We start from the raw sequence: 71,032 nt of genomic DNA, 5'->3' as shown, positions 1-71,032 counted from the left end.
GTGATGTCCCTCGGCTGGATGTCTCCAAACAGAGAACGAGTCGCCCTGAGGGTGGGCGAGCAAGGGAGGGAGAGTTCCTCCCCTCCCCTCCCTGCCCGGCATTGTGGGTTTGATATAGGGTTCTATCCAGTCTTTGGAGGAGGTGTGCGGCTGTAGTTTAGAGTTTAAAAGAGTTCTATACCTAGGGTGAGATGCAGACAGTGTTCCGTATTCAGTTTTTGTCTTTTTCGTAATGGTCTGGGGATGATTTACGTGATGTCCCTTGGCTGGATGTCTCCAAACAGCGTACGAGTCGCCCTTAGGGCGCGTGAGCGAGGGAGTTAGAGTTCCTCCCACTACCTCCCTGCCCAGCATTGAGCGTTTGATATAGGGTTCTATCCAGTCTTCGGAGGAGGGGTAAGGCTGTAGTTTAGAGTTTAAAAGAGTTCTATACCTAGTGTGAGATGCAGACAGTGTTCCGTATTCAGTTTTTGTCTTTTTCGTAATGGTCTGGGGATGATTTATGTGATGTCCCTTGGCTGGATGTCTCCAAACAGCGAATGAGCCGCCCTTAGGGTGGGCGAGCGAGGGAGTTAGAGTTCCTCCCATTACCTCTCTGCCCAGCATTTAGGGTTTGATAAAGGGTTCTATCCAGTCTTCGGAGGAGGGGTAAGGATGTAGATTAGAGTTTAAAAGAGTTCTATACCTAGGGTGAGATGCAGACAGGGTTCTGTATTCAGTGTTTGTCTTTTTCGTAATGGTCTGGGGATGATTTACGGGATGTTCCTTTGCTGGATGTCTCCAAATGGAGAACGAATCACCCAGAGGGCGAGCGAGCGAGGGAATTAGAGTTTCTCCAATTACCTCCCTGCCCGGCATTGAGAGTTTGATATAGGGTTCTATCCTGTCTTTGGAGAAAAGGTGGGGCTGTAGTTTCGAGTTTGGAAGAATTCTATACCTAAGGTGAGATGCAGACAGGGTTCCGTATTCAGTGTTTGTCTTTTTCGTAATGTTCTGGGGATGATTTACGGGATGTCCCTTGGCTGGATGTCTCCAAACAGCGAACGAGTCGCCCTTAGGGTGGGCGAGCGAGGGAGTGAGAGTTCATCCCCTCCCCTCCCTGCCCGGCATTGAGGGTTTGATATAGGGTTCTATCCAGTCTTTGGAGGAGGCGTGGGGCTGTAGTTTAGAGTTTAAAAGAGTTCTATACCTAGGGTGAGATGCAGACAGGGTTCCGTATTCAGTTTTTGTCTTTTTCGTAATGGTCTGGGGATGATTTACGTGATGTCCCTTGCCTGGATGTCTCCAAACAGCGAATGAGTCGCCCTTAGGGCGAGTGAGCGAGGGAGTTAGAGTTCCTCCCATTACCTCCCTGCCCAGCATTGAGGGTTTGATATAGGGTTCTATCCAGTCTTCGGAGGAGGGGTAAGGCTGTAGTTTGGAGTTTAAAAGAGTTCTATACCTAGTGTGAGATGCAGACAGGGTTCCGTATTCAGTGTTTGTCTTTTTCGTAATGGTCTGGGGATGATTTACGGGATGTCCCTTTGCTGGATGTCTCCAAACAGAGAACGAGTCGCCCTGAGGGCGGGCGAGCGAGGGAGTTAGAGTTCCTCCCATTACCTCCCTGCCCGGCATTGAGCGTTTGATATAGGGTTCTATCCAGTCTTTGGAGGAGGGGTGTGGCTGGAGTTTAGAGTTTGGAAGTGTTCTATACCAAGGGTGAGATGCAGACAGGGTTCTGTATTCAGTTTTTGTCTTTTTCGTAATGTTCTGGGGATGATTTACGGGATGTCCCTTGGCTGGATGTCTCCAAACAGAGAAAGAGTCGCCTGAGGGCGGGCAAGCGAGGGAGTGAGAGCATATCCCCTCCCCTCCCTGCCCGGCATTGAGGGTTTGATATAGGGTTCTATCCAGTCTTCGGAGGAGGGGTAAGGATGTAGATTAGAGTTTAAAATAGTTCTATACCTAGGGTGAGATGCAGACAGGGTTCTGTATTCAGTGTTTGTCTTTTTCGTAATGGTCTGGGGATGATTTACGGGATGTCACTTGCCTGGATGTCTCCAAACAGCGAACGAATCGCCCTTAGGGTGGGCGAGCGAGGGAGTGAGAGTTCCTCCCCTCCCCTCTCTGCCCGGCATTGAGGGTTTGATATAGGGTTCTATCCAGTCTTTGGAGGAGGCGTGGGGCTGTAGTTTAGAATTTAAAAGAGTTCCATACCTAGGGTGAGATGCAGACAGGGTTCCCTATTCAGTTTTTGTCTTTTTCGTAATGGTCTGGGGATGATTTACGTGATGTCCCTTGGCTGGATGTCTCCAAACAGCGAACGAGTCGCCCTTAGGGCGGGTGAGCGAGGGAGTTAGAGTTCCTCCCATTACCTCCCTGCCCAACATTGAGCGTTTGATATAGGGTTCTATCCAGTCTTAGGAGGAGGGGTAAGGCTGTAGTTTAGAGTTTAACAGAGTTCTATACCTAGTGTGAGATGCAGACAGGGTTCCGTATTCAGTGTTTGTCTTTTTCGTAATGGTCTGGGGATGATTTACGGGATGTCCCTTTGCTGGATGTCTCCAAACAGAGAACGAGTCGCCCTGAGGGCGGGCGAGCGAGGGAGTTAGAGTTCCTCCCATTACCTCCCTGCCCGGCATTGAGCGTTTGATATAGGGTTCTATCCAGTCTTTGGAGGAGGGGTGTGGCTGGAGTTTAGAGTTTGGAAGTGTTCTATACCATGGGTGAGATGCAGACAGGGTTCTGTATTCAGTGTTTGTCTTTTTCGTAATGGTCTGGGGATGATTTACGTGATGTCCCTCGGCTGGATGTCTCCAAACAGAGAACGAGTCGACTGAGGGTGGGCAAGCGAGGGAGTGAGAGCATATCCCCTCCCCTCCCTGCCCGGCATTGAGGGTTTGATATAGGGTTCTATCCAGTCTTTGGAGGAGGGGTGGGGCTGTGGTTTAGAGTTTAAAAGACTTCTATACCTAGGGTGAGATGCAGACAGTGTTCCGTATTCAGTTTTTGTCTTTTTCGTAATGGTCTGGGGATGATTTACGTGATGTCCCTTGGCTGGATGTCTCCAAACAGCGAATGAGCCGCCCTTAGGGTGGGCGAGCGAGGGAGTTAGAGTTCCTCCCATTACCTCCCTGCCCGGCATTTAGGGTTTGATAAAGGGTTCTATCCAGTCTTCGGAGGAGGGGTAAGGATGTAGATTAGAGTTTAAAAGAGTTCTATACCTAGGGTGAGATGCAGACAGGGTTCTGTATTCAGTGTTTGTCTTTTTCGTAATGGTCTGGGGATGATTTACGGGATGTCCCGTTGCTGGATGTCTCCAAATGGAGAACGAATCACCCAGAGGGCGAGCGAGCGAGGGAATTAGAGTTTCTCCCATTACCTCCCTGCCCGGCATTGAGGGTTTGATATAGGGTTCTATCCAGTCTTCAGAGGAGGGGTAAGGCTGTAGTTTAGAGTTTTAAAGAGTTCTATACCTAGGGTGAGATGCAAACAGGGTTCCGTATTCAGTTTTTGTCTTTTTCGTAATGGTCTGGGGATGATTTACGGGATGTCCCTTTGCTGAATGTCTCCAAACGGAGAACAAATCGCCCTGAGGGTGGGCGAGCGAGGGAGTGAGATCTCGTCCCCTCCCCTCCCTGCCCGGCATTGAGAGTTTGATATAGGGTTCTATCCAGTCTTTGGAGGAGGAGTATGGCTGGAGTTTAGAGTTTGGAAGTGTTCTATACCTAGGGTGAGATGCAGACAGGGTTCTGTATTCAGTGTTTGTCTTTTTCGTAATGGTCTGGGGATGATTTACGTGATGTCCCTCGGCTGGATGTCTCCAAACAGAGAACGAGTCGCCCTGAGGGTGGGCGAGCAAGGGAGGGAGAGTTCCTCCCCTCCCCTCCCTGCCCGGCATTGTGGGTTTGATATAGGGTTCTATCCAGTCTTTGGAGGAGGCGTGGGGCTGTAGTTTAGAGTTTAAAAGAGTTCTATACCTAGGGTGAGATGCAGACAGGGTTCCGTATTCAGTTTTTGTCTTTTTCGTAATGGTCTGGGGATGATTTACGTGATGTCCCTTGGCTGGATGTCTCCAAACAGCGAACGAGTCGCCCTTAGGGCGGGTGAGTGAGGGAGTTAGAGTTCCTCCCATTACCTCCCTGCCCAGCATTGAGCGTTTGATATAGGGTTCTATCCAGTCTTCGAAGGAGGGGTAAGGCTGTAGTTTAGAGTTTAAAAGAGTTCTATACCTAGTGTGAGATGCAGACAGGGTTCCGTATTCAGTGTTTGTCTTTTTCGTAATGGTCTGGGGATGATTTACAGGATGTCCCTTTGCTGGATGTCTCCAAACAGAGAACGAGTCGCCCTGAGGGCGGGCGAGCGAGGGAGTTAGAGTTCCTCCCATTACCTCCCTGCCCGGCATTGAGCGTTTGATATAGGGTTCTATCAAGTCTTTGGAGGAGGGGTGTGGCTGGAGTTTAGAGTTTAAAAGAGTTCTATACCTAGGGTGAAATGCAGACAGGGTTCTGTATTCAGTGTTTGTCTTTTTCGTAATGGTCTGGGGATGATTTACGGGATGTCACTTGGCTGGATGTCTCCAAACAGCGAACGAATCGCCCTTAGGGTGGGCGAGCGAGGGAGTGAGAGTTCCTCCCCTCCCCTCCCTGCCCGGCATTGAGGGTTTGATATAGGGTTCTATCCAGTCTTTGGAGGAGGCGTGGGGCTGTAGTTTAGAATTTAAAAGAGTTCCATACCTAGGGTGAGATGCAGACAGGGTTCCCTATTCAGTTTTTGTCTTTTTCGTAATGGTCTGGGGATGATTTACGTGATGTCCCTTGGCTGGATGTCTCCAAACAGCGAACGAGTCGCCCTTAGGGCGGGTGAGCGAGGGAGTTAGAGTTCCTCCCATTACCTCCCTGCCCAACATTGAGCGTTTGATATAGGGTTCTATCCAGTCTTAGGAGGAGGGGTAAGGCTGTAGTTTAGAGTTTAAAAGAGTTCTATACCTAGTGTGAGATGCAGACAGGGTTCCGTATTCAGTGTTTGTCTTTTTCGTAATGGTCTGGGGATGATTTACGGGATGTCCCTTTGCTGGATGTCTCCAAACAGAGAACGAGTCGCCCTGAGGGCGGGCGAGCGAGGGAGTTAGAGTTCCTCCCATTACCTCCCTGCCCAACATTGAGCGTTTGATATAGGTTTCTATCCAGTCTTAGGAGGAGGGGTAAGGCTGTAGTTTAGAGTTTAAAAGAGTTCTATACCTAGTGTGAGATGCAGACAGGGTTCCGTATTCAGTGTTTGTCTTTTTCGTAATGGTCTGGGGATGATTTACGGGATGTCCCGTTGCTGGATGTCTCCAAATGGAGAACGAATCACCCAGAGGGCGAGCGAGCGAGGGAATTAGAGTTTCTCCCATTACCTCCCTGCCCGGCATTGAGGGTTTGATATAGGGTTCTATCCAGTCTTCGGAGGAGCGGTAAGGCTGTAGTTTAGAGTTTTAAAGAGTACTATACCTAGGGAGAGATGCAGACAGGGTTCTGTATTCAGTGTTTGTCTTTTTCGTAATGGTCTGGGGATGATTTACGTGATGTCCCTCGGCTGGATGTCTCCAAACAGAGAACGAGTCGACTGAGGGCGGGCAAGCGAGGGAGTGAGAGCATATCCCCTCCCCTCCCTGCCCGGCATTGAGGGTTTGATATAGGCTTCTATCCAGTCTTTGGAGGAGGGGTGGGGCTGTGGTTTAGAGTTTAAAAGAGTTCTATACCTAGGGTGAGATGCAGACAGTGTTCCGTATTCAGTTTTTGTCTTTTTCGTAATCGTCTGGGGATGATTTACGTGATGTCCCTTGGCTGGATGTCTCCAAACAGCGAATGAGCCGATCTTAGGGTGGGCGAGCGAGGGAGTTAGAGATCCTCCCATTACCTCCCTGCCCAGCATTTAGGGTTTGATAAAGGGTTCTATCCAGTCTTCGGAGGAGGGGTAAGGATGTAGATTAGAGTTTAAAAGAGTTCTATACCTAGGGTGAGATGCAGACAGGGTTCTGTATTCAGTGTTTGTCTTTTTCGTAATGGTCTGGGGATGATTTACGGGATGTCCCGTTGCTGGATGTCTCCAAATGGAGAACGAATCACCCAGAGGGCGAACGAGCGAGGGAATTAGAGTTTCTCCCATTACCTCCCTGCCCGGCATTGAGGGTTTGATATAGGGTTCTATCCAGTCTTCGGAGGAGGGGTAAGGCTGTACTTTAGAGTTTTAAAGAGTTCTATACCTAGGGTGAGATGCAAACAGGGTTCCGTATTCAGTTTTTGTCTTTTTCGTAATGGTCTGGGGATTATTTACGGGATGTCCCTTTGCTGAATGTCTCCAAACGGAGAACAAATCGCCCTGAGGGTGGGCGAGCGAGGGAGTGAGAACTCGTCTCCTCCCCTCCCTGCCCGGCATTGAGAGTTTGATATAGGGTTCTATCCAGTCTTTGGAGGAGGGGTGTGGCTGGAGTTTAGAGTTTGGAAGTGTTCTATACCTAGGGTGAGATGCAGACAGGGTTCTGTATTCAGTTTTTGTATTTTTCGTAATGGTCTGGGGATGATTTACGTGATGTCCCTCCGCTGGATGTCTCCAAACAGAGAACGAGTCGCCCTGAGGGTGGGGGAGCAAGGGAGGGAGAGTTCCTCCCCTCCCCTCCCTTCCCGGCATTGAGGGTTTGATATAGGGTTCTATCCTGTCTTTGGAGAAGGGGTGGGGCTGTAGTTTCGAGTTTGGAAGAGTTCTATACCTAAGGTGAGATGCAGACAGGGTTCCGTATTCAGTGTTTGTCTTTTTCGTAATGTTCTGGGGATGATTTATGGGATGTCCCTCGGCTGGATGTCTCCAAACAGCGAACGAGTCGCCCTTAGGGTGGGCGAGCGATGGAGTGAGAGTTCCTCCCCTCCCCTCCCTGCCCGGCATTGAGGGTTTGATATAGGGTTCTATCCAGTCTTTGGAGGAGGCGTGGGGCTGTAGTTTGGAGTTTAAAAGAGTTCTATACCTAGGGTGAGATGCAGACAGGGTTCCGTATTCAGTTTTTGTCTTTTTCGTAATGGTCTGGGATTGATTTACGTGATGTCCCTTGGCTGGATGTCTCCAAACAGCGAATGAGTCGCCCTTAGGGCGAGTGAGCGAGGGAGTTAGAGTTCCTCCCATTACCTCCCTGCCCAGCATTGAGGGTTTGATATACGGTTCTATCCAGTCTTCGGAGGAGGGGTAAGGCTGTAGTTTGGAGTTTAAAAGAGTTCTATACCTAGTGTGAGATGCAGACAGGGTTCCGTATTCAGTGTTTGTCTTTTTCGTAATGGTCTGGGGATGATTTACGGGATGTCCCTTTGCTGGATGTCTCCAAACAGAGAACGAGTCGCCCTGAGGGCGGGCGAGCGAGGGAGTTAGAGTTCCTCCCATTACCTCCCTGCCTGGCATTGAGCGTTTGATATAGGGTTCTATCCAGTCTTTGGAGGAGGGGTGTGGCTGGAGTTTAGAGTTTGGAAGTGTTCTATACCAAGGGTGAGATGCAGACAGGGTTCTGTATTCAGTGTTTGTCTTTTTCGTAATGGTCTGGGGATGATTTACGTGATGTCCCTCGGCTGGATGTCTCCAAACAGTGAACGAGTCGGCTGAGGGCGGGCAAGCGAGGGAGTGAGAGCATATCCCCTCCGCTCCCTGCCCGGCATTGAGGGTTTGATATAGGGTTCTATCCAGTCTTCGGAGGAGGGGTAAGGCTGTAGATTAGAGTTTAAAAGAGTTCTATACCTAGGGTGAGATGCAGACAGGGTTCTGTATTCAGTGTTTGTCTTTTTCGTAATGGTCTGGGGATGTTTTACGGGATGTCACTTGGCTGGATGTCTCCAAACAGTGAACGAGTCGCCCATAGGGTGGGAGAGCGAGGGAGTGAGAGTTCCACCCCTCCCCTCCCTGCCCGGCATTGAGGGTTTGATATAGGGTTCTATCCAGTCTTTGGAGGAGGCGTGCGGCTGTAGTTTAGAGTTTAAAAGAGTTCTATACCTAGGGTGAGATGCAGACAGTGTTCCGTATTCAGTTTTTGTCTTTTTCGTAATGGTCTGGGGATGATTTACGTGATGTCCCTTGGCTGGATGTCTCCAAACAGCGTACGAGTCGCCCTTAGGGCGGGTGAGCGAGGGAGTTAGAGTTCCTCCCACTACCTCCCTGCCCAGCATTGAGCGTTTGATATAGGGTTCTATCCAGTCTTCGGAGGAGGGGTAAGGCTGTAGTTTAGAGTTTAAAAGAGTTCTATACCTAGTGTGAGATGCAGACAGTGTTCCGTATTCAGTTTTTGTCTTTTTCGTAATGGTCTGGGGATGATTTATGTGATGTCCCTTGGCTGGATGTCTCCAAACAGCGAATGAGCCGCCCTTAGGGTGGGCGAGCGAGGGAGTTAGAGTTCCTCCCATTACCTCTCTGCCCAGCATTTAGGGTTTGATAAAGGGTTCTATCCAGTCTTCGGAGGAGGGGTAAGGATGTAGATTAGAGTTTAAAAGAGTTCTATACCTAAGGTGAGATGCAGACAGGGTTCCGTATTCAGTGTTTGTCTTTTTCGTAATGTTCTGGGGATGATTTATGGGATGTCCCTTGGCTGGATGTCTCCAAACAGTGAACGAGTCGCCCTTAGGGTGGGCGAGCGATGGAGTGAGAGTTCCTCCCCTCCCCTCCCTGCCCGGCATTGAGGGTTTGATATAGGGTTCTATCCAGTCTTTGGAGGAGGCGTGGGGCTGTAGTTTGGAGTTTAAAAGAGTTCTATACCTAGGGTGAGATGCAGATAGGGTTCCGTATTCAGTTTTTGTCTTTTTCGTAATGGTCTGGGATTGATTTACGTGATGTCCCTTGGCTGGATGTCTCCAAACAGCGAATGAGTCACCCTTAGGGCGAGTGAGCGAGGGAGTTAGAGTTCCTCCCATTACCTCCCTGCCCAGCATTGAGGGTTTGATATACGGTTCTATCCAGTCTTCGGAGGAGGGGTAAGGCTGTAGTTTGGAGTTTAAAAGAGTTCTATACCTAGTGTGAGATGCAGACAGGGTTCCGTATTCAGTGTTTGTCTTTTTCGTAATGGTCTGGGGATGATTTACGGGATGTCCCTTTGCTGGATGTCTCCAAACAGAGAACGAGTCGCCCTGAGGGCGGGCGAGCGAGGGAGTTAGAGTTCCTCCCATTACCTCCCTGCCTGGCATTGAGCGTTTGATATAGGGTTCTATCCAGTCTTTGGAGGAGGGGTGTGGCTGGAGTTTAGAGTTTGGAAGTGTTCTATACCAAGGGTGAGATGCAGACAGGGTTCTGTATTCAGTGTTTGTCTTTTTCGTAATGGTCTGGGGATGATTTACGTGATGTCCCTCGGCTGGATGTCTCCAAACAGAGAACGAGTCGGCTGAGGGCGGGCAAGCGAGGGAGTGAGAGCATATCCCCTCCGCTCCCTGCCCGGCATTGAGGGTTTGATATAGGGTTCTATCCAGTCTTCGGAGGAGGGGTAAGGCTGTAGATTAGAGTTTAAAAGAGTTCTATACCTAGGGTGAGATGCAGACAGGGTTCTGTATTCAGTGTTTGTCTTTTTCGTAATGGTCTGGGGATGTTTTACGGGATGTCACTTGGCTGGATGTCTCCAAACAGTGAACGAGTCGCCCATAGGGTGGGAGAGCGAGGGAGTGAGAGTTCCACCCCTCCCCTCCCTGCCCGGCATTGAGGGTTTGATATAGGGTTCTATCCAGTCTTTGGAGGAGGAGTATGGCTGGAGTTTAGAGTTTGGAAGTGTTCTATACCTAGGGTGAGATGCAGACAGGGTTCTGTATTCAGTGTTTGTCTTTTTCGTAATGGTCTGGGGATGATTTACGTGATGTCCCTCGGCTGGATGTCTCCAAACAGAGAACGAGTCGCCCTGAGGGTGGGCGAGCAAGGGAGGGAGAGTTCCTCCCCTCCCCTCCCTGCCCGGCATTGTGGGTTTGATATAGGGTTCTATCCAGTCTTTGGAGGAGGTGTGCGGCTGTAGTTTAGAGTTTAAAAGAGTTCTATACCTAGGGTGAGATGCAGACAGTGTTCCGTATTCAGTTTTTGTCTGTTTCGTAATGGTCTGGGGATGATTTACGTGATGTCCCTTGGCTGGATGTCTCCAAACAGCGTACGAGTCGCCCTTAGGGCGCGTGAGCGAGGGAGTTAGAGTTCCTCCCACTACCTCCCTGCCCAGCATTGAGCGTTTGATATAGGGTTCTATCCAGTCTTCGGAGGAGGGGTAAGGCTGTAGTTTAGAGTTTAAAAGAGTTCTATACCTAGTGTGAGATGCAGACAGTGTTCCGTATTCAGTTTTTGTCTTTTTCGTAATGGTCTGGGGATGATTTATGTGATGTCCCTTGGCTGGATGTCTCCAAACAGCGAATGAGCCGCCCTTAGGGTGGGCGAGCGAGGGAGTTAGAGTTCCTCCCATTACCTCTCTGCCCAGCATTTAGGGTTTGATAAAGGGTTCTATCCAGTCTTCGGAGGAGGGGTAAGGATGTAGATTAGAGTTTAAAAGAGTTCTATACCTAGGGTGAGATGCAGACAGGGTTCTGTATTCAGTGTTTGTCTTTTTCGTAATGGTCTGGGGATGATTTACGGGATGTTCCTTTGCTGGATGTCTCCAAATGGAGAACGAATCACCCAGAGGGCGAGCGAGCGAGGGAATTAGAGTTTCTCCAATTACCTCCCTGCCCGGCATTGAGAGTTTGATATAGGGTTCTATCCTGTCTTTGGAGAAAAGGTGGGGCTGTAGTTTCGAGTTTGGAAGAATTCTATACCTAAGGTGAGATGCAGACAGGGTTCCGTATTCAGTGTTTGTCTTTTTCGTAATGTTCTGGGGATGATTTACGGGATGTCCCTTGGCTGGATGTCTCCAAACAGCGAACGAGTCGCCCTTAGGGTGGGCGAGCGAGGGAGTGAGAGTTCATCCCCTCCCCTCCCTGCCCGGCATTGAGGGTTTGATATAGGGTTCTATCCAGTCTTTGGAGGAGGCGTGGGGCTGTAGTTTAGAGTTTAAAAGAGTTCTATACCTAGGGTGAGATGCAGACAGGGTTCCGTATTCAGTTTTTGTCTTTTTCGTAATGGTCTGGGGATGATTTACGTGATGTCCCTTGCCTGGATGTCTCCAAACAGCGAATGAGTCGCCCTTAGGGCGAGTGAGCGAGGGAGTTAGAGTTCCTCCCATTACCTCCCTGCCCAGCATTGAGGGTTTGATATAGGGTTCTATCCAGTCTTCGGAGGAGGGGTAAGGCTGTAGTTTGGAGTTTAAAAGAGTTCTATACCTAGTGTGAGATGCAGACAGGGTTCCGTATTCAGTGTTTGTCTTTTTCGTAATGGTCTGGGGATGATTTACGGGATGTCCCTTTGCTGGATGTCTCCAAACAGAGAACGAGTCGCCCTGAGGGCGGGCGAGCGAGGGAGTTAGAGTTCCTCCCATTACCTCCCTGCCCGGCATTGAGCGTTTGATATAGGGTTCTATCCAGTCTTTGGAGGAGGGGTGTGGCTGGAGTTTAGAGTTTGGAAGTGTTCTATACCAAGGGTGAGATGCAGACAGGGTTCTGTATTCAGTTTTTGTCTTTTTCGTAATGTTCTGGGGATGATTTACGGGATGTCCCTTGGCTGGATGTCTCCAAACAGAGAAAGAGTCGCCTGAGGGCGGGCAAGCGAGGGAGTGAGAGCATATCCCCTCCCCTCCCTGCCCGGCATTGAGGGTTTGATATAGGGTTCTATCCAGTCTTCGGAGGAGGGGTAAGGATGTAGATTAGAGTTTAAAATAGTTCTATACCTAGGGTGAGATGCAGACAGGGTTCTGTATTCAGTGTTTGTCTTTTTCGTAATGGTCTGGGGATGATTTACGGGATGTCACTTGCCTGGATGTCTCCAAACAGCGAACGAATCGCCCTTAGGGTGGGCGAGCGAGGGAGTGAGAGTTCCTCCCCTCCCCTCTCTGCCCGGCATTGAGGGTTTGATATAGGGTTCTATCCAGTCTTTGGAGGAGGCGTGGGGCTGTAGTTTAGAATTTAAAAGAGTTCCATACCTAGGGTGAGATGCAGACAGGGTTCCCTATTCAGTTTTTGTCTTTTTCGTAATGGTCTGGGGATGATTTACGTGATGTCCCTTGGCTGGATGTCTCCAAACAGCGAACGAGTCGCCCTTAGGGCGGGTGAGCGAGGGAGTTAGAGTTCCTCCCATTACCTCCCTGCCCGGCATTGAGCGTTTGATATAGGGTTCTATCCAGTCTTTGGAGGAGGGGTGTGGCTGGAGTTTAGAGTTTGGAAGTGTTCTATACCAAGGGTGAGATGCAGACAGGGTTCTGTATTCAGTGTTTGTCTTTTTCGTAATGGTCTGGGGATGATTTACGTGATGTCCCTCGGCTGGATGTCTCCAAACAGAGAACGAGTCGACTGAGGGTGGGCAAGCGAGGGAGTGAGAGCATATCCCCTCCCCTCCCTGCCCGGCATTGAGGGTTTGATATAGGGTTCTATCCAGTCTTTGGAGGAGGGGTGGGGCTGTGGTTTAGAGTTTAAAAGACTTCTATACCTAGGGTGAGATGCAGACAGTGTTCCGTATTCAGTTTTTGTCTTTTTCGTAATGGTCTGGGGATGATTTACGTGATGTCCCTTGGCTGGATGTCTCCAAACAGCGAATGAGCCGCCCTTAGGGTGGGCGAGCGAGGGAGTTAGAGTTCCTCCCATTACCTCCCTGCCCGGCATTTAGGGTTTGATAAAGGGTTCTATCCAGTCTTCGGAGGAGGGGTAAGGATGTAGATTAGAGTTTAAAAGAGTTCTATACCTAGGGTGAGATGCAGACAGGGTTCTGTATTCAGTGTTTGTCTTTTTCGTAATGGTCTGGGGATGATTTACGGGATGTCCCGTTGCTGGATGTCTCCAAATGGAGAACGAATCACCCAGAGGGCGAGCGAGCGAGGGAATTAGAGTTTCTCCCATTACCTCCCTGCCCGGCATTGAGGGTTTGATATAGGGTTCTATCCAGTCTTCAGAGGAGGGGTAAGGCTGTAGTTTAGAGTTTTAAAGAGTTCTATACCTAGGGTGAGATGCAAACAGGGTTCCGTATTCAGTTTTTGTCTTTTTCGTAATGGTCTGGGGATGATTTACGGGATGTCCCTTTGCTGAATGTCTCCAAACGGAGAACAAATCGCCCTGAGGGTGGGCGAGCGAGGGAGTGAGATCTCGTCCCCTCCCCTCCCTGCCCGGCATTGAGAGTTTGATATAGGGTTCTATCCAGTCTTTGGAGGAGGAGTATGGCTGGAGTTTAGAGTTTGGAAGTGTTCTATACCTAGGGTGAGATGCAGACAGGGTTCTGTATTCAGTGTTTGTCTTTTTCGTAATGGTCTGGGGATGATTTACGTGATGTCCCTCGGCTGGATGTCTCCAAACAGAGAACGAGTCGCCCTGAGGGTGGGCGAGCAAGGGAGGGAGAGTTCCTCCCCTCCCCTCCCTGCCCGGCATTGTGGGTTTGATATAGGGTTCTATCCAGTCTTTGGAGGAGGCGTGGGGCTGTAGTTTAGAGTTTAAAAGAGTTCTATACCTAGGGTGAGATGCAGACAGGGTTCCGTATTCAGTTTTTGTCTTTTTCGTAATGGTCTGGGGATGATTTACGTGATGTCCCTTGGCTGGATGTCTCCAAACAGCGAACGAGTCGCCCTTAGGGCGGGTGAGTGAGGGAGTTAGAGTTCCTCCCATTACCTCCCTGCCCAGCATTGAGCGTTTGATATAGGGTTCTATCCAGTCTTCGGAGGAGGGGTAAGGCTGTAGTTTAGAGTTTAAAAGAGTTCTATACCTAGTGTGAGATGCAGACAGGGTTCCGTATTCAGTGTTTGTCTTTTTCGTAATGGTCTGGGGATGATTTACGGGATGTCACTTGGCTGGATGTCTCCAAACAGCGAACGAATCGCCCTTAGGGTCGGCGAGCGAGGGAGTGAGAGTTCCTCCCCTCCCCTCCCTGCCCGGCATTGAGGGTTTGATATAGGGTTCTATCCAGTCTTTGGAGGAGGCGTGGGGCTGTAGTTTAGAATTTAAAAGAGTTCCATACCTAGGGTGAGATGCAGACAGGGTTCCCTATTCAGTTTTTGTCTTTTTCGTAATGGTCTGGGGATGATTTACGTGATGTCCCTTGGCTGGATGTCTCCAAACAGCGAACGAGTCGCCCTTAGGGCGGGTGAGCGAGGGAGTTAGAGTTCCTCCCATTACCTCCCTGCCCAACATTGAGCGTTTGATATAGGGTTCTATCCAGTCTTAGGAGGAGGGGTAAGGCTGTAGTTTAGAGTTTAAAAGAGTTCTATACCTAGTGTGAGATGCAGACAGGGTTCCGTATTCAGTGTTTGTCTTTTTCGTAATGGTCTGGGGATGATTTACGGGATGTCCCTTTGCTGGATGTCTCCAAACAGAGAACGAGTCGCCCTGAGGGCGGGCGAGCGAGGGAGTTAGAGTTCCTCCCATTACCTCCCTGCCCAACATTGAGCGTTTGATATAGGTTTCTATCCAGTCTTAGGAGGAGGGGTAAGGCTGTAGTTTAGAGTTTAAAAGAGTTCTATACCTAGTGTGAGATGCAGACAGGGTTCCGTATTCAGTGTTTGTCTTTTTCGTAATGGTCTGGGGATGATTTACGGGATGTCCCGTTGCTGGATGTCTCCAAATGGAGAACGAATCACCCAGAGGGCGAGCGAGCGAGGGAATTAAAGTTTCTCCCATTACCTCCCTGCCCGGCATTGAGGGTTTGATATAGGGTTCTATCCAGTCTTCGGAGGAGCGGTAAGGCTGTAGTTTAGAGTTTTAAAGAGTACTATACCTAGGGAGAGATGCAGACAGGGTTCTGTATTCAGTGTTTGTCTTTTTCGTAATGGTCTGGGGATGATTTACGTGATGTCCCTCGGCTGGATGTCTCCAAACAGAGAACGAGTCGACTGAGGGCGGGCAAGCGAGGGAGTGAGAGCATATCCCCTCCCCTCCCTGCCCGGCATTGAGGGTTTGATATAGGCTTCTATCCAGTCTTTGGAGGAGGGGTGGGGCTGTGGTTTAGAGTTTAAAAGAGTTCTATACCTAGGGTGAGATGCAGACAGTGTTCCGTATTCAGTTTTTGTCTTTTTCGTAATCGTCTGGGGATGATTTACGTGATGTCCCTTGGCTGGATGTCTCCAAACAGCGAATGAGCCGATCTTAGGGTGGGCGAGCGAGGGAGTTAGAGATCCTCCCATTACCTCCCTGCCCAGCATTTAGGGTTTGATAAAGGGTTCTATCCAGTCTTCGGAGGAGGGGTAAGGATGTAGATTAGAGTTTAAAAGAGTTCTATACCTAGGGTGAGATGCAGACAGGGTTCTGTATTCAGTGTTTGTCTTTTTCGTAATGGTCTGGGGATGATTTACGGGATGTCCCGTTGCTGGATGTCTCCAAATGGAGAACGAATCACCCAGAGGGCGAACGAGCGAGGGAATTAGAGTTTCTCCCATTACCTCCCTGCCCGGCATTGAGGGTTTGATATAGGGTTCTATCCAGTCTTCGGAGGAGGGGTAAGGCTGTACTTTAGAGTTTTAAAGAGTTCTATACCTAGGGTGAGATGCAAACAGGGTTCCGTATTCAGTTTTTGTCTTTTTCGTAATGGTCTGGGGATTATTTACGGGATGTCCCTTTGCTGAATGTCTCCAAACGGAGAACAAATCGCCCTGAGGGTGGGCGAGCGAGGGAGTGAGAACTCGTCTCCTCCCCTCCCTGCCCGGCATTGAGAGTTTGATATAGGGTTCTATCCAGTCTTTGGAGGAGGGGTGTGGCTGGAGTTTAGAGTTTGGAAGTGTTCTATACCTAGGGTGAGATGCAGACAGGGTTCTGTATTCAGTTTTTGTCTTTTTCGTAATGGTCTGGGGATGATTTACGTGATGTCCCTCCGCTGGATGTCTCCAAACAGAGAACGAGTCGCCCTGAGGGTGGGGGAGCAAGGGAGGGAGAGTTCCTCCCCTCCCCTCCCTTCCCGGCATTGAGGGTTTGATATAGGGTTCTATCCTGTCTTTGGAGAAGGGGTGGGGCTGTAGTTTCGAGTTTGGAAGAGTTCTATACCTAAGGTGAGATGCAGACAGGGTTCCGTATTCAGTGTTTGTCTTTTTCGTAATGTTCTGGGGATGATTTATGGGATGTCCCTCGGCTGGATGTCTCCAAACAGCGAACGAGTCGCCCTTAGGGTGGGCGAGCGATGGAGTGAGAGTTCCTCCCCTCCCCTCCCTGCCCGGCATTGAGGGTTTGATATAGGGTTCTATCCAGTCTTTGGAGGAGGCGTGGGGCTGTAGTTTGGAGTTTAAAAGAGTTCTATACCTAGGGTGAGATGCAGACAGGGTTCCGTATTCAGTTTTTGTCTTTTTCGTAATGGTCTGGGATTGATTTACGTGATGTCCCTTGGCTGGATGTCTCCAAACAGCGAATGAGTCGCCCTTAGGGCGAGTGAGCGAGGGAGTTAGAGTTCCTCCCATTACCTCCCTGCCCAGCATTGAGGGTTTGATATACGGTTCTATCCAGTCTTCGGAGGAGGGGTAAGGCTGTAGTTTGGAGTTTAAAAGAGTTCTATACCTAGTGTGAGATGCAGACAGGGTTCCGTATTCAGTGTTTGTCTTTTTCGTAATGGTCTGGGGATGATTTACGGGATGTCCCTTTGCTGGATGTCTCCAAACAGAGAACGAGTCGCCCTGAGGGCGGGCGAGCGTGGGAGTTAGAGTTCCTCCCATTACCTCCCTGCCTGGCATTGAGCGTTTGATATAGGGTTCTATCCAGTCTTTGGAGGAGGGGTGTGGCTGGAGTTTAGAGTTTGGAAGTGTTCTATACCAAGGGTGAGATGCAGACAGGGTTCTGTATTCAGTGTTTGTCTTTTTCGTAATGGTCTGGGGATGATTTACGTGATGTCCCTCGGCTGGATGTCTCCAAACAGAGAACGAGTCGGCTGAGGGCGGGCAAGCGAGGGAGTGAGAGCATATCCCCTCCGCTCCCTGCCCGGCATTGAGGGTTTGATATAGGGTTCTATCCAGTCTTCGGAGGAGGGGTAAGGCTGTAGATTAGAGTTTAAAAGAGTTCTATACCTAGGGTGAGATGCAGACAGGGTTCTGTATTCAGTGTTTGTCTTTTTCGTAATGGTCTGGGGATGTTTTACGGGATGTCACTTGGCTGGATGTCTCCAAACAGTGAACGAGTCGCCCATAGGGTGGGAGAGCGAGGGAGTGAGAGTTCCACCCCTCCCCTCCCTGCCCGGCATTGAGGGTTTGATATAGGGTTCTATCCAGTCTTTGGAGGAGGCGTGCGGCTGTAGTTTAGAGTTTAAAAGAGTTCTATACCTAGGGTGAGATGCAGACAGTGTTCCGTATTCAGTTTTTGTCTTTTTCGTAATGGTCTGGGGATGATTTACGTGATGTCCCTTGGCTGGATGTCTCCAAACAGCGTACGAGTCGCCCTTAGGGCGGGTGAGCGAGGGAGTTAGAGTTCCTCCCACTACCTCCCTGCCCAGCATTGAGCGTTTGATATAGGGTTCTATCCAGTCTTCGGAGGAGGGTTAAGGCTGTAGTTTAGAGTTTAAAAGAGTTCTATACCTAGTGTGAGATGCAGACAGTGTTCCGTATTCAGTTTTTGTCTTTTTCGTAATGGTCTGGGGATGATTTATGTGATGTCCCTTGGCTGGATGTCTCCAAACAGCGAATGAGCCGCCCTTAGGGTGGGCGAGCGAGGGAGTTAGAGTTCCTCCCATTACCTCTCTGCCCAGCATTTAGGGTTTGATAAAGGGTTCTATCCAGTCTTCGGAGGAGGGGTAAGGATGTAGATTAGAGTTTAAAAGAGTTCTATACCTAAGGTGAGATGCAGACAGGGTTCCGTATTCAGTGTTTGTCTTTTTCGTAATGTTCTGGGGATGATTTATGGGATGTCCCTTGGCTGGATGTCTCCAAACAGCGAACGAGTCGCCCTTAGGGTGGGCGAGCGATGGAGTGAGAGTTCCTCCCCTCCCCTCCCTGCCCGGCATTGAGGGTTTGATATAGGGTTCTATCCAGTCTTTGGAGGAGGCGTGGGGCTGTAGTTTGGAGTTTAAAAGAGTTCTATACCTAGGGTGAGATGCAGACAGGGTTCCGTATTCAGTTTTTGTCTTTTTCGTAATGGTCTGGGATTGATTTACGTGATGTCCCTTGGCTGGATGTCTCCAAACAGCGAATGAGTCGCCCTTAGGGCGAGTGAGCGAGGGAGTTAGAGTTCCTCCCATTACCTCCCTGCCCAGCATTGAGGGTTTGATATACGGTTCTATCCAGTCTTCGGAGGAGGGGTAAGGCTGTAGTTTGGAGTTTAAAAGAGTTCTATACCTAGTGTGAGATGCAGACAGGGTTCCGTATTCAGTGTTTGTCTTTTTCGTAATGGTCTGGGGATGATTTACGGGATGTCCCTTTGCTGGATGTCTCCAAACAGAGAACGAGTCGCCCTGAGGGCGGGCGAGCGAGGGAGTTAGAGTTCCTCCCATTACCTCCCTGCCTGGCATTGAGCGTTTGATATAGGGTTCTATCCAGTCTTTGGAGGAGGGGTGTGGCTGGAGTTTAGAGTTTGGAAGTGTTCTATACCAAGGGTGAGATGCAGACAGGGTTCTGTATTCAGTGTTTGTCTTTTTCGTAATGGTCTGGGGATGATTTACGTGATGTCCCTCGGCTGGATGTCTCCAAACAGAGAACGAGTCGGCTGAGGGCGGGCAAGCGAGGGAGTGAGAGCATATCCCCTCCGCTCCCTGCCCGGCATTGAGGGTTTGATATAGGGTTCTATCCAGTCTTCGGAGGAGGGGTAAGGCTGTAGATTAGAGTTTAAAAGAGTTCTATACCTAGGGTGAGATGCAGACAGGGTTCTGTATTCAGTGTTTGTCTTTTTCGTAATGGTCTGGGGATGTTTTACGGGATGTCACTTGGCTGGATGTCTCCAAACAGTGAACGAGTCGCCCATAGGGTGGGAGAGCGAGGGAGTGAGAGTTCCACCCCTCCCCTCCCTGCCCGGCATTGAGGGTTTGATATAGGGTTCTATCCAGTCTTTGGAGGAGGTGTGCGGCTGTAGTTTAGAGTTTAAAAGAGTTCTATACCTAGGGTGAGATGCAGACAGTGTTCCGTATTCAGTTTTTGTCTTTTTCGTAATGGTCTGGGGATGATTTACGTGATGTCCCTTGGCTGGATGTCTCCAAACAGCGTAGGAGTCGCCCTTAGGGCGGGTGAGCGAGGGAGTTAGAGTTCCTCCCACTACCTCCCTGCCCAGCATTGAGCGTTTGATATAGGGTTCTATCCAGTCTTCGGAGGAGGGGTAAGGCTGTAGATTAGAGTTTAAAAGAGTTCTATACCTAGGGTGAGATGCAGACAGGGTTCTGTATTCAGTGTTTGTCTTTTTCGTAATGGTCTGGGGATGATTTACGGGATGTTCCTTTGCTGGATGTCTCCAAATGGAGAACGAATCACCCAGAGGGCGAGCGAGGGAATTAGAGTTTCTCCAATTACCTCCCTGCCCGGCATTGAGAGTTTGATATAGGGTTCTATCCTGTCTTTGGAGAAAAGGTGGGGCTGTAGTTTCGAGTTTGGAAGAATTCTATAACTAAGGTGAGATGCAGACAGGGTTCCGTATTCAGTGTTTGTCTTTTTCGTAATGTTCTGGGGATGATTTACGGGATGTCCCTTGGCTGGATGTCTCCAAACAGCGAACGAGTTGCCCTTAGGGTGGGCGAGCGAGGGAGTGAGAGTTCATCCCCTCCCCTCCCTGCCCGGCATTGAGGGTTTGATATAGGGTTCTATCCAGTCTTTGGAGGAGGCGTGGGGCTGTAGTTTAGAGTTTAAAAGAGTTCTATACCTAGGGTGAGATGCAGACAGGGTTCCCTATTCAGTTTTTGTCTTTTTCGTAATGGTCTGGGGATGATTTACGTGATGTCCCTTGCCTGGATGTCTCCAAACAGCGAATGAGTCGCCCTCAGGGCGAGTGAGCGAGGGAGTTAGAGTTCCTCCCATTACCTCCCTGCCCAGCATTGAGGGTTTGATATAGGGTTCTATCCAGTCTTCGGAGGAGGGGTAAGGCTGTAGTTTGGAGTTTAAAAGAGTTCTATACCTAGGGTGAGATGCAGACAAGGTTCTGTATTCAGTGTTTGTCTTTTTCGTAATGGTCTGGGGATGTTTTACGGGATGTCACTTGGCTGGATGTCTCCAAACAGTGAACGAGTCGCCCATAGGGTGGGAGAGCGAGGGAGTGAGAGTTCCACCCCTCCCCTCCCTGCCCGGCATTGAGGGTTTGATATAGGGTTCTATCCAGTCTTTGGAGGAGGCGTGCGGCTGTAGTTTAGAGTTTAAAAGAGTTCTATACCTAGTGTGAGATGCAGACAGTGTTCCGTATTCAGTTTTTGTCTTTTTCGTAATGGTCTGGGGATGATTTATGTGATGTCCCTTGGCTGGATGTCTCCAAACAGCGAATGAGCCGCCCTTAGGGTGGGCGAGCGAGGGAGTTAGAGTTCCTCCCATTACCTCTCTGCCCAGCATTTAGGGTTTGATAAAGGGTTCTATCCAGTCTTCGGAGGAGGGGTAAGGATGTAGATTAGAGTTTAAAAGAGTTCTATACCTAAGGTGAGATGCAGACAGGGTTCCGTATTCAGTGTTTGTCTTTTTCGTAATGTTCTGGGGATGATTTATGGGATGTCCCTTGGCTGGATGTCTCCAAACAGCGAACGAGTCGCCCTTAGGGTGGGCGAGCGATGGAGTGAGAGTTCCTCCCCTCCCCTCCCTGCCCGGCATTGAGGGTTTGATATAGGGTTCTATCCAGTCTTTGGAGGAGGCGTGGGGCTGTAGTTTGGAGTTTAAAAGAGTTCTATACCTAGGGTGAGATGCAGACAGGGTTCCGTATTCAGTTTTTGTCTTTTTCGTAATGGTCTGGGATTGATTTACGTGATGTCCCTTGGCTGGATGTCTCCAAACAGCGAATGAGTCGCCCTTAGGGCGAGTGAGCGAGGGAGTTAGAGTTCCTCCCATTACCTCCCTGCCCAGCATTGAGGGTTTGATATACGGTTCTATCCAGTCTTCGGAGGAGGGGTAAGGCTGTAGTTTGGAGTTTAAAAGAGTTCTATACCTAGTGTGAGATGCAGACAGGGTTCCGTATTCAGTGTTTGTCTTTTTCGTAATTGTCTGGGGATGATTTACGGGATGTCCCTTTGCTGGATGTCTCCAAACAGAGAACGAGTCGCCCTGAGGGCGGGCGAGCGAGGGAGTTAGAGTTCCTCCCATTACCTCCCTGCCTGGCATTGAGCGTTTGATATAGGGTTCTATCCAGTCTTTGGAGGAGGGGTGTGGCTGGAGTTTAGAGTTTGGAAGTGTTCTATACCAAGGGTGAGATGCAGACAGGGTTCTGTATTCAGTGTTTGTCTTTTTCGTAATGGTCTGGGGATGATTTACGTGATGTCCCTCGGCTGGATGTCTCCAAACAGAGAACGAGTCGGCTGAGGGCGGGCAAGCGAGGGAGTGAGAGCATATCCCCTCCGCTCCCTGCCCGGCATTGAGGGTTTGATATAGGGTTCTATCCAGTCTTCGGAGGAGGGGTAAGGCTGTAGATTAGAGTTTAAAAGAGTTCTATACCTAGGGTGAGATGCAGACAGGGTTCTGTATTCAGTGTTTGTCTTTTTCGTAATGGTCTGGGGATGTTTTACGGGATGTCACTTGGCTGGATGTCTCCAAACAGTGAACGAGTCGCCCATAGGGTGGGAGAGCGAGGGAGTGAGAGTTCCACCCCTCCCCTCCCTGCCCGGCATTGAGGGTTTGATATAGGGTTCTATCCAGTCTTTGGAGGAGGTGTGCGGCTGTAGTTTAGAGTTTAAAAGAGTTCTATACCTAGGGTGAGATGCAGACAGTGTTCCGTATTCAGTTTTTGTCTTTTTCGTAATGGTCTGGGGATGATTTACGTGATGTCCCTTGGCTGGATGTCTCCAAACAGCGTAGGAGTCGCCCTTAGGGCGGGTGAGCGAGGGAGTTAGAGTTCCTCCCACTACCTCCCTGCCCAGCATTGAGCGTTTGATATAGGGTTCTATCCAGTCTTCGGAGGAGGGGTAAGGCTGTAGATTAGAGTTTAAAAGAGTTCTATACCTAGGGTGAGATGCAGACAGGGTTCTGTATTCAGTGTTTGTCTTTTTCGTAATGGTCTGGGGATGATTTACGGGATGTTCCTTTGCTGGATGTCTCCAAATGGAGAACGAATCACCCAGAGGGCGAGCGAGGGAATTAGAGTTTCTCCAATTACCTCCCTGCCCGGCATTGAGAGTTTGATATAGGGTTCTATCCTGTCTTTGGAGAAAAGGTGGGGCTGTAGTTTCGAGTTTGGAAGAATTCTATACCTAAGGTGAGATGCAGACAGGGTTCCGTATTCAGTGTTTGTCTTTTTCGTAATGTTCTGGGGATGATTTACGGGATGTCCCTTGGCTGGATGTCTCCAAACAGCGAACGAGTCGCCCTTAGGGTGGGCGAGCGAGGGAGTGAGAGTTCATCCCCTCCCCTCCCTGCCCGGCATTGAGGGTTTGATATAGGGTTCTATCCAGTCTTTGGAGGAGGCGTGGGGCTGTAGTTTAGAGTTTAAAAGAGTTCTATACCTAGGGTGAGATGCAGACAGGGTTCCCTATTCAGTTTTTGTCTTTTTCGTAATGGTCTGGGGATGATTTACGTGATGTCCCTTGCCTGGATGTCTCCAAACAGCGAATGAGTCGCCCTCAGGGCGAGTGAGCGAGGGAGTTAGAGTTCCTCCCATTACCTCCCTGCCCAGCATTGAGGGTTTGATATAGGGTTCTATCCAGTCTTCGGAGGAGGGGTAAGGCTGTAGTTTGGAGTTTAAAAGAGTTCTATACCTAGTGTGAGATGCAGACAGGGTTCCGTATTCAGTGTTTGTCTTTTTCGTAATGGTCTGGGGATGATTTACGGGATGTCCCTTTGCTGGATGTCTCCAAACAGAGAACGAGTCGCCCTGAGGGCGGGCGAGCGAGGGAGTTAGAGTTCCTCCCATTACCTCCCTGCCCGGCATTGAGCGTTTGATATAGGGTTCTATCCAGTCTTTGGAGGAGGGGTGTGGCTGGAGTTTAGAGTTTGGAAGTGTTCTATACCAAGGGTGAGATGCAGACAGGGTTCTGTATTCAGTTTTTGTCTTTTTCGTAATGTTCTGGGGATGATTTACGGGATGTCCCTTGGCTGGATGTCTCCAAACAGAGAAAGAGTCGCCTGAGGGCGGGCAAGCGAGGGAGTGAGAGCATATCCCCTCCCCTCCCTGCCCGGCATTGAGGGTTTGATATAGGGTTCTATCCAGTCTTCGGAGGAGGGGTAAGGATGTAGATTAGAGTTTAAAATAGTTCTATACCTAGGGTGAGATGCAGACAGGGTTCTGTATTCAGTGTTTGTCTTTTTCGTAATGGTCTGGGGATGATTTACGGGATGTCACTTGCCTGGATATCTCCAAACAGCGAACGAATCGCCCTTAGGGTGGGCGAGCGAGGGAGTGAGAGTTCCTCCCCTCCCCTCCCTGCCCGGCATTGAGGGTTTGATATAGGGTTCTATCCAGTCTTTGGAGGAGGCGTGGGGCTGTAGTTTAGAATTTAAAAGAGTTCCATACCTAGGGTGAGATGCAGACAGGGTTCCCTATTCAGTTTTTGTCTTTTTCGTAATGGTCTGGGGATGATTTACGTGTTGTCCCTTCGCTGGATGTCTCCAAACAGCGAACGAGTCGCCCTTAGGGCGGGTGAGCGAGGGAGTTAGAGTTCCTCCCATTACCTCCCTGCGCAACATTGAGCGTTTGATATAGGGTTCTATCCAGTCTTAGGAGGAGGGGTAAGGCTGTAGTTTAGAGTTTAAAAGAGTTCTATACCTAGTGTGAGATGCAGACAGGGTTCCGTATTCAGTGTTTGTCTTTTTCGTAATGGTCTGGGGATGATTTACGGGATGTCCCTTTGCTGGATGTCTCCAAACAGAGAACGAGTCGCCCTGAGGGCGGGCGAGCGAGGGAGTTAGAGTTCCTCCCATTACCTCCCTGCCCGGCATTGAGCGTTTGATATAGGGTTCTATCCAGTCTTTGGAGGAGGGGTGTGGCTGGAGTTTAGAGTTTGGAAGTGTTCTATACCAAGGGTGAGATGCAGACAGGGTTCTGTATTCAGTTTTTGTCTTTTTCGTAATGGTCTGGGGATGATTTACGTGATGTCCCTCGGCTGGATGTCTCCAAACAGAGAACGAGTCGACTGAGGGTGGGCAAGCGAGGGAGTGAGAGCATATCCCCTCCCCTCCCTGCCCGGCATTGAGGGTTTGATATAGGGTTCTATCCAGTCTTTGGAGGAGGGGTGGGGCTGTGGTTTAGAGTTTAAAAGACTTCTATACCTAGGGTGAGATGCAGACAGTGTTCCGTATTCAGTTTTTGTCTTTTTCGTAATGGTCTGAGGATGATTTACGTGATGTCCCTTGGCTGGATGTCTCCAAACAGCGAATGAGCCGCCCTTAGGGTGGGCGAGCAAGGGAGTTAGAGTTCCTCCCATTACCTCCCTGCCCGGCATTTAGGGTTTGATAAAGGGTTCTATCCAGTCTTCGGAGGAGGGGTAAGGATGTAGATTAGAGTTTAAAAGAGTTCTATACCTAGGGTGAGATGCAGACAGGGTTCTGTATTCAGTGTTTGTCTTTTTCGTAATGGTCTGGGGATGATTTACGGGATGTCCCGTTGCTGGATGTCTCCAAATGGAGAACGAATCACCCAGAGGGCGAGCGAGCGAGGGAATTAGAGTTTCTCCCATTACCTCCCTGCCCGGCATTGAGGGTTTGATATAGGGTTCTATCGAGTCTTCAGAGGAGGGGTAAGGCTGTAGTTTAGAGTTTTAAAGAGTTCTATACCTAGGGTGAGATGCAAACAGGGTTCCGTATTCAGTTTTTGTCTTTTTCGTAATGGTCTGGGGATGATTTACGGGATGTCCCTTTGCTGAATGTCTCCAAACGGAGAACAAATCGCCCTGAGGGTGGGCGAGCGAGGGAGTGAGATCTCGTCCCCTCCCCTCCCTGCCCGGCATTGAGAGTTTGATATAGGGTTCTATCCAGTCTTTGGAGGAGGAGTATGGCTGGAGTTTAGAGTTTGGAAGTGTTCTATACCTAGGGTGAGATGCAGACAGGGTTCTGTATTCAGTGTTTGTCTTTTTCGTAATGGTCTGGGGATGATTTACGTGATGTCCCTCGGCTGGATGTCTCCAAACAGAGAACGAGTCGCCCTGAGGGTGGGCGAGCAAGGGAGGGAGAGTTCCTCCCCTCCCCTCCCTGCCCGGCATTGTGGGTTTGATATAGGGTTCTATCCAGTCTTTGGAGGAGGCGTGGGGCTGTAGTTTAGAGTTTAAAAGAGTTCTATACCTAGGGTGAGATGCAGACAGGGTTCCGTATTCAGTTTTTGTCTTTTTCGTAATGGTCTGGGGATGATTTACGTGATGTCCCTTGGCTGGATGTCTCCAAACAGCGAACGAGTCGCCCTTAGGGCGGGTGAGTGAGGGAGTTAGAGTTCCTCCCATTACCTCCCTGCCCAGCATTGAGCGTTTGATATAGGGTTCTATCCAGTCTTCGGAGGAGGGGTAAGGCTGTAGTTTAGAGTTTAAAAGAGTTCTATACCTAGTGTGAGATGCAGACAGGGTTCCGTATTCAGTGTTTGTCTTTTTCGTAATGGTCTGGGGATGATTTACAGGATGTCCCTTTGCTGGATGTCTCCAAACAGAGAACGAGTCGCCCTGAGGGCGGGCGAGCGAGGGAGTTAGAGTTCCTCCCATTACCTCCCTGCCCGGCATTGAGCGTTTGATATAGGGTTCTATCAAGTCTTTGGAGGAGGGGTGTGGCTGGAGTTTAGAGTTTGGAAGTGTTCTATACCAAGGGTGAGATGCAGACAGGGTTCTGTATTCAGTGTTTGTCTTTTTCGTAATGGTCTGGGGATGATTTACGTGATGTCCCTCAGCTGGATGTCTCCAAACAGAGAACGAGTCGACTGAGGGTGGGCAAGCGAGGGAGTGAGAGCATATCCCCTCCCCTCCCTGCCCGGCATTGAGGGTTTGATATAGGCTTCTATCCAGTCTTTGGAGGAGGGGTGGGGCTGTGGTTTAGAGTTTAAAATAGTTCTATACCTAGGGTGAGATGCAGATAGTGTTCCGTATTCAGTTTTTGTCTTTTTCGTAATTGTCTGGGGATGATTTACGTGATGTCCCTTGGCTGGATGTCTCCAAACAGCGAATGAGCCGCCCTTAGGGTGGGCGAGCGAGGGAGTTATAGTTCCTCCCATTACCTCCCTTCCCAGCATTTAGGGTTTGATAAAGGGTTCTATCCAGTCTTCGGAGGAGGGGTAAGGATGTAGATTAGAGTTTAAAAGAGTTCTATACCTAGGGTGAGATGCAGACAGGGTTCTGTATTCAGTGTTTGACTTTTTCGTAATGGTCTGGGGATGATTTACGGGATGTCCCTTTCCTGGATGTCTCCAAATGGAGAACGAATCACCCAGAGGGCGAGCGAGCGAGGGAATTAGAGTTTCTCCCATTACCTCCCTGCCCGGCATTGAGGGTTTGATATAGGGTTCTATCCAGTCTTCGAAGGAGGGGTAAGGCTGTAGTTTAGAGTTTTAAAGAGTTCTATACCTAGGGAGAGATGCAGACAGGGTTCTGTATTCAGTGTTTGTCTTTTTCGTAACGTTCTGGGGATGATTTACGTGATGTTCCTTGGCTGGATGTCTCCAAACAGAGAACGAGTCGCCCTGAGGGTGGGCGAGCAAGGGAGGGAGAGTTCCTCCCCTCCCCTCCCTGCCCGGCATTGAGGGTTTGATATAGGGTTCTATCAAGTCTTTGGAGGAGGGGTGGGGCTGTAGTTTAGAGTTTAAAAGAGTTCTATACCTAGGGTGAGATGCAGACAGTGTTCCGTATTCAGTTTTTGTCTTTTTCGTAATGGTCTGGGGATGATTTACGTGATGTCCCTTGGCTGGATGTCTCCAAACAGCGAATGAGCCACCCTTAGGGTGGGCGAGCGAGGGAGTTAGAGTTCCTCCCATTACCTCCCTGCCCAGCATTTAGGGTTTGATAAAGGGTTCTATCCAGTCTTCGGAGGAGGGGTAAGGATGTAGATTAGAGTTTTAAAGAGTTCTATACCTAGGGTGAGATGCAAACAGGGTTCCGTATTCAGTTTTTGTCTTTTTCGTAATGGTCTGGGGATGATTTACGTGATGTCCCTCGGCTGGATGTCTCCAAACAGAGAACGAGTCGCCTGAGGGCGGGCAAGCGAGGGAGTGAGAGCATATCCCCTCCCCTCCCTGCCCGGCATTGAGGGTTTGATATAGGGTTCTATCCAGTCTTCGGAGGAGGGGTAAGGATGTAGATTAGAGTTTAAAAGAGTTCTATACCTAGGGTGAGATGCAGACAGGGTTCTGTATTCATTGTTTGTCTTTTTCGTAATGGTCTGGGGATGATTTACGGGATGTCACTTGGCTGGATGTCTCCAAACAGCGAACGAATCGCCCTTAGGGTGGGCGAGCGAGGGAGTGAGAGTTCCTCCCCTCCCCTCCCTGCCCGGCATTGAGGGTTTGATATAGGGTTCTATCCAGTCTTTGGAGGAGGCGTGGGGCTGTAGTTTAGAATTTAAAAGAGTTCCATACCTAGGGTGAGATGCAGACAGGGTTAGGGTTAGGGTTAGGGTTAGGGTTAGGGTTAGGGTTAGGGTTAGGGTTAGGGTTAGGGTTAGGGTTAGGGTTAGGGTTAGGGTTAGGGTTAGGGTTAGGGTTAGGGTTAGGGTTAGGGTTAGGGTTAGGGTTAGGGTTAGGGTCTGGGGATGATTTACGTGATGTCCCTCAGCTGGATGTCTCCAAACAGAGAACGAGTCGACTGAGGGTGGGCAAGCGAGGGAGTGAGAGCATATCCCCTCCCCTCCCTGCCCGGCATTGAGGGTTTGATATAGGCTTCTATCCAGTCTTTGGAGGAGGGGTGGGGCTGTGGTTTAGAGTTTAAAAGAGTTCTATACCTAGGGTGAGATGCAGACAGTGTTCCGTATTCAGTTTTTGTCTTTTTCGTAATGGTCTGGGGATGATTTACGTGATGTCCCTTGGCTGGATGTCTCTAAACAGCGAATGAGCCGCCCTTAGGGTGGGCGAGCGAGGGAGTTAGAGTTCCTCCCATTACCTCCCTGCCCAGCATTTAGGGTTTGATAAAGGGTTCTATCCAGTCTTTGGAGGAGGGGTAAGGATGTAGATTAGAGTTTAAAAGAGTTCTATACCTAGGGTGAGATGCAGACAGGGTTCTGTATTCAGTGTTTGTCTTTTTCGTAATGGTCTGGGGATGATTTACGGGATGTCCTTTTCCTGGATGTCTCCAAATGGAGAACGAATCACCCAGAGGGCGAGCGAGCGAGGGAATTAGAGTTTCTCCCATTACCTCCCTGCCCGGCATTGAGGGTTTGATATAGGGTTCTATCCAGTCTTCGGAGGAGGGGTAAGGCTGTAGTTTAGAGTTTTAAAGAGTTCTATACCTAGGGAGAGATGCAGACAGGGTTCTGTATTCAGTGTTTGTCTTTTTCGTAATGGTCTGGGGATGATTTACGTGATGTCCCTCGGCTGGATGTCTCCAAACAGAGAACGAGTCGACTGAGGGCGGGCAAGCGAGGGAGTGAGAGCATATCCCCTCCCCTCCCTGCCCGGCATTGAGGGTTTGATATAGGGTTCTATCCAGTCTTCGGAGGAGGGTTAAGGCTGTAATTTAGAGTTTTAAAGAGTTCTATACCTAGGGTGAGATGCAAACAGGGTTCCGTATTCAGTTTTTGTCTTTTTCGTAATGGTCTGGGGATGATTTACGGGATGTCCCTTTGCTGAATGTCTCCAAACGGAGAACAAATCGCCCTGAGGGTGGGCGAGCGAGGGAGTGAGAGCTCGTCCCCTCCCCCCTGCCCGGCATTGAGAGTTTGATATAGGGTTCTATCCAGTCTTTGGAGGAGGGGTGTGGCTGGAGTTTAGAGTTTGGAAGTGTTCTATATCTAGGGTGAGATGCAGACAGGGTTCTGTATTCAGTTTTTGTCTTTTTCGTAACGGTCTGGGGATGATTTACGTGATGTCCCTCGGCTGGATGTCTCCAAACAGAGAACGAGTCGCCCTGAGGGTGGGCGAGCAAGGGAGGGAGAGTTCCTCCCCTCCCCTTCCTTCCCGGCATTGAGGGTTTGATATAGGGTTCTATCCTGTCTTTGGAGAAGGGGTGGGGCTGTAGTTTCGAGTTTGGAAGAGTTCTATACCTAAGGTGAGATGCAGACAGGGTTCCGTATTCAGTGTTTGTCTTTTTCGTAATGTTCTGGGGATGATTTTCGGGATGTCCCTTGGCTGGATGTCTCCAAACAGCGAACGAGTCGCCCTTAGGGTGGGCGAGCGAGGGAGTGAGTGTTCCTCCCCTCCCCTCCCTGCCCGGCATTGAGGGTTTGATATAGGGTTCTATCCAGTCTTTGGAGGAGGCGTGGGGCTGTAGTTTAGAGTTTGGAAGTGTTCTATACCAAGGGTGAGATGCAGACAGGGTTCTGTATTCAGTGTTTATCTTTTTCGTAATGGTCTGGGGATGATTTACGTGATGTCCCTCGGCTGGATGTCTCCAAACAGAGAACGAGTTGCCTGAGGGCGGGCAAGCGAGGGAGTGAGAGCATATCCCCTCCCCTCCCTGCCCGGCATTGAGGGTTTGATATAGGGTTCTATCCAGTCTTTGGAGGAGGGGTGGGGCTGTAGTTTAGAGTTTAAAAGAGTTCTATACCTAGGGTGAGATGCAGACAGTGTTCCGTATTCAGTTTTTGTCTTTTTCGTAATGGTCTGGGGATGATTTACGTGATGTCCCTTGGCTGGATGTCTCCAAACAGCGAACGAGCCGCCCTTAGGGTGGGCGAGCGAGGGAGTTAGAGTTCCTCCCATTACCTCCCTGCCCAGCATTTAGGGTTTGATAAGGGTTCTATCAAGTCTTCGGAGGAGGGGTAAGGATGTAGATTAGAGTTTAAAAGAATTCTATACCTAGGTCGAGATGCAGACAGGGTTCTGTATTCAGTGTTTGTCTTTTTCGTAATGGTCTGGGGATGATTTACGGGATGTCCCTTTGCTGGATGTCTCCAAATGGAGAACGAAGCACCCAGAGGGCGAGCGAGCGAGGGAATTAGAGATTCTCCCATTACCTCCCTGCCCGGCATTGAGGGTTTGATATAGGGTTCTATCCAGTCTTCGGAGGAGGGGTAAGGCTGTAGTTTAGAGTTTTAAAGAGTTCTATACCTAGGGTGAGATGCAAACAGGGTTCCGTATTCAGTTTTTGTCTTTTTCGTAATGGTCTGGGGATGATTTACGGGATGTCCCTTTGCTGAATGTCTCCAAACGGAGAACAAATCGCCCTGAGGGTGGGCGAGCGAGGGAGTGAGAGTTCCTCCCATTACCTCCCTGCCCGGCATTGAGCGTTTGATATAGGGTTCTATCCAGTCTTTGGAGGAGGGGTGTGGCTGGAGTTTAGAGTTTGGAAGTGTTCTATACCTAGGGTGAGATGCAGACAGGGTTCTGTATTCAGTGTTTGTCTTTTTCGTAATGGTCTGGGGATGATTTACGTGATGTCCCTCGGCTGGATGTCTCCAAACAGAGAACGAGTCGACTGAGGGCGGGCAAGCGAGGGAGTGAGAGCATATCCCCTCCCCTCCCTGCCCGGCATTGAGGGTTTGATATAGGCTTCTATCCAGTCTTTGGAGGAGGAGTGGGGCTGTGGTTTAGAGTTTAAAAGAGTTCTATACCTAGGGTGAGATGCAGACAGTGTTCCGTATTCAGTTTTTGTCTTTTTCGTAATGGTCTGGGGATGATTTACGTGATGTCCCTTGGCTGGATGTCTCCAAACAGCGAATGAGCCGCCCTTAGGGCGGGCGAGCGAGGGAGTTAGAGTTCCTCCCATTACCTCCCTGCCCAGCATTTAGGGTTTGATAAAGGGTTCTATCCAGTCTTCGGAGGAGGGGTAAGGGTTAGGGTTAGGGTTAGGGTTAGGGTTAGGGTTAGGGTTAGGGTAAGGGTTAGGGTTAGGGTTAGGGTCTGGGGATGATTTACGGGATGTCCCTTTCCTGGATGTCTCCAAATGGAGAACGAATCACCCAGAGGGCGAGCGAGCGAGGGAATTAGAGTTTCTCCCATTACCTCCCTGCCCGGCATTGAGGGTTTGATATAGGGTTCTATCCAGTCTTCGGAGGAGGGGTAAGGCTGTAGTTTAGAGTTTTAAAGAGTTCTATACCTAGGGAGAGATGCAGACAGGGTTCTGTATTCAGTGTTTGTCTTTTTCGTAACGTTCTGGGGATGATTTACGTGATGTTCCTTGGCTGGATGTCTCCAAACAGAGAACGAGTCGCCCTGAGGGTGGGCGAGCAAGGGAGGGAGAGTTCCTCCCCTCCCCTCCCTGCCCGGCATTGAGGGTTTGATATAGGGTTCTATCAAGTCTTTGGAGGAGGGGTGGGGCTGTAGTTTAGAGTTTAAAAGAGTTCTATACCTAGGGTGAGATGCAGACAGTGTTCCGTATTCAGTTTTTGTCTTTTTCGTAATGGTCTGGGGATGATTTACGTGATGTCCCTTGGCTGGATGTCTCCAAACAGCGAATGAGCCGCCCTTAGGGCGGGCGAGCGAGGGAGTTAGAGTTCCTCCCATTACCTCCCTGCCCAGCATTTAGGGTTTGATAAAGGGTTCTATCCAGTCTTCGGAGGAGGGGTAAGGATGTAGATTAGAGTTTTAAAGAGTTCTATACCTAGGGTGAGATGCAAACAGGGTTCCGTATTCAGTTTTTGTCTTTTTCGTAATGGTCTGGGGATGATTTACGTGATGTCCCTCGGCTGGATGTCTCCAAACAGAGAACGAGTCGCCTGAGGGCGGGCAAGCGAGGGAGTGAGAGCATATCCCCTCTCCTCCCTGCCCGGCATTGAGGGTTTGATATAGGGTTCTATCCAGTCTTCGGAGGAGGGGTAAGGATGTAGATTAGAGTTTAAAAGAGTTCTATACCTAGGGTGAGATGCAGACAGGGTTCTGTATTCATTGTTTGTCTTTTTCGTAATGGTCTGGGGATGATTTACGGGATGTCACTTGGCTGGATGTCTCCAAACAGCGAACGAATCGCCCTTAGGGTGGGCGAGCGAGGGAGTGAGAGTTCCTCCCCTCCCCTCCCTGCCCGGCATTGAGGGTTTGATATAGGGTTCTATCCAGTCTTTGGAGGAGGCGTGGGGCTGTAGTTTAGAATTTAAAAGAGTTCCATACCTAGGGTGAGATGCAGACAGGGTCTCGTCTTCAGTGTTTGTCTTTTCGTAATGGTCTGGGGATGATTTACGGGATGTCCCTTTCCTGGATTTTTGGTTATGCTCAGGTTTCCTGTGGGTGGGCTGCAGCTACTTTCCTGTGTCCCCCCTCTAATCAACAAGAGTGACTTGTTGATTAGCCGTTCTGAACTCATCTTGCTCCTGCTTCCGGTTACGATCATCTTGGGCACCCTTAGAGATGAAGAGCTAGCTTTCAACTCCCTACTGCGACCAGGACATCAGTGGGCTAGGTCCTTTGCGGAACACAGCGGAGCCACTCCCAGACTCTCTCCCCAGTCGAACAGGCACAACTGTCTATCCTCCGTAAGAGACTGGCCCTGCAGCTCCTCTCACAGTCGACCTTTACGGTACAGATTGGACAGCTGCCGGAGTTTGAATCGTTACAGAACGGTGTGGTGCATAGAATCGAAAACGAGCCGGAGCTCCTTACCAGTGTCGACTTTTTCCGCTTTTGTCTTTATGCTTCTGTTTTTTCTGAATTGCCATGCAGATCACACACATGGGGGTTATTTTGTAGGTCCTGGCTGTAAAGCAGAAAATCCTTTTGAACTGACAGAACTTTTCATCCGTAGGTGAAGTATGTTTTACAATATTGGCTCTAAAATTTTTTCCTTCAATATTTAATTGTATTGATACTGTTCTCTCTCAATAGTGGTATCAATAGGGATCTACCTTTGGTTTCCGATTTGTTTTCTCTCTGTGAAGCTTCCTTGTAGAGATTTCTCATTTTTTAAGACTAGAGGCCTGTTTGCTTAGGAGATAATTTTATGTCTTGCAGATCCTCTTTCAGAGTCACTTTCCCACAGGTTACTTTGACAATTATACACAGCACAGTCTGCTTTTTAAGGGAGCAGCGGCAAAAACACTTGACCGTGGTGGTTTAACGATCCCTTTCAGAAAAGCCAGTGGTTGAAGTAGAATCTGAAAAACCAGGATTTGCATCCATGCTTTGTCCAGAAGCTCGCTAGTTGACCTCTGGCCACCCTCTAGCAGGCCACCTCATCAACAGGGTATGTTTGAGAATAAAAAGGAGGCTAGAAGTGGAGAATACATTCCTTTGGATGCTATCTGAGGAGAAATGTTTGGCATAAATACCGAATCCGATGTGGCGGTGCTTGAGAAGTGCAGGCTTTTCACTCGGTCATCTTTAGTTCGCTCACTATCCTTTCAATCTACTGAACCCAAAGTGGACTGCTGTCAATTCTGAAACTTATGTAGTACAAGAGGTTTCCTATCCCATGACTAAATAAGGTCAGCCCTGTTTATCTTCTGAGATCTGATCTTGTCAGATATCAACTCTTCAGCAGGGCTGATCTTGTTAAGTCATCGGATGGGAGACCAGAGTTACAGAGGGAGGAGATGGCAAGCCGCCTCCGTTAGCCTCTTGCCACAAAAACCCTACAAGGGGTCGCCCTAAGTCAAGTAGGATTCTAAAGCAGGATTTGGTTTTTTAAACTATTCAGTAATTATGTTACGATGCTCACAATTGCAGATAAGATTTAAATGGATACTGCCTAGTCATTGTGGTCTTTAACACCCTTCCTCTTTCCACTTTGATCGAGGGATCTTGAACAGTGGCAGGAACTGAATGCAGGCCCAAGATTTGTAGTTTGCTGATCAGCTCAGCCTTGCTCTCAGAGCGGAAAAGTTTACCGAGCTCAGCCTTCTATGTTTGGAATCTTCTTGGCATTGTGCTTCAGCATTGCCTGCATAAGTACAGTCCCCTTTAATAATAACATTTGATTTATATACTGCCTTTAGGATGCCTTATCGCCCACTCGGAATGGTTTACAAAGTACGCTATCTTTATCCCCACAATGATCACCCTATGAGGTGGATTGGGCTGAGAGTGCCTGTTAACTGACTGACCCAAAGTCACCCGACTGGCTTCAAGTGGAGAAGTGGGAAAATCCAACCCAGTTCTCCAGATTAGAGTCGTGCCCTCTTAACCGCTACACCAAACTGGCTTTCTTTCACCATAGGATACGTTCTCTTGCGCTGGTGCTTCTTTACCACAGGAAGAGAAAAGATCTGAAGAGTTTCCTTCCAGGAGGTAAAGAAGTGGCGTGTTCCTCAATCTCTGCACATGACATTGCTGTCAAGGACACAGGAAGCATGAGTGTCAATAGAGAGTATGTTTTATTTGCGGTGGCACAGTAACATCATTAAATTTCTCCCTGTAACTAGAGCTCGATGTCCTAATGACAAGGATGAAATGCCTGAAGGATCACCATCCACATTATACGCTACTTGCGCCTGTTTCACTCGGGAGATGTTGTGCCGGTGGAAAGCATAAAGTGAAGCCTTGGACTAATCTGCATCACACGACGAGGCTGCTGTCGCTCTGGAGCATATCACACCCTCAGATGTGGTTTCTATGTGGAGAAAGAGATTAAGTTAAAGCCAAAATGTTTAGCGTTTAATAAGCGCTTTCTTCATCAAATCAATCCCGCTGACCGTTATCAAGACATGCTTGTTTCTCAAGGAGAAACCTGGTTTTAAAGGCCAACATCACTCAATTAGTGCTCTGAAAGACCACTATAAACCCAGCGTGCAAAGTCTGGGTTTGAGGCCAGTAGCGAGACTTGTTCACATACTCGTTCCATACTCGTTCACATTTCGTGTCAAGGCCAGCTCACTCTTTAAAGAGGAAAGCTGATTCTTAGAATTCAATTGAACAGATTTTACAAAAAACAGAGAACAGCAACATGACAAGAGCACCACGTATGTACAAACATGTTAGCGTAAGGCCAGGAAATGCAGGGAAGTACAGTATATTTTTATCATCACATCATTCCTGTGAGGTAAGTTAGGCCGAGAGAGTGGGATCTGTCCAAGATCAGCCAGGGCAGAGCAGGAATTTAAGCCTGTTTTCCCAGATTCTTCCTCAGTATTCTGACCACTGCACTACACTGGCACTCTATGATTTATTATATTTCTTAAAAACAAAACAGAAGTCTTTGTCAGGTTGTAGATGTCAGGGCGTCACAGAAATTTTGGGTTTCTGAGAATTGTAATTAAACATAGAGTACTACATAAATGTACTGATATGTGAGCATAAGGCCAAGGAATGCAGGGAAGCACAATATATTTTAGTCACCTAAACATCCCTGTGAGGAAGGTTAGGCTGAGAGAGTCCAAGGCCAGCCAGGGCAGAAATTTAAGCCTGCTTTCACAGGGCCTTCCTCAATATTCTGAGCACCACACTACACTGGCACTCTACGAAACATTTTATTTCTTTACAGTGTCTACATGCTGCCTTGCTCCTTGGAAATGGTGCCCAATGCAAAATTTAGTGAAGTGTATCGAGAATTGGTAGGCTTGGAAACAATGAAAAGGACTACATAACGTGCGTCCTTTCAACCCTCCTGTAGCTGAAAAAATGGATTGGGGTGAGTGGAAAACATCTCACGGCACGGTTTCCAGGGGGTAGCTGAGTTCAGACTTCAAATGCCACACGCTCTGGTGTCAAACAAGCTGGTGACACAAAGAAGATGCACTGCCGTACACAGTCCTCTTCTCACCTGCAGGATCCTGTCAGAGAAGTTTCAAGGAAAGAAAACAAAACTTGCTTATACCTATACTAGACCAGGATCGCGATCAAACACCAAAGAGTGTTTCGTATTTATCTTTTTATAACTAAAAAAGATACCACATTGTGTGCAAGCTTCTGAGAAAAACAGAAGCCTTTCTCATGTTCAATCAGAAGATCCTACACCGGGATCTTCTACATCCTTTATTAGCGCAACTTTCAGAGTTTTCTGATGATTTTAATATTCGGTTCCTGCTTGATAATCCAGATGGGAAAATAACGGAAATGGTACCTAAGTTCCTCTACAGTGCCATGGCTATACGCCCAGACAAGTGATATTCTGCACTGCTTTTGCTGCACTGTTGCCCTGCTCTTATCTGTATTTTAATTTCATTTTGTATGGAGTCTCTGTATTTAAATTTTTTTACATGCCAATAAAGGATCTCATGATCAAGAACAATTCAGCTTTATTTTTAGTAAAAGATGTAACTGTTGAATTCTCTTTATGCTGTTTACTCTTCACCAGTCTTCTAATTATGGTACCCTCTGTCTGGTATTATTATTTTCTTAAAGCAGTAAAGTAAGTTGTCTTTTTCGTTGTCCACTTTAAGGCACACCTTTATTTTGGGTAGTTAAAAAGTTGGCCAAGCCTGAAAAATCAGAAAAAGACTCACAAGTTCCCACATCTTGCTCTTCTGCTACAGACCAACGCAGGTATCCATCCACCTGAAACAAGCCTTTAGGGAGTCACTCACAATTCTGTGATGCCCCTCTTGGGCGACTCCCCCTTTAAAAATAAGGCTGGCTATAGGCCTTGGCAAGAAACAGTCTGAATTTTCAGGAGCTTAACTGTATGTCAATGCAAAAGTTACTCCAGGTGTTTTGGAAATATTACCTTCGATGCCTTATAGCATACAGAACATTAATGTCTAAATTTCAGCTAAAATATATTTTCAGTTCAGGAAGAACTGAAGCGTTCCTACGTCTAGGTTACATCTGCTCGATTACCCTTTTAAGGTATTCAATTACTTGTCTAGAAGACGCTTAGTAAAGAAAAAGAATGGCAACAGTTAGCTGCTAACCATGAGATTCTCTTGCAATTTTACCTTAAAGATTCCTGCTTTTATTTGCTTAACACATGTAATACTGAAGTGCATGAAGTTTTCCATAGATAAACCTTTAAACACTGACCAGATGATAACTCAAATAAAACAAACATTATGTATCAACTGCACAATCTGTTATTAATCTATTGCAAATTTAAACTCCAACATAGCAGTACATTCTGAAAAGTTATGTGGGATAAGTTGCAGCAATTATGAACAAATAACAAATACAAGCATGAACTTTCAAGGTACACTTGTGCACGGGGGAGGGACATCTACGGGATGTGTGTGTATTGTTATTCTTACCCATAGGAGCAGCAGGAGTTAAAGCCATGCTTTGAAGCAAGGCTTCTGCTTCCCTTCTCTTCTTTTCAAGGTCAGGCTTTTCTTGTACAGCAAGAGCTTCTTTCCTCTGATCCATCTGCAAGTTTTAAAATGAAAATATTTATGTGGCAGCAGATAGTTTCAATCTCTCTCCTGAGTAAAAATAGATCCAGCCATGTTAGATGCATCTGACGAGAACTGTGATTCGCGAAAACCTAACCTACCTGACAAGGTTGGTGTGGGGACAATTTCCACCCATGGCATAACAGCAAGGTAGTGTTGTACAGTTGTTAGTGTCTTTCCCTCAGTTCTGCCAGGCTGCAAATCTTCCCCCCCCCACACACACAGGAGCTTTGGACATACTAAAAACTTGTTGCAGGCAGGATTGTAGGAGGGACAGTTTTAGTGTGCAAGGACACACTGAAACTTAAACTCTCTGCTGTTCTAGCATTCTGGAAGAAAAGCAGCACTAAGAAATTCTTCCTCCATTAATGGCTGAATGAGGAGGCAGCTTGATATAATGGTTAGCGTCCAAGGACACATTGAAAATATTCTCAGTGTTCTGCATGAAAAAGAGCATTACAAAAAGAATTTTCCTGCTCATGGCATAACAGAGAGGCAGTGTAGTACAGTGGTTAGTGTCCTTCCCTCAGTCCTGCCAGGCTGCAATTATCCCCCCCCCACACACACAGGGGATTTGCACACACTAAAAACATACTGAAGGCAGGATTTTAGGGGGGAAAGTTTTAGTTTGCAAGGACACAAGGAACCTTAACTCACTGCTGCTCTAGCATTCTGAAAGAAAAGCAGCATTTATAAATGCTCCCTCCACTCATGGCTTAAAGACGAGGCAGGGTGGTCTAGTGGTTAGTGCCCAAGGACACGCTGAAAATTCTCACTGTTCTACTAGCATTCTGCATGAAAAGGAAGCATTGCAAAAGGGCTTCTTCCACGCATAACAGAGAGCCAGTGCGCTACATTGGTTAGTGTCCTTCCCTCAGTTCTGCAAGGGTGTAAATCTCTGCCCGCCCCCCCACACACAGTGGCTTTGAATATACTCAGAACTTGTTGCAGGCAGGATTGTAGGAGGGACAGTTTTAGTGCGCAAGAACACACAGAACCTTAACTCACTGCTGCTCTAACATTCTGCAAGAAAAGCAACACTAATAAATGCTTCCTCCATTTATGGCTTAATGAAGAGGCAGGGTGGTATAATGGTTGGTGTTCAAGGACACTTTCAAAATTTCTCACTTTTCTACTAGCATTCTTTTTTTTTTTTGATTTTTTAAACTTTTATTGCAGATAAACCATTACAACATACAAACGTACACATATAAATCAAAACATTAACCAGTACAGAACTATTGTGATACAGGAGGGAGTTAAGTACATACAGTTAAGAGCTATATAGTTCAACAAAACATATAAGCTATAATGTAAAGGTTCTAGAGAGAGTAATTGAAGTATTTTTGATCTAGGCTGGATATTATTTTTATCAACATATTCAAAGAATGGAAGCCATTTTCCCATGAACTTGGAATTCACAGGAAACTGTTCAGCTATGTAAAGGTCATTATGGGTTTTTTCCATTATGAAGTGATTCCACACTTTTTCAAGCCATGAATCTACAGAGGGTGCATGATCTTTCTTCCAGACCAACGCTATCTCATTCTTTGCTACTACGAAAAGGGTTGCAAACAATTCTTTTCTAATCATAGGTATAGCTAAGTCATCCCATTGATCTAAAAAAATGATTTTGGGATCCAAAGGGACTTCATATCCTGTAATTGTTCTGATTGATTCAGTCACTTTCTCCCAATAGCTTTTAATAAAAGGGCAGCCCCACCAACAATGGGCAAACGTGCCCGTCTCTCCACAGTTTTTCCAGCATTTTGGGGAAGCTGATGGATATATATAGGATAGTCTCTTAGGCGTAAAATACCACCTGTGAATAATCTTAAATGTTTGCAGCTTAGTTAGGGTAACGTTTGATCTAAATATAGTTGAAGTCCAAATCTTATTCCATGTCTCAAGAGATTGATCTATATTACAATCTTTGGCCCAGCTGGATTGGCAAAGAATTTGCTTTTTGTTCAGTGTGTTCAGTAATGTAGTGTAAAGTATGGAGATCATTCCTTTTTTTTGAACTGTATAAGATCGTATTATCATTTCAAATTCCGTCAGGGGAGTTTTCATTATTGATTTTATGCCTATTTGTTCCATCATATTTTTAATCTGTAAGTATCTAAACCATAACAGTTTTTGCATTAATTTGTCTTCTATTTCTGATTTCTCCATCAGGCCTGAATTTGTAGCTATATCAATTAATCTTGTCATCTTAGCCTGTTGAAATATATTTATGAAATCTGATTCTTGACCTGGAGGGAACCAAGACTGATTAACAAATGAGGAGAATCTGGATTTTTCTGGAATAAGTTTAGCTTTAAATTTGTCCCATGTCCGCAAAATTGCTAATAAAAACGTATTTTTGTTAATGCTTTTGGGTCTATTTATTTGTTTGTTCCATATTAAATCATTGAAGGAGGATTTGTCCAATTGAGTATTGAAAAGGGTAATCCATTCTGCTGTAGTTTCCACAGAGATGAGTTGGAGTAAGTTTAGAAGTCTAATTGCTGCTTGGTATAAATTGAGATCTGGGTAATTAAAACCTCCGTCTCTAGATTTTCGTCTCAATGTGGAATAAGAAATTCTTGGGTGTTTGTTTTGCCATAAGAAACTATTGATCATTGTTTGCCATTGAGTAATTAGCGTTATGGGAATTGTTATTGGGATTGCTCTGAAAACGAAAAGAAACTTAGGTAATATAAATGATTTTATTAGATGAAATCTATCGAACCAGCTAAGTTTTAGTTTATTCCAATTGACGATTTCTGCTTTAATTTGGTTAGCTATTCTTTGGTGATTCAATTTGATAAGGTCGTTTAATTTGGAAGTAATATTAATGCCGAGGTAAGTTAAATGATTTGAGGCCCATTGATATTTATACTGTTTACAAATTATGTTTTCAGTACTTTTAGAGAGATTGATAGGAAGGATTTGTGATTTTGATTGATTAACAATCAGGCCAGATATAGCACCAAATTCAGTTAACAAGGGGTGGAGATATGTCATTGAGGTTGTTGGGTTAGTTAAATAAATTAGCATGTCATCAGCGAAAAGTGAGATTTTAAAGGAACTATCTTTAATAGGGATTCCAAGTATATTTTCATTTTCCCTTAAAGCTACTGCGAAGGGTTCCAAAGCTATAGCAAAGAGCATGGGAGATAGCAGACAGCCCTGTCTAGTGCCTCTATTAATTACAATTTTTTCTGAATGTAGACCATTAAGTCTAATATTAGCTGTAGGTTGCGAATATATTGCTCCAATAGTGTTTAGGAATTTCTCACCAAAGCCTAGAAATTGAAGGGTGCTACATAAGTATTTTTTCTCAACCGAATCAAATGCTTTTTGGATATCTAAAGAAAGAAACAATGCTTCAGTCCTGTTATTTTTGCAATACTCAATCAAATTTAAAGTTTTATAAATATTGTCTGTAATTTCTCTTTTGGGTATAAAACCTGCCTGATTATTATGGATATAATTGCTTATGAATGAGTTTAAACGTCGGACCAATATAGATGTAAATAATTTATAATCATGATTGAGAAGTGATATTGGTCTATATGAATCAGCTTTTGTTGGGTCTTTTCCTTGTTTATGTATAACTACTATATCGGCCATATTCCAGGTAGGGGGTAATTTACATTCATCCAAAACTAAATTGCAAGTATTAGTTAGATATTGAGCTAGCAATGTAGCATATTTTTTATAGAACTCTGATGGGTATCCATCAGGTCCCGTGGCTTTGTTATTTCTGGCTAACTTAATTGCTTCTAGGGTTTCCTGTAAGGAGATAGGTTTTTCTAAAATTAATCTATGGTTCTCTTCCAATTTCTTTACATTTTTAAGTGAGTGTAGAAAATCCATAATCTTAGTTTGTTTGGGGTTTATTGATGAATACAAATTCGTGTAAAATTCTCTAAATACTTGCAAAATTGATTTGGAATCATGGCGATTTACTTTGTTTTCGTCTTGGAGTAGGTGAATGTTATTTTTCAAATTTTTTTGTTTTATTTTATTCGATAGAGTTCTTAGGGCTTTTGGGGTATTAAACCAATATCTTTGCTTAGACTTAATTAAACTTCTATGTACACTGTTACTGTCAAGCGTTTCTAAAATTTTACGTTGGGCAGTTAATGTTTGGTACGTTTTTTTGCTCCCTGTCATTTTATGTTCTTCCTCCAAACTTTTAATGGATTCTGCTAAATCCTGTCTATATTTTAATTTTTCTTTGTTTATATTCGCTGAAAGCGCTATAATATGTCCTCTTGATACCGTCTTAATCGTATCCCAGAGTATATTAGCCTTTATTTCTTCAGAGTTATTATCAGCTATGGCTCTTTCTAGGATTCTTTCTATTTCTTTAGCTGCTTGGTGATTATAAAGTAAACGTTTCGGTAAACACCATTGTTTGGAGCACTGTTTTGGTATTTCTGAAGCTATTAAAACATTGACCCAAGAGTGATCAGAGATTAGACACGATCCTATTTGGGAATCAATCGCTTGCTCAAGCATTGAATCAGAGACTAAAATAAAGTCAATCCTAGTATATGAGTTGTGCCTTTGAGAGTAATAAGTATAATCCTTTTCCCCTACATGTAGATGTCTCCATATGTCAATAAGGTTGTGTCTTTGTAAGATGGGTGGCAACTTTGTCTTTCTATCTTTTTGAGTGGTTCTTTTCTCAAAGTGTGATCTGTCCCATTTGTAATCCATTATGTAGTTTAGGTCCCCCCCTACTATGAGATGACCTTCCTGAAATTTCTCCAGTTTTCCTAGTGTTTCTTCAATGAAATTTAATTGTTGATTATTAGGGGCATAAATGGATGCGAAGGTGTAGATTTGTTCTTGAATTAAACCTTTAACAAAGATGAATCTTCCTTTAGGATCTTTGAGGGTTTTTTTATGTTGAAATAGAAGATCCTTTGTAAATAGTATTGCCACCCCCCTCGATTTGGAGTTACCTGCTGCATAGTATTGTGAATGAATCCAGCTTGCCTTTAAAATATCTGTATCATTATTTTTAGCATGAGTTTCCTGTAGAAAAATTACCTGAGATTTAGTTTTGGCCAACAATGAAATAACTCTTCTCCGCTTTATAGGATTTCCCAAACCTCTTACATTTAGAGTGGTCATTTTAAATTTAGAAGCCATGATTTGGTATATATAATACTGCTTCTCTTATATAACACAAGTACCAATCTACTACAATAATATCAAACAGTAAAAGACATACAATTTAGCACTCTATTTTAATTCCACTCTCTTCTTTCACAAACACATAACTAATCCCTATATCCTAACTATGGGTATTTTTTTTTGTTTATTTGTTTTGTTTTTCTGAAGTTTTTCCTTATGGTTTTCCCTATTTTAATATTTTTTTTAATTTTTTTTTATTAATTTTATTTTTTTTAAAGATATAATTAACTAAGTAAATATATGAATTTTGTGAGCTTCCTTATAAACTTGTTACCTCCTGTACTATACTAAACTATACAACCTTTCCCTTCCTTCCCCTAGTTCTTGAGATTTGTGTTATTAATAAGCTTAAATCCCTAAATCTCCCCCACCCTCCCCTCCCTTTACCCCTAGGATATCAAATATCTTTATAAACTCTCTTAACTCAATAACCTTTTAACAATCAAGTTACATGCTACCAGCTATTTCGTAGAACTTTCAAACTGGGTCGTTGACTGCACGCCAGTTTTGGAAAGTAATTTTCCAAATGGAAAGTTCTAATACCACGGAGCTGTGTTGAAGCCCTCCCTCTCCCCCCCCCCCACCCCCAATCTCCATTTGTCTTAATTATAATATATAAGACACAACAATAGCTGATTAATTCAATTAAAAGTTCTTGTCCTCCAAGGACTGCTAGGCATTTCTTATCGGGATCTTACTTCCCTTCTGTGGAGAAAACATGTCCGTCGATTTTCTCTTCTGATTTTGCTTGCTTGTCTCCATGGGTATCTCCACGCCGATGTTATTCAAGAGTTCTGTTCCATTCCTTAAGTTCGTAGCAACATGATGTTTCCCGTTCAAAATCACTAATATCTTGACATGATTTATCCACTTATATCTGATGTTAGCTTTCCTCAGCGCGTCTGTGATAGGTTTCAGTTCTTTCCTTATTAATAATGCTTCTCTCGGTAAATCAGTATATATTTGCACTGGGGTTCCATTGAACAATATTGAGCCTGATATTTTAGCTGTTTCAATTATTTTCATCTTTATTTTTTGATCAGGTATCTCTATGATTATGTCTCTTGGCACAGGTCTGTTCTTATATTGCTTAGGAGTTCCGATTCGGTAGGCTTTTGTAATTAGGGTGTTTACCCCTTCTTCTAGTTCCAGATGCTTTACAAGCCATCTTGAGATTACAGGTATTAAATCTTCCTTTGGTAACAAAAGTTCATCAATTCCCCTCAGCTTCAAGTGATTCTGTCTCATATTAACTTCTAGGTTAATCAGTCTTTCTTGCTGGTTTTCAAAAGCCTCATGCAGTAAGCTCACTTCTCTCTGTGTCGAGGAACTTGCATCTAAAGCTTTATCTGCTTTTAGACTTGTTGCTTGCAAGTCCACTTTTATTTCAGCCAGTTGTGCCGTTAGTGGGGCAATCAGTTTAGCGATTTGTTCTAGGATTTCATTCTTTAGTTTATTGAGCTGAGGATCTAGGGTTATATTAGCATTGTGTACCTTTTCGCTCGCATGAGAAGGTAGTCCGTCCGCCATTTTGGATCTCTCCATTTTTACTTCCTCGCTCTGCATTCTCTCCTTAGGCGCCGAAAAAAGCGGCTGTAAGTTTTTAGCTGCTTTCACTATGTTCTTTCTCTTCTTAGCATTGTTATTTTTCATAATATAGCAATCAAAAGTAATGTTGTGTAGCTTTATATGGAGAATTGGGGGCTGGGAGGAGCGGAGATCTTTCAGCACGCGTCCATCCCGGAGTCAGCGACGCCACGCCCCCCTCTACTAGCATTCTTAATGAAAAAGCTTTCCAAATAGACTTCTCCTGCTCATAGCATGACAGAGAGGCAGTGTAGTACAGTGGTTAGTGTCCTTCCTCAGTCCTGCCAGGCTGCAATTACCCATCCAGTAGGGGATGAAGAAAAGCAGCATTAGTAAATGCTCCCTCCACTCATGCCTGCGTGAAGAAGAAGTGTGGTATATTAGTGTCCCAGGACAGACACTAATGCAGAATGCTAGTAGAGCAGTGAGAGAGTGTTCAGTGTCTCCTTGGACACTAACCAATATACCACCCTGCCTTTTCACAAAGTTTTGCCTGCAATAAGTTCGGAGGGTGTCCAAAGGCATACTCATGAGTGGAGGGAGCATTGATTAATGCTGCCTCTCTTACAGATTGCTAGAGCAGCAGTGAGATAAGTTTCAGTGTGCCCCTGCACACTAAAACTGTCTCTCACTGCTCTACTAGCATTCAGCATGAAAAAGAAGCATTGCAAAAAGGCTTCTCCCGCTCATGGCATGAGAGAGAGGCAGTGTGGTACAGTGGTTAGTGTCCTTCCCTCACTGTCCCTCCTACAATCCTGCCTGCAGTAAGTTTTCAGTATGTCCAAAGCCCCTGTGTGGGGCCGTAGAGATTCACACCCTTGCAGAACTGAGGAAAGGACACTAACCAATGAACCACACTGCCCCTGTTATACTATGAGCAGGAGAAGCCTTTTTGCAATGTTCTTTTTCATGCAGAAAGCTAGTAGAGGAGTGAGAAAATTTTCACTCTGTCCTTGGACACTAACCATTATACCACCCTGCCTCTTCACCAAGCCATCAGTAGAGTGAGCATTTATTAATACTACTTTGCTTGCAGAATGCTAGAGCTGCAGTGAGTATCTCCAAAGCCCCTATGGAGGGGGAGAGAATTGCACCGTGGCAGAACTGAGGGAAGGACACTAACCACTGTACTACACTGCCTCTCTGTTATGCCCTGAGCGCGAAAAGCCTTTTTGCGATGCTCTTTTTCATGCAGAATGCTAGTAGAGCAGTGAGAAAATGTTCAGTGTCACCTTGGACACTAACCACTATACCACACTGCCTCTTCATGGAGCCCTGAGTGGAGGGAGCATTTATTAATGCTGCTTTTCTTGCAGAATTCTAGATCATCGGTGAACTTAAACTTTACTCACTGCTGCTCTAACAATCTGCCAAAAAAGCAGCATTTATAAATGCTCCCTCCACTCATGGCTTAAAGAAGAGGCAGGGCGGTATAGTGGTTAGTGTCCAAGGACACACTGAAAATTCTCACTGTTCTACCAGCATTCTGCTTGAAAAAGAACATTGCACAAAGGCTTCTCCCACTCATGGCATAACAGAGAGGCAGTGTGGTACAGTGGTTAGTGTCCTTCCCTCAGTACTGCCAGGCTACAAATCGCCCCCCACCACCACCAATAGGGGAAGTGGACATACTACAAACTTGTTGCAGGCAGGATTGTAGGAGAGACAGTTTTAGTGTGCAAGGACACACGGGAACTTAACTCTCTGCTGTTCTAGCATTCTGGAAGAAAAGCAGCATCAATAAACGCTCCCTCCACTCATGGCTTAATGAGGAGGCAGGTTTGTATAATGGTTAGCGTCCAAAGACGCATTCAAAATTTTCTCACTGCTCTACTAGCATTCAGCATGAAAAAGATCACTGCAAAAGGGCTTCCCCCACGCGTGGTGTAACAGAGAGGCACTGTGCTACAGTGGTTAGTGTCCTTCCCTCAGTCCTGCCAGGCTGCAATTATCCCCCCCACACACACACAGGGGATTTGCACACACTAAAAACATACTGAAGGCAGGATTTTAGGGGGGAAAGTTTTAGTTTGCAAGGACACAAGGAACCTTAACTCACTGCTGCTCTAGCATTCTGAAAGAAAAGCAGCATTTATAAATGCTCCCTCCACTCATGGCTTAAAGACGAGGCAGGGTGGTCTAGTGGTTAGTGCCCAAGGACACGCTGAAAATTCTCACTGTTCTACTAGCATTCTGCATGAAAAGGAAGCATTGCAAAAGGGCTTCTTCCACGCATAGCATAACAGAGAGCCAGTGCGCTACATTGGTTAGTGTCCTTCCCTCAGTTCTGCAAGGGTGTAAATCTCTGCCCGCCCCCCCACACACAGTGGCTTTGAATATACTCAGAACTTGTTGCAGGCAGGATTGTAGGAGGGACAGTTTTAGTGCGCAAGAACACACAGAACCTTAACTCACTGCTGCTCTAACATTCTGCAAGAAAAGCAACACTAATAAATGCTTCCTCCATTTATGGCTTAATGAAGAGGCAGGGTGGTATAATGGTTGGTGTTCAAGGACACTTTCAAAATTTCTCACTTTTCTACTAGCATTCTTAATGAAAAAGCTTTCCAAATAGACTTCTCCTGCTCATAGCATGACAGAGAGGCAGTGTAGTACAGTGGTTGGTGTCCTTCCTCAGTCCTGCCAGGCTGCAATTACCCATCCAGTAGGGGATGAAGAAAAGCAGCATTAGTAAATGCTCCCTCCACTCATGGCTGCATGAAGAAGAAGTGTGGTATATTAGTGTCCCAGGACAGACACTAATGCAGAATGCTAGTAGAGCAGTGAGAGAGTGTTCAGTGTCTCCTTGGACACTAACCAATATACCACCCTGCCTCTTCACAAAGTTGGGCCTGCAATAAGTTCGGAGGGTGTCCAAAGGCATACTCATGAGTGGAGGGAGCACTGATTAATGCTGCCTCTCTTACAGATTGCTAGAGCAGCAGTGAGATAAGTTTCAGTGTGCCCCTGCACACTAAAACTGTCTCTCACTGCTCTACTAGCATTCAGCATGAAAAAGAAGCATTGCAAAAAGGCTTCTCCCGCTCATGGCATAAGAGACAGGCAGTGTGGTACAGTGGTTAGTGTCCTTCCCTCACTGTCCCTCCCACAATCCTGCCTGCAGTAAGTTTTCAGCATGTCCAAAGCCCCTGTGTGGGGCCGCAGAGATTCACACCCTTGCAGAACTGAGGAAAGGACACTAACCAATGAGCCACACTGCCCCTGTTATGCCATATTCTGAGCTCTACATCTAGAGGTATGTTCCTGGATGCGTAATCGCAGGGGGCATGTGGTGCAGCCAACATAAAATTGGTCGCAGTCACATATCAGGAGATAGATGACACTAGAGGTGCTGCAGGTGGAAAAAGATCTTGAACGTCGGTGAACTTAAAGTTAACTCGCTGCTGCTCTAGCAATCTGCAAGAAAAGCAGCATTAATAAATCCTCCCTCCACTCATGGCTTAAAGAAGAGGCAGGGCGGTATAGTGGTTAGTGCCCAAGGACACGCTGAACATATTCTCACTGCTCTACCAGCATTCTGCTTGAAAAAGAAGCATTGCAAAAAGGCTTCTCCCACTCATGGCATAACAGAGAGGCAGTGTGGTACAGTGGTTAGTGCCCTTCCCTCAGTACTGCCAGGCTACAAATCTCCCCCCACCACCACCAATAGGGGAAGTGGATGCACTAAAAACTTATTGCAGGCAGGATTGTAGGAGGGACAGTTTTAGCGTGCAAGGACACACGGAAACTTAACTCACTGATGTTCTAGCATTCAGTAAGAAAAGCAGCATCAATAAACGCTCCCTCCACTCATGGCTTAATGAAAAGTCCAGGTGGTATAATGGTTAGTGTCCAAAGACAAACTGAAACTTAACTCACTGTTGCTCTAGAATTCTCCAAGAGAAGCATAATTAAATGCTCCCTCCAGTCATAGATTAATGAAGGGGCAGGATGGTACAGTGGTTAGTGTCCAAGTACACACTGAAAACTATCTCACTGTTGTCCTAGGATTCTGCATGAAAAAGAGTGCTGCAAAAAGTCTTTCCCCACTCACGGCATAACAGAGAGGCAGTGTTGCAAGTGGTTACTGTCCTTCCCTCATTTCTGCAAGGCTGCCAGTCTCCCCCCCCCCACACACACACAAAATTACAGGCAGGATTGTAGGAGGGACAGTTTTGGTGTGTAAAGACACATGGGAACTTCTCAATGCTGTTCAGGCATTCTTCAAGAAAAGCAAAATCAAAAAGAGTCCAGTAGCACCTTTAAGACTAACCAATTTTATTGTAGCATAAGCTTTCGAATATCAAGTTTTCTTCGTCAGGTGTCAGGTATATTGTAGCTTATGCCACAATAAAATTGATTAGTCTTAAAGGTGCTACTGGACTCTTTTTGATTTTGCCACCACAGACTAACACGGCTAACTGCATCTATGACCATTCAAAAAAAGCAGCATTAACAAACGGTCCCTCCACTCATGGCTTAATGAAGAGGCTGGGTGGTATAACGGATAGTGTCCAAGGACACACTGAACATGCTCTCACTGCTCTACTAGCATTCTGCATGAAAAAGAGCATTGCAAAAAGGCTTCTCCTGCTCATGGCATAACAGAGAGGCAGTGTCGTAAACTGGCTAGTGGTTATAGTGCTTAGTGTCCAAGGATACACTGAAAATTTTCTCCCTGTTCTACGAGCATTCTGCATGAAAACGAGCACACGATAACTCAAATAAAACAAACATTACAGATCAACGGTACAATCTGCATTTCATCTACTGCAAATTTAAAGCACAACTTAGAAGTACATTCTGAAAAGTTATGCTGGATAAGTTGAATCAATTATGAACAAATATCAAATAAGCATGAATTAACAACCCAACTTTCAAGGTTCACTTGTGCATGGGTGAGGGACGTTTATGGGATATGTGTTCATTGTAATTCTTACCCGTAGGAGCAGCAGGAGTTAAAGCCATGCTTTGAAGCAAGGCTTCCGCTTCCCTTCTCTTCTCTTCTTTTCAAGGTCAGGCTTTTCTTGTACAGCAAGAGCTTCTTTCTTCTGATCCATCTGGAAGTTTTAAAATGAAAATATTTATGTGGCAGTAGACAGTTTCAAAGTTCACTTCCAAGCAAAAAAGTGGAAACAGAAAGAAGAACATCATCTGTATTTCACGGAGAAAGGCCTGTTCTTGAGAGACTGAGTAACTCCAGCATCCTTTCAATTATCTAGCAAGAGAAACTGGGGAGGAGGTGGAAATAGGAGACAAATGGCCTGTCCCACCCAGATCTTGACCTCACTCGAGGGTGGAGGGATTGAGAGTAAAGACTGGACCTTAGTAGCACCAAGGCTCTAGAAATGACCTTAAAACTAAAAAGGGAAGGAACAGACATTCTTTTCTATGCCTCCCGGCTTCCTTGCTTTCCCTGTCATCCCTTATAACACCCATTCAACTCTGAGAGAGAGCAAGGGATAGCACTTTAGTCTACGGTCCCTATCCTTTTTCCAAAGTATCTCTCAGAACCGTTTGGGTACATTACAGCCTTCATAGCCACAGAAAAACCCTCCTCCTAGATAATTCACTTTCGTACAGTTTGTGGAAAGCCAGGAGAACGGGAGACCCAGTGGGGTAGAGCGTTTACAGGATCTGAGAGACCCAAGTTTGAATCTTCTCTCTACCATGGAAGCTTTCTGAATGACTTTGGGCCTGGCACACTCTCAGCTTAACCTGCCTCACAGGGTTGCTGTGAGGATAAAACAAGAGTCAACGAGAACACCTTGGGGAGGAAGGCAGGGTATAAATGAAATAAAGCTATAAGGATTGCTGTACAAGGACTGCAGGCTAGTTGACTGTGCATGAGGAGTTGACTGTGCATGAGGACAGTCACAGGCTGATCTCAAAGCTACCCGCATGGCTCGGCCACTTTACTATTAAATATTGTGACCCCATGTGATATTCACATGTTCCCCCAATGCCTTCGGAATGATCTCAAGTGTAAAGCTTATTTTAAAATAAGCAGGACCTTTAAAGACAGAGTCATATCCTCCTATAGATTCTCTGCCAATGTAAGCGAAATGGGACAATCTGCTTAAAAAGGTACATGTAGAAATGGCATCTGAGACTGTGAGAGTGGGGAGACAAAAGAAGGCAAAGGAATAGAGTTGTGTAGAAAACGAAAGACTCTTTGCAGGGGGCCTGTCTCTGGCTTCAAAATTAATACCTTTGAAACTGCCGGTATGAGGTATGGGGAGGTGCCGAGAGAGAGGGAGGGAGGGAGGGAGAGATTCATTCCTGAGAAAAATGCAAGGAGGTGAGTTGCCACCATGCCATGCCGCATGATAAGTTTCCAACACTATTTTCCTCTGGTTCAGAAATAAAGATCTTGGCTGCACAACAAAAGGTTTTTTCAAAGGAAAAGGACCTGGGGTGGGGGTGGCTAGGAGATATAATAAACAAAGCCATTACAATCTGTGCACATGGCAACCTCTGAACATGTACTTAAATCAGCCCCTTTTCAATTTTCAGCAAAAACCAGCCTGCAATAGGAGACACCCCCCCTCCATTGGACACAGTTAGTATTAGATTATGAAAACATTACAATGTAAAGCCCCACAAAAAGAGAAACTGAGCAGGAGAAAGCAGGCATGAGGATCTTAACATGCCTTTCTCCCTCTTACTATGAGAAATGTAAGGAGCAGCTTCTCATGCCAGGGGAGGCTGAGCTTTCAGATGCCCAAAGCCTGCCGAGAGAGCAGTGCCCATCCTGTTGTAGCCACTCCAGATGAGAGAGAGGCAAAGGCAGGAGAAAAGCTTCCCATGCCAGGGGGTGAGTTTTCAGATGCCCCAAGCCTGCAGAGCCAGCACTGATCCGTCTGCCATTGCCCCTCTTCCTGGTCCCAAGTGACCCCTGCCCTCTCCAGCCCTGCCCCTGCACACCCTGTGCTTGAGCTCCTACCTCCAGACAGGCTCACATGTAGCCCAGCAATTCAAACCGCATTCAAAAGGCAAACGGCTCTAAGGCAGGGAGACAAACGTCCCAGAGAAAGCCCAGGCCCCGCCTCTCCTCTCCTACGGAGCCTGAGAGGAACCAAACTGCCTCCAGATGTGGGCGGGGCCTGCTAAGCCCACCAACTAGCAGGGAGAGACAAAAGCTCAAACCACGTGCAGCTGCTGCTTCAGGAATTAAAGGGACAGTTTAGTGCGGTGCGGGGCTGGGAAAGCTCTTTAGCTTCTTGCCACAGCCCTGTTTCAAAAGACTGAAGGAACTGCTGCCCTCAACTTCCAGAGATCATCGCTGGCATTTTTAGACAAGCCCAATTTTACCCTAGAAAAAACTTTCAGAAGCCTGTGGAGGGTGTGAGTATGTGCTGTGCCTTCCTCCCCTGGAAGGGGGAATGCTGGAATAGATTTGCTATGTTTTGAAGGAGCCCTGTCACGTCCATCATTTTGATCATGTTTCTTTACACTACAAAGAGGCATTAAATAGCATGTCAGGCTAGGATCTGGGACTCCCAAGCAGAATTCCTGGGCCAGCCACACCATCTCAGCCTAACCTACCTGACAAGGTTGGGGCGGGGACAATGGAGGACAGGCAGGGTTGTATAGTGGTTAGTGTCATAGGACACACTGAACATTTTCTCATTGCTCTACTAGCATTCTGCATGAAAAAGAGCATTGCAAAAAGACTTCTCCCACTCAAGGCATGACAGAGAGGCAGTGTGGTACAGTAGTTAGTGCCCATTCCTCAGTTCTGCCAGGCTGCAAATCGCCACCCCCCCCACAGGGGCTTTGGACATAATAAAAACTTATTGCATTAATAAATTCTCCCTCCACTCATGGCTTAATGAAGAGGCAGGGTTGTATAGTGGTTATTGTCCAAGGAAACGTTGAAAATTCTCTCACAGTTCTACTAGCATTCTGCATGCAAAAAAACTTTTCCACCCATGGCATAACAGAAAGGTAGTGTTGTACAGTGGTTAGTGTCCTTCCCTCAGTTCTGCCAGGCTGCAAATCTCCCCCCCCCCCCACACACAGGAGCTTTGGACATACTACAAACTTGTTGCAGGCAGGATTGTAGGAGGGACAGTTTTAGTGTGCAAGGACACACGGGAACTTAAACTCTCTGCTGTTCTAGCATTCTGGAAGAAAAGCAGCACTAAGAAATTCTTCCTCCATTAATGGCTGAATGAGGAGGCAGCTTGATATAATGGTTAGCGTCCAAGGACACATTGAAAATTTTCTCAGTGCATGAAAAAGAGCATTACAAAAAGAATTTTCCTGCTCATGGCATAACAGAGAGTCAGTGTCGCGCAGAATGCTAATAGAGCAGTGAGAGAGTGTTCAGTGTCTCCCTGGACACTAACCTGCCTCTTCACAAAGTTTTGCCTGCAATATGTTCTCAGTGTGTAAAAAGGCATATTCATGAGTGGAGGGAGCACTGATTAATGCTGCCTCTCTTACAGATTGCTAGAGCAGCAGTGAGATAAGTTTCAGTGTGCCCCTGCACACTAAAACTGTCTCTCACTGCTCTACTAGCATTCAGCATGAAAAAGAAGCATTGCAAAAAGGCTTTTCCCGCTCATGGCATAAGAGAGAGGCAGTGTGGTACAGTGGTTTGTGCACTTCCCTCACTGTCCCTCCCACAATCCTGCCTGCAGTAAGTTTTCAGTATGTCCAAACCCACTATGGGAGGGGAGAGAATTGCACCTTGGCAGAACTGAGGGAAGGACACTAACCACTGTACTACACTGCCTCTCTGTTATGCCATGAGTCTTTTTGCAATGCTCTTTTTCGCGCAGAATGCTAATAGAGCAGTGAGAGAGTGTTCAGTGTCTCCCTGGACACTAACCTGCCTCTTCACAAAGTTTTGCCTGCAATATGTTCTCAGTGTGTAAAAAGGCATATTCATGAGTGGAGGGAGCACTGATTAATGCTGCCTCTCTTACAGATTGCTAGAGCAGCAGTGAGATAAGTTTCAGTGTGCCCCTGCACACTAAAACTGTCTCTCACTGCTCTACTAGCATTCAGCATGAAAAAGAAGCATTGCAAAAAGGCTTTTCCCGCTCATGGCATAAGAGAGAGGCAGTGTGGTACAGTGGTTAGTGCAATTCCCTCACTGTCCCTCCCACAATCCTGCCTGCAGTAAGTTTTCAGTATGTCCAAACCCACTATGGGAGGGGAGAGAATTGCACCGTGGCTGAACTGAGGGAAGGACACTAACCACTGTACTACACTGCCTCTCTGTTATGCCATGAGTCTTTTTGCAATGCTCTTTTTCGCGCAGAATGCTAATAGAGCAGTGAGAGAGTGTTCAGTGTCTCCCTGGACACTAACCTGCCTCTTCACAAAGTTTTGCCTGCAATATGTTCTCAGTGTGTAAAAAGGCATATTCATGAGTGGAGGGAGCACTGATTAATGCTGCCTCTCTTACAGATTGCTAGAGCAGCAGTGAGATAAGTTTCAGTGTGCCCCTGCACACTAAAACTGTCTCTCACTGCTCTACTAGCATTCAGCATGAAAAAGAAGCATTGCAAAAAGGCTTTTCCCGCTCATGGCATAAGAGAGAGGCAGTGTGGTACAGTGGTTAGTGCACTTCCCTCACTGTCCCTCCCACAATCCTGCCTGCAGTAAGTTTTCAGTATGTCCAAACCCACTATGGGAGGGGAGAGAATTGCACCGTGGCTGAACTGAGGGAAGGACACTAACCACTGTACTACACTGCCTCTCTGTTATGCCATGAGTCTTTTTGCAATGCTCTTTTTCGCGCAGAATGCTAATAGAGCAGTGAGAGAGTGTTCAGTGTCTCCCTGGACACTAACCTGCCTCTTCACAAAGTTTTGCCTGCAATAAGTTCTGAGTGCGTCCAAAGACATACTCATGAGTGGAGGGAAAACTGATTAATGCTGCCTCTCTTACAGATTGCTAGAGCAGCAGTGAGATAAGTTTCAGGGTGTCCCTGCACACTAAAACTGTCTCTCAGTGCTCTACTAGCATTCAGCATGAAAAAGAAGCATTGCAAAAAGGTTTCTCCCGCTCATGGCATAAGAGAGAGGTAGTGTGGTAGAGTGGTTAGTGTCCATCCCTCACTGTCCCTCCCACAATCCTGCCTGCAGTAAGTTTTCAGTATGTCCAAACCCACTATGGGAGGGGAGAGAATTGCACCGTGGCAGAACTGAGGGAAGGACACTAACCACTGTACTACACTGCCTCTCTGTTATGCCATGAGTCTTTTTGCAATGCTCTTTTTTGCGCAGAATGCAAATAGAGCAGTGAGAGAGTGTTCAGTGTTTCCCTGGACACTATCCTGCCTCTTCACAAAGTTTTGCCTGCAATATGTTCTGAGTGCGTCCAAAGGCATACTCATGAGTGGAGGGAGCACTGATTAATGCTGCCTCTCTTACAGATTGCTAGAGCAGCAGTGAGATAAGTTTCAGTGTGCCCCTGCACACTAAAACTGTCTCTCACTGCTCTACTAGCATTCAGCATGAAAAAGAAGCATTGCAAAAAGGCTTCTCCCGCTCATGGCATAAGAGAGAGGCAGTGTGGTACAGTGGTTAGTGTCCATCCCTCACTGTCCCTCCCACAATCCTGCCTGCAGTAAGTTTTCAGTATGTCCAAACCCACTATGGGAGGGGAGAGAATTGCACCGTGGCAGAACTGAGGGAAGGACACTAACCACTGTACTACACTGCCTCTCTGTTATGCCCTGAGCGCGAAAAGCCTTTTTGCGATGCTCTTTTTCATGCAGAATGCTAGTAGAGCAGTGAGAAAATGTTCAGTGTCACCTTGGACACTAACCACTATACCACACTGCCTCTTCATGGAGCCCTGAGTGGAGGGAGCATTTATTAATGCTGCTTTTCTTGCAGAATTCTAGATCATCGGTGAACTTAAACTTTACTCACTGCTGCTCTAACAATCTGCCAAAAAAGCAGCATTTATAAATGCTCCCTCCACTCATGGCTTAAAGAAGAGGCAGGGCGGTATAGTGGTTAGTGTCCAAGGACACACTGAAAATTCTCACTGTTCTACCAGCATTCTGCTTGAAAAAGAACATTGCACAAAGGCTTCTCCCACTCATGGCATAACGGAGAGGCAGTGTGGTACAGTGGTTAGTGTCCTTCCCTCAGTACTGCCAGGCTACAAATCGCCCCCCACCACCACCAATAGGGGAAGTGGACATACTACAAACTTGTTGCAGGCAGGATTGTAGGAGGGACAGTTTTAGTGTGCAAGGACACACGGGAACTTAACTCTCTGCTGTTCTAGCATTCTGGAAGAAAAGCAGCATCAATAAACGCTCCCTCCACTCATGGCTTAATGAGGAGGCAGGTTTGTATAATGGTTAGCGTCCAAAGACGCATTCAAAATTTTCTCACTGCTCTACTAGCATTCAGCATGAAAAAGATCACTGCAAAAGGGCTTCCCCCACGCGTGGTGTAACAGAGAGGCACTGTGCTACAGTGGTTAGTGTCCTTCCCTCAGTCCTGCCAGGCTGCAATTATCCCCCCCACACACACATAGGGGATTTGCACACACTAAAAACATACTGAAGGCAGGATTTTAGGGGGGAAAGTTTTAGTTTGCAAGGACACAAGGAACCTTAACTCACTGCTGCTCTAGCATTCTGAAAGAAAAGCAGCATTTATAAATGCTCCCTCCACTCATGGCTTAAAGACGAGGCAGGGTGGTCTAGTGGTTAGTGCCCAAGGACACGCTGAAAATTCTCACTGTTCTACTAGCATTCTGCATGAAAAGGAAGCATTGCAAAAGGGCTTCTTCCACGCATAGCATAACAGAGAGCCAGTGCGCTACATTGGTTAGTGTCCTTCCCTCAGTTCTGCAAGGGTGTAAATCTCTGCCCGCCCCCCCACACACAGTGGCTTTGAATATACTCAGAACTTGTTGCAGGCAGGATTGTAGGAGGGACAGTTTTAGTGCGCAAGAACACACAGAACCTTAACTCACTGCTGCTCTAACATTCTGCAAGAAAAGCAACACTAATAAATGCTTCCTCCATTTATGGCTTAATGAAGAGGCAGGGTGGTATAATGGTTGGTGTTCAAGGACACTTTCAAAATTTCTCACTTTTCTACTAGCATTCTTAATGAAAAAGCTTTCCAAATAGACTTCTCCTGCTCATAGCATGACAGAGAGGCAGTGTAGTACAGTGGTTGGTGTCCTTCCTCAGTCCTGCCAGGCTGCAATTACCCATCCAGTAGGGGATGAAGAAAAGCAGCATTAGTAAATGCTCCCTCCACTCATGGCTGCATGAAGAAGAAGTGTGGTATATTAGTGTCCCAGGACAGACACTAATGCAGAATGCTAGTAGAGCAGTGAGAGAGTGTTCAGTGTCTCCTTGGACACTAACCAATATACCACCCTGCCTCTTCACAAAGTTGGGCCTGCAATAAGTTCGGAGGGTGTCCAAAGGCATACTCATGAGTGGAGGGAGCACTGATTAATGCTGCCTCTCTTACAGATTGCTAGAGCAGCAGTGAGATAAGTTTCAGTGTGCCCCTGCACACTAAAACTGTCTCTCACTGCTCTACTAGCATTCAGCATGAAAAAGAAGCATTGCAAAAAGGCTTCTCCCGCTCATGGCATAAGAGACAGGCAGTGTGGTACAGTGGTTAGTGTCCTTCCCTCACTGTCCCTCCCACAATCCTGCCTGCAGTAAGTTTTCAGCATGTCCAAAGCCCCTGTGTGGGGCCGCAGAGATTCACACCCTTGCAGAACTGAGGAAAGGACACTAACCAATGAGCCACACTGCCCCTGTTATGCCATATTCTGAGCTCTACATCTAGAGGTATGTTCCTGGATGCGTAATCGCAGGGGGCATGTGGTGCAGCCAACATAAAATTGGTCGCAGTCACATATCAGGAGATAGATGACACTAGAGGTGCTGCAGGTGGAAAAAGATCTTGAACGTCGGTGAACTTAAAGTTAACTCGCTGCTGCTCTAGCAATCTGCAAGAAAAGCAGCATTAATAAATCCTCCCTCCACTCATGGCTTAAAGAAGAGGCAGGGCGGTATAGTGGTTAGTGCCCAAGGACACACTGAACATATTCTCACTGCTCTACCAGCATTCTGCTTGAAAAAGAAGCATTGCAAAAAGGCTTCTCCCACTCATGGCATAACAGAGAGGCAGTGTGGTACAGTGGTTAGTGCCCTTCCCTCAGTACTGCCAGGCTACAAATCTCCCCCCACCACCACCAATAGGGGAAGTGGATGCACTAAAAACTTATTGCAGGCAGGATTGTAGGAGGGACAGTTTTAGCGTGCAAGGACACACGGAAACTTAACTCACTGATGTTCTAGCATTCAGTAAGAAAAGCAGCATCAATAAACGCTCCCTCCACTCATGGCTTAATGAAAAGTCCAGGTGGTATAATGGTTAGTGTCCAAAGACAAACTGAAACTTAACTCACTGTTGCTCTAGAATTCTCCAAGAGAAGCATAATTAAATGCTCCCTCCAGTCATAGATTAATGAAGGGGCAGGATGGTACAGTGGTTAGTGTCCAAGTACACACTGAAAACTATCTCACTGTTGTCCTAGGATTCTGCATGAAAAAGAGTGCTGCAAAAAGTCTTTCCCCACTCACGGCATAACAGAGAGGCAGTGTTGCAAGTGGTTACTGTCCTTCCCTCATTTCTGCAAGGCTGCCAGTCTCCCCCCCCCCACACACACACAAAATTACAGGCAGGATTGTAGGAGGGACAGTTTTGGTGTGTAAAGACACATGGGAACTTCTCAATGCTGTTCAGGCATTCTTCAAGAAAAGCAAAATCAAAAAGAGTCCAGTAGCACCTTTAAGACTAACCAATTTTATTGTAGCATAAGCTTTCGAATATCAAGTTTTCTTCGTCAGGTGTCAGGTATATTGTAGCTTATGCCACAATAGAATTGATTAGTCTTAAAGGTGCTACTGGACTCTTTTTGATTTTGCCACCACAGACTAACACGGCTAACTGCATCTATGACCATTCAAAAAAAGCAGCATTAACAAACGGTCCCTCCACTCATGGCTTAATGAAGAGGCTGGGTGGTATAACGGATAGTGTCCAAGGACACACTGAACATGCTCTCACTGCTCTACTAGCATTCTGCATGAAAAAGAGCATTGCAAAAAGGCTTCTCCTGCTCATGGCATAACAGAGAGGCAGTGTCGTAAACTGGCTAGTGGTTATAGTGCTTAGTGTCCAAGGATACACTGAAAATTTTCTCCCTGTTCTACGAGCATTCTGCATGAAAACGAGCACACGATAACTCAAATAAAACAAACATTACAGATCAACGGTACAATCTGCATTTCATCTACTGCAAATTTAAAGCACAACTTAGAAGTACATTCTGAAAAGTTATGCTGGATAAGTTGAATCAATTATGAACAAATATCAAATAAGCATGAATTAACAACCCAACTTTCAAGGTTCACTTGTGCATGGGTGAGGGACGTTTATGGGATATGTGTTCATTGTAATTCTTACCCGTAGGAGCAGCAGGAGTTAAAGCCATGCTTTGAAGCAAGGCTTCCGCTTCCCTTCTCTTCTCTTCTTTTCAAGGTCAGGCTTTTCTTGTACAGCAAGAGCTTCTTTCTTCTGATCCATCTGGAAGTTTTAAAATGAAAATATTTATGTGGCAGTAGACAGTTTCAAAGTTCACTTCCAAGCAAAAAAGTGGAAACAGAAAGAAGAACATCATCTGTATTTCACGGAGAAAGGCCTGTTCTTGAGAGACTGAGTAACTCCAGCATCCTTTCAATTATCTAGCAAGAGAAACTGGGGAGGAGGTGGAAATAGGAGACAAATGGCCTGTCCCGCCCAGATCTTGACCTCACTCGAGGGTGGAGGGATTGAGAGTAAAGACTGGACCTTAGTAGCACCAAGGCTCTAGAAATGACCTTAAAACTAAAAAGGGAAGGAACAGACATTCTTTTCTATGCCTCCCGGCTTCCTTGCTTTCCCTGTCATCCCTTATAACACCCATTCAACTCTGAGAGAGAGCAAGGGATAGCACTTTAGTCTACGGTCCCTATCCTTTTTCCAAAGTATCTCTCAGAACCGTTTGGGTACATTACAGCCTTCATAGCCACAGAAAAACCCTCCTCCTAGATAATTCACTTTCGTACAGTTTGTGGAAAGCCAGGAGAACGGGAGACCCAGTGGGGTAGAGCGTTTACAGGATCTGAGAGACCCAAGTTTGAATCTTCTCTCTACCATGGAAGCTTTCTGAATGACTTTGGGCCTGGCACACTCTCAGCTTAACCTGCCTCACAGGGTTGCTGTGAGGATAAAACAAGAGTCAACGAGAACACCTTGGGGAGGAAGGCAGGGTATAAATGAAATAAAGCTATAAGGATTGCTGTACAAGGACTGCAGGCTAGTTGACTGTGCATGAGGAGTTGACTGTGCATGAGGACAGTCACAGGCTGATCTCAAAGCTACCCGCATGGCTCGGCCACTTTACTATTAAATATTGTGACCCCATGTGATATTCACATGTTCCCCCAATGCCTTCGGAATGATCTCAAGTGTAAAGCTTATTTTAAAATAAGCAGGACCTTTAAAGACAGAGTCATATCCTCCTATAGATTCTCTGCCAATGTAAGCGAAATGGGACAATCTGCTTAAAAAGGTACATGTAGAAATGGCATCTGAGACTGTGAGAGTGGGGAGACAAAAGAAGGCAAAGGAATAGAGTTGTGTAGAAAACGAAAGACTCTTTGCAGGGGGCCTGTCTCTGGCTTCAAAATTAATACCTTTGAAACTGCCGGTATGAGGTATGGGGAGGTGCCGAGAGAGAGGGAGGGAGGGAGGGAGGGAGAGATTCATTCCTGAGAAAAATGCAAGGAGGCGAGTTGCCACCATGCCATGCCGCATGATAGGTTTCCAACACTATTTTCCTCTGGTTCAGAAATAAAGATCTTGGCTGCACAACAAAAGGTTTTTTCAAAGGAAAAGGACCTGGGGTGGGGGTGGCTAGGAGATATAATAAACAAAGCCATTACAATCTGTGCACATGGCAACCTCTGAACATGTACTTAAATCAGCCCCTTTTCAATTTTCAGCAAAAACCAGCCTGCAATAGGAGACACCCCCCCTCCATTGGACACAGTTAGTATTAGATTATGAAAACATTACAATGTAAAGCCCCACAAAAAGAGAAACTGAGCAGGAGAAAGCAGGCATGAGGATCTTAACATGCCTTTCTCCCTCTTACTATGAGAAATGTAAGGAGCGGCTTCTCATGCCAGGGGGAGGCTGAGCTTTCAGATGCCCAAAGCCTGCCGAGAGAGCAGTGCCCATCCTGTTGTAGCCACTCCAGATGAGAGAGAGGCAAAGGCAGGAGAAAAGCTTCCCATGCCAGGGGGTGAGTTTTCAGATGCCCCAAGCCTGCAGAGCCAGCACTGATCCGTCTGCCATTGCCCCTCTTCCTGGTCCCAAGTGACCCCTGCCCTCTCCAGCCCTGCCCCTGCACACCCTGTGCTTGAGCTCCTACCTCCAGACAGGCTCACATGTAGCCCAGCAATTCAAACCGCATTCAAAAGGCAAACGGCTCTAAGGCAGGGAGACAAACGTCCCAGAGAAAGCCCAGGCCCCGCCTCTCCTCTCCTACGGAGCCTGAGAGGAACCAAACTGCCTCCAGATGTGGGCGGGGCCTGCTAAGCCCACCAACTAGCAGGGAGAGAGAAAAGCTCAAACCACGTGCAGCTGCTGCTTCAGGAATTAAAGGGACAGTTTAGTGCGGTGCGGGGCTGGGAAAGCTCTTTAGCTTCTTGCCACAGCCCTGTTTCAAAAGACTGAAGGAACTGCTGCCCTCAACTTCCAGAGATCATCGCTGGCATTTTTAGACAAGCCCAATTTTACCCTAGAAAAAACTTTCAGAAGCCTGTGGAGGGTGTGAGTATGTGCTGTGCCTTCCTCCCCTGGAAGGGGGAATGCTGGAATAGATTTGCTATGTTTTGAAGGAGCCCTGTCACGTCCATCATTTTGATCATGTTTCTTTACACTACAAAGAGGCATTAAATAGCATGTCAGGCTAGGATCTGGGACTCCCAAGCGGAATTCCTGGGCCAGCCACACCATCTCAGCCTAACCTACCTGACAAGGTTGGGGCGGGGACAATGGAGGACAGGCAGGGTGGTATAGTGGTTAGTGTCATAGGACACACTGAACATTTTCTCACTGCTCTACTAGCATTCTGCATGAAAAAGAGCATTGCAAAAAGACTTCTCCCACTCAAGGCATGACAGAGAGGCAGTGTGGTACAGTAGTTAGTGCCCATTCCTCAGTTCTGCCAGGCTGCAAATCGCCACCCCCCCCCACAGGGGCTTTGGACATAATAAAAACTTATTGCATTAATAAATTCTCCCTCCACTCATGGCTTAATGAAGAGGCAGGGTTGTATAGTGGTTATTGTCCAAGGAAACGTTGAAAATTCTCTCACAGTTCTACTAGCATTCTGCATGCAAAAAAACTTTTCCACCCATGGCATAACAGAAAGGTAGTGTTGTACAGTGGTTAGTGTCCTTCCCTCAGTTCTGCCAGGCTGCAAATCTCCCCCCCCCCACACACACACAGGAGCTTTGGACATACTACAAACTTGTTGCAGGCAGGATTGTAGGAGGGACAGTTTTAGTGTGCAAGGACACACGGGAACTTAAACTCTCTGCTGTTCTAGCATTCTGGAAGAAAAGCAGCACTAAGAAATTCTTCCTCCATTAATGGCTGAATGAGGAGGCAGCTTGATATAATGGTTAGCGTCCAAGGACACATTGAAAATTTTCTCAGTGTTCTGCATGAAAAAGAGCATTACAAAAAGAATTTTCCTGCTCATGGCATAACAGAGAGTCAGTGTCGTACAGTGGTTAGTGTCCTTCCCTCAGTCCTGCCAGGCTGCATTTATCCCCCCCCCACACACACACAGGGGATGTGCACACACTAAAAACATACTGAAGGCAGGATTTTAGGAGAGAAAGTTTTAGTTTGCAAGGAAACAAGGAACCTTAACTCACTGCTGTTCTAGCATTCTGAAAGAAAAGCAGCATTTATAAATGCTCCCTCCACTCATGGCTTAAAGAGGAGGCAGGGTGGTCTAGTGGTTAGTTAGAGCAGTGAGAAAATGTTCAGTGTCACCTTGGACACTAACCACTATACCACACTGCCTCTTCATGGAGCCCTGAGTGGAGGGAGCATTTATTAATGCTGCTTTTCTTGCAGAATTCTAGAACATCGGTGAACTTAAACTTAACTCACTGCTGCTCTAACAATCTGCCAAAAAAGCAGCATTAGTAAATGCTCCCTCCACTCATGCCTGCGTGAAGAAGAAGTGTGGTATATTAGTGTCCCAGGACAGACACTAATGCAGAATGATAATAGAGCAGTGAGAGAGTGTTCAGTGTCTCCTTGGACACTAACCAATATACCACCCTGCCTTTTCACAAAGTTTTGCCTGCAATAAGTTCGGAGGGTGTCCAAAGGCATACTCATGAGTGGAGGGAGCATTGATTAATGCTGCCTCTCTTACAGATTGCTAGAGCAGCAGTGAGATAAGTTTCAGTGTGCCCCTGCACACTAAAACTGTCTCTCACGGCTCTACTAGCATTCAGCATGAAAAAGAAGCATTGCAAAAAGGCTTCTCCCGCTCATGGCATAAGAGACAGGCAGTGTGGTACAGTGGTTAGTGTCCTTCCCTCACTGTCCCTCCCACAATCCTGCCTGCAGTAAGTTTTCAGTATGTCCAAACCCACTATGGGAGGGGAGAGAATTGCACCGTGGCAGAACTGAGGGAAGGACACTAACCACTGTAGTACACTGCCTCTCTGTTATGCCATGAGTCTTTTTGCAATGCTCTTTTTCGCGCAGAATGCTAATAGAGCAGTAAGAGAGTGTTCAGTGTCTCCCTGGACACTAACCTGCCTCTTCACAAAGTTTTGCCTGCAATATGTTCTCAGTGTGTAAAAAGGCATATTCATGAGTGGAGGGAGCACTGATTAATGCTGCCTCTCTTACAGATTGCTAGAGCAGCAGTGAGATAAGTTTCAGTGTGCCCCTGCACACTAAAACTGTCTCTCACTGCTCTACTAGCATTCAGCATGAAAAAGAAGCATTGCAAAAAGGCTTTTCCCGCTCATGGCATAAGAGAGAGGCAGTGTGGTACAGTGGTTAGTGCACTTCCCTCACTGTCCCTCCCACAATCCTGCCTGCAGTAAGTTTTCAGTATGTCCAAACCCACTATGGGAGGGGAGAGAATTGCACCGTGGCAGAACTGAGGGAAGGACACTAACCACTGTACTACACTGCCTCTCTGTTATGCCATGAGTCTTTTTGCAATGCTCTTTTTCGCGCAGAATGCTAATAGAGCAGTGAGAGAGTGTTCAGTGTCTCCCTGGACACTAACCTGCCTCTTCACAAAGTTTTGCCTGCAATATGTTCTCAGTGCGTCCAAAGGCATACTCATGAGTGGAGGGAGCAATGATTAATGCTGCCTCTCTTACAGATTGCTAGAGCAGCAGTGAGATAAGTTTCAGTGTGCCCCTGCACACTAAAAATGTCTCTCACTGCTCTACTAGCATTCAGCATGAAAAAGAATTATTGCAAAAAGGCTTCTCCGGCTCATGGCATAAGAGAGAGGCAGTGTGGTACAGTAGTTAGTGTCCTTCCCTCACTGTCCCTCCCACAATCCTGCCTGCAGTAAGTTTTCAGTATGTCCAAACCCATTATGGGAGGGGAGAGAATTGCACCGTGGCAGAACTGAGGGAAGGACACTAACCACTGTACTACACTGCCTCTCTGTTATGCCATGAGTCTTTTTGCAATGCTCTTTTTCGCGCAGAATGCTAATAGAGCAGTGAGAGAGTGTTCAGTGTCTCCCTGGACACTAACCTGCCTCATCACAAAGTTTTGCCTGCAATATGTTCTGAGTGCGTCCAAAGGCATACTCATGAGTGGAGGGAGCACTGATTAATGCTGCCTCTCTTACAGATTGCTAGAGCAGCAGTGAGATAAGTTTCAGTGTGCCCCTGCACACTAAAACTGTCTCTCACGGCTCTACTAGCATTCAGCATGAAAAAGAAGCATTGCAAAAAGGCTTCTCCGGCTCATGGCATAAGAGAGAGGCAGTGTGGTACAGTGGTTAGTGTCCTTCCCTCACTGTCCCTCCCACAATCCTGCCTGCAGTAAGTTTTCAGTATGTCCAAACCCACTATGGGAGTGGAGAGAATTGCACCGTGGCAGAACTGTGGGAAGGACACTAACCACTGTACTACACTGCCTCTCTGTTATGCCATGAGTCTTTTTGCAATGCTCTTTTTCGCGCAGAATGCTAATAGAGCAGTGAGAGAGTGTTCAGTGTCTCCCTGGACACTAACCTGCCTCTTCACAAAGTTTTGCCTGCAATATGTTCTCAGTGTGTAAAAAGGCATATTCATGAGTGGAGGGAGCACTGATTAATGCTGCCTCTCTTACAGATTGCTAGAGCAGCAGTGAGATAAGTTTCAGTGTGCCCCTGCACACTAAAACTGTCTCTCACTGCTCTACTAGCATTCAGCATGAAAAAGAAGCATTGCAAAAAGGCTTCTCCCGCTCATGGCATAAGAGAGAGGCAGTGTGGTACAGTGGTTAGTGCCCTTCACTCACTGTCCCTCCCACAATCCTGCCTGCAGTAAGTTTTCAGTATGTCCAAACCCACTATGGGAGGGGAGAGAATTGCACCGTGGCTGAACTGAGGGAAGGACACTAACCACTGTACTACACTGCCTCTCTGTTATGCCATGAGTCTTTTTGCAATGCTCTTTTTCGCGCAGAATGCTAATAGAGCAGTGAGAGAGTGTTCAGTGTCTCCCTGGACACTAACCTGCCTCTTCACAAAGTTTTGCCTGCAATAAGTTCTGAGTGCGTCCAAAGGCATACTCACGAGTGGAGGGATAACTGATTAATGCTGCCTCTCTTACAGATTGCTAGAGCAGCAGTGAGATAAGTTTCAGTGTGCAGCTGCACACTAAAACTGTCTCTCACTGCTCTACTAGCATTCAGCATGAAAAAGAAGCATTGCAAAAAGGCTTCTCCCGCTCATGGCATAAGAGACAGGCAGTGTGGTACAGTGGTTAGTGTCCTTCCCTCACTGTCCCTCCCACAATCCTGCCTGCAGTAAGTTTTCAGTATGTCCAAACCCATTATGGGAGGGGAGAGAATTGCACCGTGGCAGAACTGAGGGAAGGACACTAACCACTGTACTACACTGCCTCTCTGTTATGCCATGAGTCTTTTTGCAATGCTCTTTTTCGCGCAGAATGCTAATAGAGCAGTGAGAGAGTGTTCAGTGTCTCCCTGGACACTAACCTGCCTTTTCACAAAGTTTTGCCTGCAATATGTTCTGAGTGCGTCCAAAGGCATACTCATGAGTGGAGGGAGCACCGATTAATGCTGCCTCTCTTACAGATTGCTAGAGCAGCAGTGAGATATGTTTCAGTGTGCCCCTGCACACTAAAACTGTCTCTCACTGCTCTACTAGCATTCAGCATGAAAAAGAAGCATTGCAAAAAGGCTTCTCCCGCTCGTGGCATAAGAGACAGGCAGTGTGGTACAGTGGTTAGTGCCCTTCCTTCACTGTCCCTCCCACAATCCTGCCTGCAGTAAGTTTTCAGTATGTCCAAACCCACTATGGGAGGGGAGAGAATTGCACCGTGGCAGAACTGAGGGAAGTACACTAACAACTGTACTACACTGCCTCTCTGTTATGCCATGAGTCTTTTTGCAATTCTCTTTTTTGCGCAGAATGCAAATAGAGCAGTGAGAGAGTGTTCAGTGTCTCCCTCGACACTAACCTGCCTCTTCACAAAGTTTTGCCTGCAATATGTTCTGAGTGCGTCCAAAGGCATACTCATGAGTGGAGGGAGCACTGATTAATGCTGCCTCTCTTACAGATAGCTAGAGCAGCAGTGAGATAAGTTTCAGTGTGCCCCTGCACACTAAAACTGTCTCCCACTGCTCTACTAGCATTCAGCATGAAAAAGGAGCATTGCAAAAAGGCTTCTCCGGCTCAAGGCATAAGAGACAGGCAGTGTGGTACAGTGGTTAGTGTCCTTCCCTCACTGTCCCTCCCACAATCCTGCCTGCAGTAAGTTTTCAGTATGTCCAAACCCACTATGGGAGGGGAGAGAATTGCACCGTGGCAGAACTGTGGGAAGGACACTAACCACTGTACTACACTGCCTCTCTGTTATGCCATGAGTCTTTTTGCAATGCTCTTTTTCGCGCAGAATGCTAATAGAGCAGTGAGAGAGTGTTCAGTGTCTCCCTCGACACTAACCTGCCTCTTCACAAAGTTTTGCCTGCAATATGTTCTGAGTGCGTCCAAAGGCATACTCATGAGTGGAGGGAGCACTGATTAATGCTGCCTCTCTTACAGATAGCTAGAGCAGCAGTGAGATAAGTTTCAGTGTGCCCCTGCACACTAAAACTGTCTCCCACTGCTCTACTAGCATTCAGCATGAAAAAGGAGCATTGCAAAAAGGCTTCTCCCGCTCATGGCATAAGAGACAGGCAGTGTGGTACAGTGGTTAGTGTCCTTCCCTCACTGTCCCTCCCACAATCCTGCCTGCAGTAAGTTTTCAGTATGTCCAAACCCATTATGGGAGGGGAGAGAATTGCACCGTGGCAGAACTGAGGGAAGGACACTAACCACTGTACTACACTGCCTCTCTGTTATGCCATGAGTCTTTTTGCAATGCTCTTTTTCGCGCAGAATGCTAATAGAGCAGTGAGAGAGTGTTCAGTGTCTCCCTGGACACTAACCTGCCTTTTCACAAAGTTTTGCCTGCAATATGTTCTGAGTGCGTCCAAAGGCATACTCATGAGTGGAGGGAGCACCGATTAATGCTGCCTCTCTTACAGATTGCTAGAGCAGCAGTGAGATATGTTTCAGTGTGCCCCTGCACACTAAAACTGTCTCTCACTGCTCTACTAGCATTCAGCATGAAAAAGAAGCATTGCAAAAAGGCTTCTCCCGCTCGTGGCATAAGAGACAGGCAGTGTGGTACAGTGGTTAGTGCCCTTCCTTCACTGTCCCTCCCACAATCCTGCCTGCAGTAAGTTTTCAGTATGTCCAAACCCACTATGGGAGGGGAGAGAATTGCACCGTGGCAGAACTGAGGGAAGTACACTAACAACTGTACTACACTGCCTCTCTGTTATGCCATGAGTCTTTTTGCAATTCTCTTTTTTGCGCAGAATGCAAATAGAGCAGTGAGAGAGTGTTCAGTGTCTCCCTTGACACTAACCTGCCTCTTCACAAAGTTTTGCCTGCAATATGTTCTGAGTGCGTCCAAAGGCATACTCATGAGTGGAGGGAGCACTGATTAATGCTGCCTCTCTTACAGATAGCTAGAGCAGCAGTGAGATAAGTTTCAGTGTGCCCCTGCACACTAAAACTGTCTCCCACTGCTCTACTAGCATTCAGCATGAAAAAGGAGCATTGCAAAAAGGCTTCTCCGGCTCAAGGCATAAGAGACAGGCAGTGTGGTACAGTGGTTAGTGTCCTTCCCTCACTGTCCCTCCCACAATCCTGCCTGCAGTAAGTTTTCAGTATGTCCAAACCCACTATGGGAGGGGAGAGAATTGCACCGTGGCAGAACTGTGGGAAGGACACTAACCACTGTACTACACTGCCTCTCTGTTATGCCATGAGTCTTTTTGCAATGCTCTTTTTCGCGCAGAATGCTAATAGAGCAGTGAGAGAGTGTTCAGTGTCTCCCTCGACACTAACCTGCCTCTTCACAAAGTTTTGCCTGCAATATGTTCTGAGTGCGTCCAAAGGCATACTCATGAGTGGAGGGAGCACTGATTAATGCTGCCTCTCTTACAGATTGCTAGAGCAGCAGTGACATAAGTTTCAGGGTGTCCCTGCACACTAAAACTGTCTCTCACTGCTCTACTAGCATTCAGCATGAAAAAGAAGCATTGCAAAAAGGTTTCTCCCGCTCATGGCATAAGAGAGAAGTAGTGTGGTAGAGTGGTTAGTGTCCATCCCTCACTGTCCCTCCCACAATCCTGCGTGCAGTAAGTTTTCAGTATGTCCAAACCCACTATGGGAGGGGAGAGAATTGCACCGTGGCAGAACTGAGGGAAGGACACTAACCACTGTAGTACACTGCCTCTCTGTTATGCCATGAGTCTTTTTGCAATGCTCTTTTTCGCGCAGAATGCTAATAGAGCAGTGAGAGAGTGTTCAGTGTCTCCCTGGACAGTAACCTGCCTCTTCACAAAGTTTTGCCTGCAATAAGTTCTGAGTGCGTCCAAAGGCATACTCATGAGTGGAGGGAGCACTGATTAATGCTGCCTCTCTTACAGATTGCTAGAGCAGCAGTGAGATAAGTTTCAGGGTGTCCCTGCACACTAAAACTGTCTCTCACTGCTCTACTAGCATTCAGCATGAAAAAGAAGCATTGCAAAAAGGCTTCTCCCGCTCATGGCATAGGAGAGAGGCAGTGTGGTACAGTGGTTAGTGCCCTTCCCTCACTGTCCCTCCCGAAATCCTGCCTGCAGTAAGTTTTCAGTATGTCCAAACCCACTATGGGAGGGGAGAGAATTGCACCGTGGCAGAACTGAGGGAAGGACACTAACCACTGTACTACACTGCCTCTCTGTTATGCCATGAGTCTTTTTGCAATGCTCTTTTTCGCGCAGAATGCTAATAGAGCAGTGAGAGAGTGTTCAGTGTCTCCCTGGACACTAACCTGCCTCTTCACAAAGTTTTGCCTGCAATATGTTCTCAGTGTGTAAAAAGGCATATTCATGAGTGGAGGGAGCACTGATTAATGCTGCCTCTCTTACAGATTGCTAGAGCAGCAGTGAGATAAGTTTCAGGGTGTCCCTGCACACTAAAACTGTCTCTCACTGCTCTACTAGCATTCAGCATGAAAAAGAAGCATTGCAAAAAGGCTTCTCCCGCTCATGGCATAAGAGACAGGCAGTGTGGTACAGTGGTTAGTGTCCTTCCCTCACTGTCCCTCCCACAATCCTGCCTGCAGTAAGTTTTCAGTATGTCCAAACCCACTATGGGAGGGGAGAGAATTGCACCGTGGCAGAACTGAGGGAAGGACACTAACCACTGTACTACACTGCCTCTCTGTTATGCCATGAGTCTTTTTGCAATGCTCTTTTTTGCGCAGAATGCAAATAGAGCAGTGAGAGAGTGTTCAGTGTTTCCCTGGACACTATCCTGCCTCTTCACAAAGTTTTGCCTGCAATATGTTCTGAGTGCGTCCAAAGGCATACTCATGAGTGGAGGGAGCACTGATTAATGCTGCCTCTCTTACAGATTGCTAGAGCAGCAGTGAGATAAGTTTCAGTGTGCCCCTGCACACTAAAACTGTCTCTCACTGCTCTACTAGCATTCAGCATGAAAAAGAAGCATTGCAAAAAGGCTTCTCCCGCTCATGGCATAAGAGAGAGGCAGTGTGGTACAGTGGTTAGTGTCCATCCCTCACTGTCCCTCCCACAATCCTGCCTGCAGTAAGTTTTCAGTATGTCCAAACCCACTATGGGAGGGGAGAGAATTGCACCGTGGCAGAACTGAGGGAAGGACACTAACCACTGTACTACACTGCCTCTCTGTTATGCCCTGAGCGCGAAAAGCCTTTTTGCGATGCTCTTTTTCATGCAGAATGCTAGTAGAGCAGTGAGAAAATGTTCAGTGTCACCTTGGACACTAACCACTATACCACACTGCCTCTTCATGGAGCCCTGAGTGGAGGGAGCATTTATTAATGCTGCTTTTCTTGCAGAATTCTAGATCATCGGTGAACTTAAACTTTACTCACTGCTGCTCTAACAATCTGCCAAAAAAGCAGCATTTATAAATGCTCCCTCCACTCATGGCTTAAAGAAGAGGCAGGGCGGTATAGTGGTTAGTGTCCAAGGACACACTGAAAATTCTCACTGTTCTACCAGCATTCTGCTTGAAAAAGAACATTGCACAAAGGCTTCTCCCACTCATGGCATAACAGAGAGGCAGTGTGGTACAGTGGTTAGTGTCCTTCCCTCAGTACTGCCAGGCTACAAATCGCCCCCCACCACCACCAATAGGGGAAGTGGACATACTACAAACTTGTTGCAGGCAGGATTGTAGGAGGGACAGTTTTAGTGTGCAAGGACACACGGGAACTTAACTCTCTGCTGTTCTAGCATTCTGGAAGAAAAGCAGCATCAATAAACGCTCCCTCCACTCATGGCTTAATGAGGAGGCAGGTTTGTATAATGGTTAGCGTCCAAAGACGCATTCAAAATTTTCTCACTGCTCTACTAGCATTCAGCATGAAAAAGATCACTGCAAAAGGGCTTCCCCCACGCGTGGTGTAACAGAGAGGCACTGTGCTACAGTGGTTAGTGTCCTTCCCTCAGTCCTGCCAGGCTGCAATTATCCCCCCCACACACACATAGGGGATTTGCACACACTAAAAACATACTGAAGGCAGGATTTTAGGGGGGAAAGTTTTAGTTTGCAAGGACACAAGGAACCTTAACTCACTGCTGCTCTAGCATTCTGAAAGAAAAGCAGCATTTATAAATGCTCCCTCCACTCATGGCTTAAAGACGAGGCAGGGTGGTCTAGTGGTTAGTGCCCAAGGACACGCTGAAAATTCTCACTGTTCTACTAGCATTCTGCATGAAAAGGAAGCATTGCAAAAGGGCTTCTTCCACGCATAGCATAACAGAGAGCCAGTGCGCTACATTGGTTAGTGTCCTTCCCTCAGTTCTGCAAGGGTGTAAATCTCTGCCCGCCCCCCCACACACAGTGGCTTTGAATATACTCAGAACTTGTTGCAGGCAGGATTGTAGGAGGGACAGTTTTAGTGCGCAAGAA

At 46.7% G+C, this 71,032-nt stretch overlaps 1 long non-coding RNA gene across 1 annotated transcript; it reads right to left on the bottom strand.

The window, feature by feature from the left end:
• Positions 1–34,499: 34,499 nt before the first annotated feature.
• On the bottom strand, positions 34,500–51,196 carry LOC129331761 (uncharacterized). Its single transcript, XR_008597286.1, has 4 exons — positions 51,120–51,196; positions 49,114–49,233; positions 37,250–37,364; positions 34,500–35,839 (listed from the first exon to the last, which is right to left on the bottom strand). It is a non-coding gene; the product is annotated as an uncharacterized LOC129331761 (long non-coding RNA).
• Positions 51,197–71,032: the final 19,836 nt, after the last annotated feature.

Source organism: Eublepharis macularius, chromosome 6, assembly GCF_028583425.1.
Source record: "Eublepharis macularius isolate TG4126 chromosome 6, MPM_Emac_v1.0, whole genome shotgun sequence".
In the NCBI taxonomy this organism is placed as follows: Eukaryota; Metazoa; Chordata; class Lepidosauria; order Squamata; family Eublepharidae; genus Eublepharis; species Eublepharis macularius.
This window is presented reverse-complemented; position numbering and strand designations above follow the sequence as displayed.